General features: G+C 38.0%; 1 protein-coding gene and 1 non-coding gene across 2 annotated transcripts; one reads left to right on the forward strand and one right to left on the reverse strand.

Annotated features, from left to right (window-relative positions):
- The first annotated feature begins 13,280 nt into the window (after positions 1-13,280).
- Positions 13,281-24,657, forward strand: LOC105032977 (uncharacterized). Its single transcript, XM_010907584.3, has 4 exons — positions 13,281-13,552; positions 22,761-23,376; positions 23,468-23,744; positions 24,443-24,657. Exons 1-4 carry the CDS (start codon positions 13,432-13,434, stop codon positions 24,491-24,493), a joined length of 1,065 nt encoding a protein of 354 aa, XP_010905886.1. The 5' UTR covers positions 13,281-13,431; the 3' UTR covers positions 24,494-24,657.
- Positions 24,658-42,026: 17,369 nt separating this feature from the next.
- Positions 42,027-42,132, reverse strand: LOC140854943 (small nucleolar RNA R71). The gene has a single exon (XR_012138037.1). It is a non-coding gene; the product is annotated as a small nucleolar RNA R71 (small nucleolar RNA).
- Between the last annotated feature and the right edge of the window lie 29,957 nt (positions 42,133-72,089).

The raw sequence follows: 72,089 nt of genomic DNA on the forward strand, positions 1-72,089 counted from the left end.
ATGAGGGATGGGGCCTCAGTCACCAATCATGTACTGTACATGATCGAAATGATTAAGCGCCTAAGTAAATTGGGCTTTTTCTTGCATGAGCAGCTCGATAAGGATGCGATCTTTAATTCTTTGCCCAAGTCCTTCCTCCCCTTCCTTACTCATTTTTGGATGACAAAGCCTGCAGTGAACTACCACGGCTTGTTAGGGTTGCTGCAGAACTTTGAGAAGGACCACCAGCTCCATAAGGAGTCAGTGAATATTGTGGGAGGGTCTTCTTCTGGTCGTCGACCCTTTAAGAAAGGAAAGAAGAATAAGAAGAAGAAGAACAAGAAGGTGCAGCCGCATATTGGGACGTCTGCACAAGGTCAGACCAAAAAGTGCAAGCCTGACCAGAGCCAGGTGGAGTGCTTTTTTTGCAAGAAGTAGGGGCACTGGAAGAGGAATTATCCTCTATACATTGCCTCCCTGGACCCAAACAGGCTGAAGAAGAAGCAAGGTAATTATATGATAACACCTTGCAACTTTTTTATTTGTGATACTACTGCCTGGGTATTGGATATCGGAAGCCCTTATCATATCTGTAATTCGATGCAGGGTCTGCAGATCAGTAGGAGATTTGATGAAGGCGAGAGGTTCTTGAACATTGGAGATGGAAGCAAAGTTCCAGTTCTAACTTTAGGAATCATGAACCTTGTAATCAACTCTCGTAAAGTAATTCTGAGTGAATGTCACTATTGTCTAAATTTTTTATTAAATATTATTTCTGTAGGCCTTTTGGCCATGTACAATTATGAATTTTTAATAAAAAAAATATTTACAATATCATTTTGAATGGTGTTACAATATTTGTTGGACAACTAAATAATAAAATTTACTTACTATCACAGCCTGTTAATATGGTTCAAACCTTCGGTAAATGCCCTAGAATGGATAATATGTCAGAAGTCTACCTTTGGCACTGTAGGCTAGGTCATATCAATAAGAACAGGATAAACAGGTTGGCTCAAGAAGAAATTCTTGAAGTTGGTGATTGTGAATCACTTCCAACCTGTGGGTCCTATCTTCTTGGGAAGATGACCAAATCACCTTTTACTGGAAAAGGTGAGCGAGCCAGTAAACTCTTGGGTCTGATACATTCTGATGTATGTGGACCCATGAGCTTAAGTGCAAGAGGTGGATATTTCTACTTCATAACCTTCACAGATGACCTATCAAGGTATGGGTATCTCTACTTAATGAAGCATAAGTCGGAGTCATTTGAAATGTTCAAACTATTCTGAAATGAGATAGAAAAATAAACTGGGAAGTGTATTAAAACTCTTCGATCTGATCGAGGAGGTGAATATCTTTCCAATGAGTTTCTGATATATCTTGGAGAGAATGGGATTCTCTCTCAGTGGACTCCTCCTAGAACACTACAGCATAATGGTGTGTCTGAAAGGAGGAATCGAACCTTGTTGGACATGGTTCGATCCATGATGGGGTTTGCTGGTCTGCCGATCTTCCTCTGGGGATATGCGCTCGAATCAGCTTGTTACCTTCTAAATAGGATTTCGAGCAAGTCTATAACCAAAATGCCTTATGAGATATGGATAGGACGTAAGCCAGTACTCTCGCACCTTAAGATTTGGGGGTGTCCGATTTATGTTAAACATTTAATTACGGACAAGCTTGGACCTAGGTCTGATAAGTGTTATTTCATAGGGTATCCAAAAGAGACCAAAGGGTATTATTTCTACCTAGCTGATGAGCAAAAGGTGTTTGTCAGTCTTAAGATAATTTTTTTGGAAAAGGAGTTCCTTGGTGAAGGGACTGTTGCCTCTAAGGTTGAACTTGAGGAAGTTCGGCAAGTGAAAAAACCAACACAAGTTGCTGAACCTAAACCGAATTTGGTTAGATCAGATCTGGAGCCCATTGTTCCTGCACCCTTAAGGCGGTCTGGTAGAGTACCACGTCAACCGCACAGATACTATGGTTTCTTGGTCTGGGACGGCAATCCTGTTGAACTTAATGAAAATGATGAGGATCCGATCACCTACATGGATGTAATACAGAGACCTGACTTTGAGAAATGACTAAAGGCCATGAAATTCGAAATGGAGTCCATGAAGGTCAACGATGTATGGACATTGGTTGACCCACCCGAAGGAGTAAAACCCATAGGGTGTAAGTGGGTCTTCAAGAGGAAGAGGAGCGCAGACGGAAAGGTGGAGACCTATAAAGCCCGTCTGATTGTCAAGGGATATCATTAACATTATGGTATAGACTATGACGAGACCAACTTCGGAGCTTTTTCTACTGTCAAGATTTGCTCCGATGGGATATGGGTATAACTATCCCTCCGATCTGAGATTGCCACAGTGACTTGCAAGCAACTCACTGCATTTAGGCACTGGACTACCTGAATTTCTAATTCAATGATGGAAGGCTGCTGGGTATAGTCAAGTACTTGACTTGTCGGTGCGTGTGTCAAGATGGGATTGACCACTCCAGTTTAAGGAGCTATGTACAGTCGTGTTTCAATTTAGCAAAACTTTGGCCAGGATAGTCTTAGTGAGGAGTCACAGGACTGATTGAGTTGAGCACGATTCGGATGATCTGATCAGGGTTGATAGTTTAACCCTGAGTCGTCCTATACACAGGGGTCAAAAGGGATGAATTATACAGTAACCATATTCGCATAGGTTCTGAGTGTTGCAATTGTAACTATTCGACCTATCCAGATATCGAGTACCATTGCTAGATGGTCACTTTGATTAGTACAGAAATTGGTTCTTATGCTACCGACTTAGGTTCGAACCTGCGGGGCCACACACATTAGAGGTTTCTATCTGATCTGATGGCTGGTGAAGAGTCCCACTGGACTGAGACTCTTCGATCAAGAGTCCTAATACTTGGGGACTCTGAGTCCTACGTGTCTGAGACTCTGTGATCGAGAATCAAGATTCTCTGATCATGAGTTCTACATATTTTGGGTATCGGGATCAAGAGTCCTACTGATTTGGGACTCTTCGATCAGGATTTCATATCGATGGACTTTGATGCCCGATTGCCCATCGGATTTGGACTCAGTATTTATGAGAGATTTAATTAGTGATTTGATCACTAATTAACTCAATTTGATTGAGTAATTATTTTTAGATCAAGTCCAATTGAATTGGATTCAGTTGGGTTTGACCTGATTAGGTTAAGAGTTGACCTAATCGCCAAGGTGGTTTGGTTCCTGATCTGATCAAGGGTTGGACTTAGTCAATTCTTGATTTGATTAAAATTTTATTAAATCTAATTAAACCTAATTATGTTGGATTTAATTTAGTCTAATTGTGCTTAACCTATTTTAATAAGGTTGGTTCAATTAGGTTGATTTAATATTTGAAACCACCTTGACTTATCTCTCTGCGCCACCTTACCTCACCTGCGCCTATTTGAATTCATGAGAAATGAGTTCTCATGAATTTTCTCCCAAGCAAAAGCCTTCCCACGCCCCTCCCTTATGCGCCATTTGGGTGGATAAAGATTGGTTGGTTGGCCATTCAAATTCAAATGATGTTTGAATTTGAATGGGCAACTAACCCATACGCCACCTTATCTATTTGTGCGCCCCTTGCTCTATATGAGAAAATGTTTCTCATGTAGACTCTCCATGCACAAAGAGCCCACGCCCCTCTCTTCTCACGTCAAGAGTGGATAAAGATTGGTTGGTTAGCATTTGAATTCAAATTCGATTTGAATTCAAGTGAGCAACCACCTAGCTTTATCCTTTCATACAGTAAGATGCAGTAAAGATGCGGTCTTGTACTGTTTTAAAAAGGGAAGAGAAGGTGGGGTGTTCGCATGACTTTCTTAAAGAGAGAGGTTGTGTGAGAAGGCCTTGTGCGTGAGATTGAGAGTTCAAAAATTTCGAGAGAAAAGAAAAGAAAGATTTTGGGTGCAGGGTCTTTTGTGAGTGCCCTAGGATTTTTGCCTAGGGTTCGAAAAGTGAGAAGGTGAGCTACGAGTGTCGTGAGCCCACCAAACTTTAGAGAGAGCTTCATCAATCTCTCAAGCACCTTTGCTGATGATTCGAAGCATCTGAGGAGTCGACAGACATCGATCGAAGGAGTTCGATCAACATCGACCGTCGAAAGGGTTCTGCAACGAACTAGTATTCGTGAGGAGCCGATCAGATCGGAAGCTTCATGTGAATGATTTGTGGAGGCTAGACATACTGTGTGGTTGTATTACGATGATCAGACCTTTTTGACAGTGATCAGACTGCGATGATTGACTACCTGCACAAAGGTAATGTGTTCTGAACACATAACAGTAAAATATTTACTGTGAAAGTTTAAATTTCAAATTTAAATGCATGCTATATATATCATATTTAGATCCTTGTGTAGGATTAATACATGTTAATTAATTAGATTAATTAATAATTTTCATTATAAAATTATAATTTTAAAAATATTTTAAAATTATCATTTTATCCCTGTACTGAAATTCACTTCAGATGTGTCCTTGAATCGTCCATGAAATTAGTTTTGATATATATTCTCAAAGTGTTGAGAATTAAAGATATATTTTTAATTCCTAAATACTTTCGATCATAGGATCATCATGAGGATGGTGATAGATCCAGATAGACTGACGTACAAATCATTTCCTTCAAGATAGATGAGTCTTTGGTTTACTATGTAGAGATACAGAACGACGAGTGCATGTGGTTGTTATAGAACAACTAATACTAAGCGTGACCATATGAAAGATTACTTAGATTTCTATTTAATCATCAGTGATTGTCTCGATACTGTAGTTGTATGATCGATCTTTTGATTTGAGATGGTACTACTACTCACAATGAGGCTGCTGAAGTTTGACTGACATATAAACATGGATCTCAATGAGCCTTTGTAGTGGATGTTGGCGATAGTTGGTCCACTGTAGAAGTGGGTTGCGCATCAAGATAAGATCTATCATCCTTGATAGAGAGGAGTAGTTCTATGAAATTCGAAAGGCTAAGTCTAAGAATCTATGGTCATAGTAGTGTGATTGATAGAAAGAAGTTTTCATAGAAGTCACAACTAGACTTGAGCTAATCGAATCTATCATATGACTGATGTTGAGATTTAACGATTTATCCATGATCTGCCATCTAGTCGGGACTCACAATAGAGAGACTGAATCACACATTAACTATGCTCAGAGATTTATTTTAGTTCTATTGGATTGCTGATTTATGTCACAAATTGACATAAAAAGTATCAATTAATATCTAAATTATCTAACTTTATTAGAAAATTGATACTTGTTATTATATTTTATAGAAGAAGAGGTCATCAATAGAAAGAATAAGGAAAGAGGATTCCAACGGTGCAAATTTTACGCAAAACGGAGTTAAATTGACCCAGGAATTGAAGAATGAAGAAAGAAGACTCAATTGGATCAAACCCGAGTCAAATCAGGTCAAAATTGGTCAAAAATCAATTGATTTGATGATCTGGTTAGCCGCCTGGTCCACAGCAACAGGCGCATGGACCATGGACCCATCGGCGCATCATAAACCAGCCAATCAGCGAGTCTCGGCTCACCGCAATGCATCGCGAGCCCGGTCCACACGCGCGGTCCAGGGCTCATGAGGAGAGAGAAGAAGGTCCGAAGGGCAACCTGGTAACTTCACATCATTCGATGGTCCGATCAAGATCCAACGCTCCACATTTTTGCGCCATCGGACGGCCACCATCGCAGTTGGTCAAGATCCAACCGTAATCAAGGCAATTGCAAGAATGAATAAACACTAGGACAACACGGGATCCTTCTGCAGCGCGATCCAACGGACGAAATCTTCCAACGCCTTGATCGGACGGTCCGCGATGCATCCGACCTGATCCCATCTCTGCAGCGCGATCCAACGGCAGCGCTTCACCCAGATCATGATCCGACGGTCCAGAATCGCTCCCGACTTGATTTATTAGATGAATTGGGTCCTTTAGATGAAGATCGGATGGCTGAAATAATTTCTAGGATTTCTTAATGGATTTAAGTACTTTTTGAGCGAGATTTGAGCCCCTAAACCCCCCTAACAGCCCTCTAAAATTTCTTAGTCCCACATCTAAAGTTTTGAAAACCTTATAACTCCCAAATGCCTATAAAAAGCCCCCAAAGGCCCTTGTTTTAATGATTCTTTTCCTTCCGATCAAGCTTGTAACCCTAGATAGTGGGGTTTTTAGCTTTCTTCTCAAGCCTCGAGCTTTGAGGTTTTTGTAATAAATTTTTTTTATATAAAATCTTATTTTTATGCAATTTTATCTCTTTACATTATGCAATTTATTTTTCTTGCAATTAGGATAGTTTAATTTATACAATTTAATTTCTTGCAATTAGGTTAGTTTAAATTATGCAGTTTAAATTTATGCAATTAGGATAGTTTAATTTATAAAATTAGGATAGTTTATTTTTTTGCATTTAAATTTTGCAAGTAGATTTAGATTATGTCTAGCTAAGCATCCCTTCTAGGGTTTGCGATGAAGCTAGATCATGAGTAGGGGTTTTACATAGGGTTCTTTCTTTTTCTTAGGATTTCTTTTTCTTCTTCTTTTGCCAAGAATTTTTGATGAACTACAGTTGGATCAGAGTCCCTTCATAGTTCATGCTTGATTCAGTGCATAGGAGGAGAAAATCCTAAGGGATCCTAGTTACTACTCCCCTGTAAAGAATCTTGATGGGTTATCGTTGGGCCTTAGTCCCTTCATAATCTATGCTTGGGAAAGACAAGAGGAGTAGTTGTTAGGATTAATAAGAAAAATTCTAGGTAGAATTTTCTAATCTAGATCTAGTGGATTCAAAAATCCTAGATCCTTAGTCTTATTGTCTTTAGCAAACAATTTTCGATTTTCAATTTTCGTTAAAGCTCGCTTGAGCATAGATTTAAAAATTATTTTTAAACCAAGTCTCTGTGGGATCGACCCGTACTCGCTGGTCGTGCTACTCTGCACACTGTGCGCTTGCGATTTTATAAACAAATTTTAAGATTTGCACATCAATTGCCACTACATACTGCTAGGTGTCACTGATGGATTGTGAGAGCTCACTAGGATCGTTCTGGATCGACAATCTTTGCTGAGTTAGAGTGAAATGATTCTGACCTATTAAAAGAGTTTCAATGATACAATGATAGAGGTCATTGTATATCTCACTATCAGATAGAATTGAACCTATGGGATCACACAATAAAGGGATTAGGTTTGCAATATGTAATTGAGCTTATGAAGTATCAATTGGGTTTAGAGAAACCCATTGGATTCATGATAACCTTGCTAGCACATGGTTGGACCGAATCCTCTTTTCGTTATGATTACTTATTAAATAAGATAATTCTAACTTAATTATCTGCTAATAACCTATGTAAATTAGATTCATGAGACTAATTATTGGGTGTCTAAAGTTATAGATCATATTAATTAAGGGTGCAAGTCTTTAATTAATTTTCTTGATAGTTATTTTTGGATGCCACCTTGATTTGATCAAATTGGGCATGTCCATTGATTAGAGGGCTTTTAGTTCTCTTATGGGGTATCTCTTGGGTGTATTTTGGAGTATCTAATTATAGGTGCAAGGGCTTCAATTGTTGGCGCCTAAAGAGTCTCCTAAAGTAAGTTGGATAACTTAAGTTAATAGAAAATCCAATGTAAGTAGGACTTGTATTATGTGATTGAATAGGATTCAATCCTTGTGCCTATTTAAAGGGACCTCTCCTAAGGTCCCTATAGCATCCAAACTAGCAGCCCCTCATACCCAAAGGCTCTTCCCACGCCCTCTCCTCCTCTCCCTTTCTCTTCTCTTGGGCATTCTATACACCCATCCCTTGGGACGCAAGTCCCAAGGAGTTCCACACCCAAGGTGTTGGGCATCCCATAATTTGCTAGTTACTGATATTTCGTAGCAGCACAAAGCAAGAAAAAACTCTAGAGAAGAGGAGAAGAAGAAGATCAAGGAGAAAGATCAAGCATTGATCGCGATCCAGGCTTCGTTCAGATTTAGCAGGCTGAATTTTGGGAGAACAAAAATTCAGATTAAAGAAGATTGTTTCAGGTTGATCCTGAGTGGATACTCGTAGAGGTCGGATATTTATGCGGCTAAGAGAGAATCTCTTTTCTTTCAGATCCAGATTCAAAGAAAAAGATTGCGAAACAGGTATGTGATTTGATCATAATCTGAATTTCAGCATATATCAATTTCAGTATATGAGATAAATTCATATGATTTTATATTTTCATGCATGCATAATTCAAATTAAAAATATTTTAATCTTATTCTTCACTATGATGTTTAAAAAAATAAAATTTTAAAATACGTATGCATGCACCAAACCTCGAATTCCAACACTAATAACCTAATCGGGACAAACCTAATTGAATCTAATTCAATTAGATTTGATCCAAATCACATTGCTCAATCAAATTAAGCTATCCAATAATCTAATTGCTAATTAATCCTCTTATAATTTACTAACCATTAGTGAATTAATTTATTATAATTTTTGTATAAAGTTAATCATCAATCGAATTGATAATTATTTTCTTGAATGATTCTCAATCGTTGATCAACTATTTGATCAAATAGTAACCTCTTTTGAGTGTGACCCCATAGGTTTGAATCTAAGTCAATAGCATAGGAATAATTTTTTATACCAATCGAAGTTACCATCTAGCAATGATATCCAACGTCTGGATAAGTTGAATGATTGTAAAGTAACATTCAAAAATTCTAAACTATAGTTACTGTATAATTCATCCCTTTGACCCTCAGTGCTTAGGATGACTCGATGTTAAACTATCAACTCTTAATCAGTATATCCATAATGTGTCTTTATCTCATAAATCTTATGACTCCTCATAAGGACTATCTTGACCAAAGTTTTATTGAATTGAAATACAATGTAACACTTACTCTTAAAATCAGAAGCGGTCAATTTCGTCTTGACTCATATACTGACTTAACAAGTATTTGACTGTACTCAAAAATCTTTCATCACTAAATTAAAAATTCAGACCGTCTGGCACCAAAATACAGTGAGTTGCTTACAAGTCACCGTGGTGATCTCAGATCGGAAGGGTACTTATACCCATATTCTTCGTGAGCTACTCTTGATAGTAGAATACTTTACAGTTGGATTACATTCAGTGAGATATACTCCTACATCTCATCTGCATGCCATACCAGTATCCCACACTCTTTGATTAAGAGGACAACCAACTCACATAGTATACGACTTATACTTAATAAAATTATCATTCTATTAAAAGCATATCATTTGATCGTGAATACTTTTAAGGACTAAACGATAAATTCTCCTTTATCGATCAAAATAGTCCCAAGGACTTCATTACAACACAGAAGTTTAAAAAGAAGATATACACTTTATGATGAAAAAGTCAAATAATTTTATTAATAAATAATTCATATACAACTTACATATATGAGTACAACCATCAATAGGCTGACGATTGATTTTGAGACATAATTTCCAACACATAATTCTTAAGATGGCACTGTCCGATGTTCGGATCAGTTTTCAAAGGGCTGGAGTCGGCATCTGCTAGATCAATGTTCAATTGGTGACGGGGTTGGCTGTTACTTGTAGTCATTGTCTTGTACTATATCTACCCAGGCTGACCCATGATATGGTTTATGTTGTCTCAGTCTTAAGCCAAAGTATCCTAGTTGGTGAAAAATGGCTCATCCGAATGACTCATATCCCAATAGTTATCAATTGATATTTATAACTAAATAAAAAATAGATTGATGATATTGAACCTTAAAATGTGTGCATGGTTCATAAGAAAAATCTAACAAGAGAGTTGTCCTTTTCTATATGAAAGGATAATATACATATTAAGTGAGAGTTATTATTCCTCAAAGTGTTGGGTATAAAATTTGCTGCTGTATTCTTCATATAATATTCATCAAACCTGTGCATAAAGTTAGGGATAATCAATTTAAGATAACTATTTGCTCATACTATTTTGATTATTAGTTCTAGATATTTTTTTAAAAATGGTTCACTAAATAAATCATGATATAGTCATATTTATCTAAAGCGAGATAGTTAGAAGTAGAGCATGCCATAAAAGATATTAGGATATGAATATATTATTTTGATATATTTTACAAATATCTCTTCCATGCATCATCATAAACACTCAGAGGAATATGTCAAATAAGTATTAGGTAGAATGACCAAATTGATGGCTGTGAATTTCATGAGAAGAATTAGATCATTCTGGACATTGAACATCATTCATAGTTATGGTTAAGGTAGCATTGCACTCGTAAGGTTGTCTTCATATATAATATCTAATAATGGATTGGAGTGAGTATTTTCTTATAGCCATCTAAGTAGTTAACTTTGTACTTGTATGGTAGGTATATTTTATACTGAATGGTCAATGACACCAAATTATCTATTGGAGTCCGTTGTCAAAGTTGGAGATGTTGATTTCATGTGAACGATATGCAAGTGGTCCATTGATCTAATGGCATGAATATCTACCATGGATTTGGTTCAACCATTTGGGGTTAAACCCGTATATCAACATTTGATACCCTGAATTTTATCCTTGATAAGAAGCAATGGTGTACATGCCCTATCATGAGCATGCGTAAGGATTATTTCAATAAGGAATCTACCCATGATATTTTATCCCTATTAGAACAGAGACACATTAAATATAGAAGTCCTATTACAAGGTAATGTTTTAATCAAATAAGTTCTATATTACAATTAGTATTTATCTTAAATACAATAGAATATTATTCAAAACTGATATTTCACTTGCAATGGTGCTTTATCATATGTCATAATTTAGGTTTTTGATTGACTATGACTTGATTGGCTTTGAGTTGATGGTGCAAATATTTTCTTAACAGTCAATGAAGGATAAAAAAGATAGAGAAAGTACATTGCAACAATATTTATTATGCATGAAGGGAGACTTTTCTGTTCATTCTACGTACCAAGGATTAACACGATTATACATCTTATATATAAGGAGGTTGGTCCACTTTATTTTATTGCGATAAATGTCGAGTAAGATAGGATATGGTAGATTGAAAATCCAAGTTGATCTTAGGGTCCCTACTTATTCATCATCCTTAATCTTTTTTTAGATCTCTCTTAAGACATCACTAAACTTAGGCTTAATTAGTCTAATTGAGTAGGCGAATTGGATGGTAGGGATTAGACCATATAGGTTAGCATAAGAATTATTGGGCTAGTAATATGGGATTTAGTCCTACATTAGCATTTCATATAACCGGACATATAGTGAAACCCTAAGGTGATTGGTTACATACCTAGGATTTCCTAGGTTGCTATCATATGCTAGGGTTAAATACTAGTGGACCACCAATGCCTAAGATTTCTTAGTTTGGCACCACAAAGGCCTAGAGTTTCTATCCTAGGGGCTGCTCCTCTCTTTATATATAGGAATGGGAGGTTCATGCTTTGAAAAGGAAGATGAATTTTCTCATATTGCTTAGAGAATCGAAGCAAATGCCTTCTAGTGCCATCTACAAAAGGAGAGAAAAAGAGAGAAGGAAGCAAGGAAGAAAGAGATGCAGAGATTGCCGAGGAGATCTTGGAGGGCCTCTTGAGCTTGAGAACTTTATGCAGTGCTTAGAGAAATCTTAATCTATTTTCTTTAATCTCCTTGTATCCTAAACTCATCTCTGTAGGTAATACTCTATGTTGTTATATAAGTAATTTATATTTTTTTTCAAAAAGATATCGAAAAAAAGCTGTATGATTTCTATTCTTCTATTGCAATATGATGTTGTACTGAATTAGTGTCCATCATGCTCTCTCTCCTCTCCTCCCGACAGCGCCAACCCCCATTCTACGCCACTCCTCTCTCTCTCTCTCTCTTTCCTCTTCCCTCAATCCTCCACCATGATCTCCTCTCTATCTCAACTCGACTAGAACTAAGGTTGTGCAAAAAACTAAATAAACTGCAAATCTGGCCCAAACTGGTCTCTTTAGTTTGGTTTAGATATGTCATTTTTTAAAAAATATTGATTTGGTGTCCATTTGAGAAATTTTGGAACCAAAAAAATTTGATTCAGCTTTGATTTGAATTTCCAAAAATCAATTCAAATCTACCCAACCCAATCCAATCAATATGTGCATGTATGTGTGTACATCCACACACACACACACACACACACACACATATATATATATATATTTCATTTGCAAATTTTTTAATATTTTTTCTTATATAAGAGCTTATTTAGCCAAATTTTTGAATATCATCCTAATAAATCAAATCGAAATGAACCAAATTCATCATATCAGTTTTAAGCAATTTTTGTAGGTGATCAGTCCTATTGTGATGCAACATGCCACTATATCCCATTGAGATTTGCCCTCCCCAATTTTTTTCCTTCACCATTGTTAGGCTCGTTTGGACCCACTCTGGCTCAACTTTGCTCAAGACCATTTAGGCTTCGAGACAAGCTTAAGTCGAGCTTAGGTCTGATCCTATAAAAAATTTAAGATTTGAGATAGACCCAAGCTACATGAAAACTCGACTCAACCAAGTTCCAACCCTACCAACTATAGTCACTTAATTTTTTATTATATTCATTCTAAAATAATATCTTTAGATAAACTATTTTTAAATACCAAATATTTTTATTTTCTATTTTTTATTTTTTTAGAATCAAGAGAGGCCCACTCTACCTTCTTGCTGAAGTATCATTTGAGCAAGCACTCAATAATAAACAAATTAATTTTTATCAAAAAATATTTTACAAAATATCAAATTTGAACTTAATTATTTTTTAAAAAAATTGTTGTCAATCCGTACTTGATAGGAAAATTACTAATTAGAACTGTTCTACTATATATATTTTAAATTATTTAATAAAAAATCAATATATTATTTATTATTAAAAAATATTCACTGTCATATAAGTTTGTTTGAAAATTTTGAATGAAAAAAAAAAAATTTTAACTTAATTAGCTAGCTGTTATTTTTTATTTTAAATAAAAAAATTTATATATTAATTTTTTATTAAATGACCTAGATGCATGATATAAAATGGCTCTAACTAATAATTTCTCCACGTGGTGAATATTATCCAGTAAGTTACATCATCCCCGGAAACTCTGAAAATACACGATATTAACGTTGCTGATCCGACAACAACTTCCATCTAACCGCTAAATTCTCGCCCCGGTAGCATCTCCGTACATGGACGGCCGCGATCTTCCCGCCGGATGGCAAATAAAAATGCAGCCGCCTCTCCATCTTCGACCCTTCCTTTGGCCAAAGGAGGCTAGCGACGTCGGAAAAGAAGAAGGGAGAGGAGGGAGAGACAAAGGCCGGAGAAAGAAAAAATCCACGCCCTCTCTCTCTCTCCTCTCTCTATATCTCTACCTCTCTCTTCTCGGCAGCGATGGAGTCTTCTCCGATCTCGTTATCCTGCGCCCAGAAGGAGACGGGGTTCGAGGCGCGTCTCTCGCAGGTGGATCAATTCCTCTTGGAGGCCCTCGAGAACCCTCGCCATCGTCTCACCGGTGCGCCCTCCCCTCTCTTATTCTCTTTGTCGATCTCCTTCTTGTTCTTTAGAATTCTCGCGCTGGAATTGCTGGATTGGAAGGCATTTCTCCCTTTAGGGTTCGGTCTTTGTGCAGGATTTTGATGGATTAGAGACGGGTTTTGAGCTTCTTCGGTTGATTTATTTGTTTAGATTTGGTATAATGTTTAGATGTGATGCGGTTTTAGTTTTCATATAATTTGGGATTGGTATTCATATTATTAATAGATATATGTATCTGATGGTTAGATCTTGATTTCCTCTCCTAAAAAATTTGGAATTTGTTTGAGGATGCATTCTTTTCTGTTGTTTAATTCACTGTTTAACATTTTCTTGTGTTTGATTTCTTAATGTTCTTGGCAGTATTGCGTAATTTCAAGGAAAATGTTTTGATTAATGACATGTTGATATGGAATTCCCAGTTAGTTAGTTGATCTCTTGTTGTTGCTTGATGGAGCCCGGTAATGGAAGGGAAGATGGTCAAACTAACGGCATAAGTGGCTTTTTAGTGATGAAAAAGAAAAAGAATTGTAGTGTGCGGTTTTGAGTACTTTTTAATAAAAAGAAGCAGTTCTTATGCATTAAGTACCATTATATGATAGTTAGTTTTGCCATTTTAGGGTCCCCCCTCATGGTCAACTGCATAGGAACACAGTTCAATGATTTGAAGTTTTGGCCAAAACTCGAAAACCAAGAGCATGTGGTATGAACATATGCGAAAATCAGGGTGTTTGCAGATTTTTGACTGAATTTGACTTACAATGGAATATTTATTTTAATGTTGATTCAATCATTCTTCAACTTCCAAGAAGCATATTCTGAAGTTAGAGCTTGAATTCTGCATATTTTCAGACATACTCAAACTGTTTGCATATTTACTTCTAAAAAATTGCTGAAGTAACCTTTTTTGACATGGACTTGGTTATCTAGGGCTCAAATCTCCTTAATTCGCTTTACTGGACTGTAAGTTAACAAATAAATGTTATGCTATATGTAAAGGATCTGAAACTTGATTTTTAACTTCTTAATTTTTATTACATATACATACCTATGTACATTCTTAACAATATACATATGTACATGTAGTATTGATAATATAAGTTCGAAAGGATATTAGTCCCATTTCAGTTGGTCCTGCCCTGAAGATAGGGGATCTGGCACCAATGATTCAAGCCATTACAAGTGAGCTACTTTCTCAAAACTACTTGCTGAAAACAATCATGTGATTTGGAGATCTCTATCTTATGCATCAAGTGGTCAAAGCAAGGTTTTATATCCTAGTAGGATGGTAGGGGCTCCAGGCTCCGAAACTCATTCAAGAGGGGATAGAAGAAGAGAGAGGAAGGAAAGATGAAGAAAAGGAAAAGTTAAAGGAATGAAGAAGAAGAAGAAGAAAAGAAAAAAAGAGAGAAGAAAAAGAAAGGGAGAGAAGGAAGAAAGGAAAGAGAGAAAAGAAAAGGAAAAAAGAAATAAAGGAAGGGATACGAGATAAAAAAAGGAAGAAAAGAAATGAAGGTAGAAGAAAAAGAAAGAAAAAAAAGAAAGAAAAAGAAAAAAAAAAGAATGAAAGGAAGGAAAGAAGAAGGGGAGATAGATGGAGGATATCTACCGAGATGCATAATCAGAACTACTACTGGGATGGGGCAAGATAGCGGGCGTTCTTTTCTATGGAGAAACCGGAACAATCTTATCCCACGGGATTTAAAACCTTGGTCAAAAGATATGCATTATTTCATGTTATTTAAACTATCAATTTTCAAGTAGTTTATATATAGTAGATCACATCGAATGACTCGGATTATTAATGCTGGACTCTCTGGTTACATCTATTCTGACGGGCACCAACATCTATACATGTGTAGTATAGATGCATATTTATATATATATAGTTTCAATGCAAACTCATTGAAATAGTGCACATAGAGTTGAACTTTTTTTTTTAAAATTCTTTTTAAATATTTTCCTCCTTTTTTTGGGGGCAGAAACTATTTAAACCAGACCCCTATCTTTCAAAATTGTGAAACTGAAATTTATTTTCTCTGGCCAAAGCAAAAAGCGAAATAAAATAATCAAACTTGTAGATTTCCATCTCTTCACGTGAAACTGGAAGGATTATTTAATTGCGGAAAGCATCTTGAGTTAAATTGCTATCAACCTTAATGCCTCTTCCATATTGCATTGTATTACTTCCATCATTATCAGGTGCTTACATGCATTTGTTAGGTTTTTTCTTGACAAAAATGCAATTCCAATTTTGACTGTCATTCAAAACTCATCTGATGATCAGCTTAGGTATTTCTTAGCAACAGCATTCTTCCATTTTGACTGTTATACTAAACTCGTTTTTGAGTGAAATGGTTGTTTCTTATTCAAATGACCAACGTAGTGCCAGAATACTCATTAATTACAATTACCTTGAATGTTTTGGGACCCTGGTCCTTCAAGAAATATGGAAGGTGATGTTATCTTAGTTAGGATTTAAGGAATCAACAGAGGGGATGGCTTTGCCATAGATGGCTACAGATCTATATATTATTTTGTCTAGGGTGCCAAAGTGGTTATTAATGATGGCCTAGTCTTCCAGCTGAATTTGAAGATACTGGCATGATTCTTGATGTCGCGAATAACCCACTGTACGTGCTTCTGGTTGATTATGAAATTGCTTGAGGTAAGTTTGGACAGAAATTAAGCTTTCCTAATTTGTTATTATCGGGAGTTGCACAACACAAGTGAGCTATCTGATTGAAGTAGATTAAGATTGATATTTGGGACTGGCATTAAATTTTTCCAGTATATGCTAGTTGTTGGAAATATTAATTTTAGCTTCCTTTTTTTTTTTTTTTTTGTGACAATGCCAGTATCAGTAAGTCTGTTTCCTCGTAATGCCTAAACCTTATTTGGAACTATTCTTGACCACTGATTTTATTAAAATGAATTAAGGTTTTTGTGTAAATTATAAAGGGAAGTAAAGGTAAAATATGCCAATGTGAAGTTAAAGTACGTTTCCTAAGAGATTTCAGTTCTATTAGGATATGTTATTTGTTGATGACGTGTCCATAGAGGTGAATATTTTATGGATTGGTGAGAGAGTTACAAATTTAGGGGCTGTTTGGATGCCAGAAGATCTTATCAGGACGCATAAGATTTCCTGCTGGGCCTTCTCTTTCGAAATTATGGTGGAAATAGTGGTTTGAAGAGATTGGGAGAAGTGATTTGAAGAGATGGGAGGCAACCATGACACAAGTAATTCCCGTTTTCTAGGATTACTGGGTCTGTTACCTAAAAATAGATATTATCTGTCTGACAGGATCTTCCAGCCTCCAAACAGGGCCTTAGGTTAGTAGATATTTAATCTGGGATATTTTGATAGTTATTCTGTCCTTCTCTATTATGGCATTAGACATGATTCTTCATGTGGAAAAGTGTCTGAGAATGTCTTATAAGTCTGTAACTGAAACATTATAGAAAGATGTTGTATTTGTGTCTATAAATGACGGTCGATGTAAGAGGAATCCTCAATTTTTGATGGCTGTGCTGTTTGGATATTCAATATCCTTCCCCCTTTTTTTCAATAGGGAGTGTACAGGTAGCAAGATTTGTGCCTCCAGTTCTTTTGTGTATTCCATATCACTAGGTCTACAGATATGAGTCCAGCACCTACTGGGAAGTGTTTCCTCAGCAAGTCAGGAGGATCTGCTCAGTTTGTGGTTGGCTAATGTTGTTTCTAGCTTGGATTGGTGTATATCTTATTATATTACTTTCAAGATAAGAGAGAAATACCATTCTTAATTTAAAAATTATCAGATAGAATTCTATGGATGCTTCAAGTCTAAGATTCTTTGCTTCAAAACCAATAGATCATATCCCAACCCATGCTTCTGTAACAGCCTTTCTTTCTGTTCCCTTTGTTTTCCTCTTCCTTCGGTTTACAAAAGTCCCTTTATTGTTTATCAACTAATTGATGTGACAGAACTAGTTGTGCCTCATATTTCCAGCTGTTCATTATCTTATATGCTGTGCCTTACGAGCTATCTGTGATTTCAGATTTTCTTGGAAGGAGTAAAACTAGAAAGTTTGAGTGATTTTCCTTTTGGGTTAATGTGGACATGCTTATCAGAAGACAAGACCTCATCACCGAAGCATGTGAGACAAAGGACTATCGTTGTCTCTGAACCCAATCTGATTTAAGATTGAAAAGGTTACCTCTGCTTTTTATTGGTGCACTTCTGTTGTTTGTCTTTTAAAGAAAGGATCAGAGCTGGCCCAAGAAGGGGTGCATTAAACAAAAAAAGTGTATATCCTGAAATGTTCTAAGAAAGCTTTGATGTCTTGTTCAGTAGATTGCTTTACAGTACTACTGGAGAGATGAGTTGAAATCAATGAGGGCGGTGTTAAAGTTGTCATGGAAGTCCTTTAGATTTCCTGCAGTAGCATTTTGTGTGGTGTCATTTAGAACAGAATGCATAATTCTGTTTTAGTGTCTTACTGCATCTTGTGCAGTTGGTAGTTGAAGCTTAAGAATTCTCAGAGGAATCATAGGGCTCCTTCTCAGGAAGGGGAATAGTGGATGTCATATATTGTGGTTTCTCATTCTTGTTGTAGTTTCCTTTTCTTTTAAATGCTTAAGCATGTTGGTCCACTTGTACAATGCTGCTGAAGTTTGGGTTATTCATATTCCCATGCAAGATCAGATGGCTTTCATTAAATTATCTTTTTATATTTTTGGGGTCAATTTTGAGTTGTGATACCATGTACACTAGAGCAGCATTGTTTTAATAATTAAGCATATTGTAACACATCTACTAAGTGCTCCCTTTCCCCAAATATTCACTACAGCTACTATACTCCTGCATAACTGTTTGTGCTCCAAACTACCAAGACCTGGAAGTTTATCTTGTGAAGAGCTTATGACCATGGTCGTTCCTTTGCTTTTACTGAATCATGGAGAAATAAGATACTAGCAGACAGATTAGAATATTGGGCAGTGAAGAGGGCCATAAAAGTTCAACATAAAATGCGATAGTGTTCGGTTTAAGAGTAATGCTGTAAAAAGGATAGCACGGAAACTGGAGATATATGAGATACTTGTTGACAACTCAAATCAGTTGGACAGTGAAGAAGGGCCATATAAGTCTACCATCCTAAAGGTGATAGCATTCAGATGCATTTAGGGTAAAACTAAGGATATTAACAAACTGAGTACTTTGGAAGAAGGTAAATAGCATGCCACAGAACATAAAACAAAGATTTAAGGTGGTCTGGAAAAGAAAGGGCTTGAATTTCTTCTAATGAGTCATGTAAAATGCGGAAATACCCGATAAAGATTGAATAGAAATTATTGCTAGAGAGAAAAGCTGTGTTGATGGAGCCTGGAGGTGTTAGGCATTGGTGGGCCATATGGAAATGGAATGGTGATATGAATTCATATTGCTGGTCCTATATAATTGGGATCAGGCCAGTCAATCGTTGTGGCTATAACTTCTCTATGACATATTATATAGTAACACAACATGCCCAAGTAGCTAGCAGATTCGTATTTCTCTTTCTTGTTCATTGAAGGCTAATTGTTAAAGTTGCCAATCACTAGATTGATCCAAGCATTTGCACGTGTATTCAACATTATTCATAATGATTGTTTTGACAACCAGCTACAATACACTGTTTATTTAGGGCTGGAAATGGGCTGGGTTCAGGTTGGGCCATCCCCTTCCATTGCTGCCCCAAATTATTCCACTTGGAATTTGGGCCTGTAAGTATTGGAATGCTAGGCCCAATCTTGGCCTGAACTCAAACCCTTGAAACCTAAGGTCTTATGATGTCTGTCCTCCACTCCATTTCCTCCAGTTCAGCCCTAATCCTTATATACTCAAAAGAAAAAAAAAAAAATCCTAATGATGAAAAGATTTAAGAAATAAAAACTGAGACATTACAGCATTTTTTTCTAATGGAGGAGATTAGTGGGTGAATGTCTCCACCAGTGAAGACAAGATTGGGCTTCCCTTGTTCCTTGCAACCAAAGTTGGAAGTTCTGCCAGAAGCCAGTCCATTTTAATAAAAAAGGATCAGTATCGGCCAAGACCAATCCAAAAATGACCTAAATCCCTGAGATCAGTTTCAGCCAAAACCAATCAAACTACCTTTTGACAAGTAAATATTTTTAATGTTTTCTAAAATCCATCAAATATGATTCAAACTCATTTGTCTAATGCTCTAATAATATAATGTGTGCTATTGTGCTATTTTCACTAAGCTTTATTTTTATGGTAGGTACGATACAATCCTAATGTGCAATAAAAGTTTCTAACAGCATCGCAATATGTAGAACCAAAAATGCATGTGCATATATGGGAGCTGTTATTACTTCGAAGGGTGATAAATGTGATTAATTTTATACTCGTGCACTTATCTTGTTGCCTAATGCTTGACTGAGTGATATTTGCTATTTTACTCAAAACTTAGTGTACTCGTATGATATACACAATGCATTAAGCTTCAATGCAATTTAATTTCAGCTTGAGGTTGCCCAAACTACATGAATTAGACAGCTATTTTTTTTCTTATGTTAAATTTAACTTAAATGACTCATAGTTATTACTTAGCATCTGTTTGAGAAAAACTAGGAACCCATTGTTTTTTGTTGAAAATTTGACCCTAGAAACTTTAAACTACTTGGGATGATCTGAGTTCTTTCATAGTTGTTGGATTGAAGTTGTAAGAATTTCTGTCAACATGCATAAAGAATCAATGGAGTTTTCATGTAACTAGAAGGATATAAAGTTTTGTAGTTTGAATGCATTTGCATTTGACTACTGAAATAACTGAGAGAATTATTGCTTGGTTATTGAAGAGATAGTTTTTGATTCAGATGGAATGCAGTTGAAAAAGGGAAGCAACTGTAACGGTATCAGCTAGGCAGCAGATGTAGTAAAGAGAGCATAAAATAGCATGAGGGGGAGAGAACAGCAGCAGATGGATCAAGGAAAGAACAAGAGATAGAAAGGAAAGAAGTGAGGCGGCATAAGTAGAGAAGAGATGGGTAGACAAGAGGATGTATCGTAATGTCTCAATCTGGGATCCATGCGACTCATTTTTCATTAGTAAACCGGGCAGGTCACTTAATTAGAATAAGTGGACCAAAATGTCCCTAAGTAGTGGCTGATTTACGTGTATACCTAACCGGACATATTATGCAATTTGGGCTTGCTTCTGGCTTAATGACCTGATTATAATTGAAAATGTATTATTTGATGAGGTCTTCTGATAACACTAAACTAGATCAACCCTGATTTTATCAATATTCATCAACAACAACTTCCCTTTTTCTAAGGGTTTGATAGAGCTAAAATTTGATGATTTTAAAAGCATGACCATGTGCAAGGATCAGCAAGATGGCTTTTGAGAGGCATTGTTTATGCCAGGATCAGTGGAGTAACAAGCAAGATGGTATCATTTCTTCTTACCAAACAACATTTTCAATCAAAGGTAAGTAAGTTCACTTTGATGAGACTTTAAGGCATGTTATATTTGTCTTTTGTGCATACAACTTTGTGGCAAGGTGAATTCTTTGGTGCTACTTTGGGGTCTGAAGAGATGGACTTGGAGAGCTGCCAGGTGGACTGACAAAGTTGGTTGTAAATTATTATTGTACCCTTGCATTTAGTTGCTGAGTTGGACACTAATACTGAAATTTCTAATTATTTAGAGAATTCCTCATAATATATCTTGATTTCCTTCTTTACTCTGATAATTTTCTTTTCATGCTGTTGTGCTGGTGCTACCGTAATCGGATAAGTTTATTTAGATTTAGAATAATAACATGGCACAACACATCAAAGTCTAGTTGACATTTCAATTGATCAATTCTTATATCATATATAGTTGCTGTTGTATGGATTGACTGGTATTAAAGATTACCAAGTTGGTCTGTGAAGTGAAAGAGCTATTTATGAACTGCTTGTTCTGCTCAAATTCTAGCTTTATGTTGTCTCACAAGATTGGTAAACAAGCTGAACAAGAGCTTAAGATTTCGAACTCAAAAAACAAACAATCTGAATTCAGGTTTGGCCCAACTCATTCTGGTCCAGATCACTGTTGCTTGCAATATAAATAGGTGGTTACATATTTACGTCATTTACTATTTATTTGCATAATCATCAGTTAGATCTTAACATAGTGAGTGCACTGTTTACTTGCTAGGAGACGCGGTTGCTGTTAAATTATGATCTAATTGTTGAGATTGATATGAGGCTATACCTTTCCCTTCTCTCCTTTGTCAAGCACTCAAGGCAGTAGCACCTTTCCCTTGGTTCCATTCATAGCTTCCAGCATCTAGCTCAACCTCCTCCTTGGCAAAATCCATTTCATGTCTTCCTTATCTTGAAGTCTGGCATCCCACTCAAAACTTTCAAGAAAGGCATTTTGCTCCATATCTGCCTTCTCCTGCACTCCAAGTACTAAGAGCAGTGGCCTCCTTTATGGAGGCTTAGTTTGGTTGAGGTTCCTCTTGCTACTGCCTGTTTCTGTAGCTCATTCAAATATCTCCTTGGCCATTGCATGCTACTTTTTGCTGGAGCATCAGCCTTGGTGGGTCTTCTGTTGGAAGGAGCTGCAGAACATAGATTAAGATGTGAGATTGGGATAAGAGAGGCAAGCAATGTGGACTTGGGATTAAACTGTGAAAGACAATGTTGCAGTGATCCAAAATTCAAGCTCATGTGAGCCTACTTTGAGTTGGTATGCTTGATATTTAATGGGCAAGCTTGAATTAAACTCAATCTGGTCATGTAAAATTGGAACTCAAGCTTGATCTGGCTCACCTAGACCATTTATCCCCATGTTTTCCTGAGTAATAGTAACGTGATAAAAAGAAGTTTTCATCTTTTTTTTTGTTCCCCCCATACTATGCATTCATATGTTTAAGCTTGCATGCAGTAAATTATAGATCTCTTTGCCACTATTGAAGCTATAAATCTGGTATTCTTCAAAATTGTGGCTCACAAAATTGTATTTTTATATTCAATGAGAGCTGATGCCTTTGTGCCTGAGAATTTGTACCTGTGGAAAAACAATTTTTTAAAATTCTCCACAATGATTGAAGAAATTGTTAGAAGATGATATGAGGAGTCAACATGTCTTGCATATACTTTTAAGCTCTGACATAGTTGCATCTCCTGTTGTCTGTGTAATAGTTCTACGAATGGAGTTGGACATTCAGAGGTTCATGCAGAACTCTGATCTGCATCAGTTTGAATTCCCGCACTTCCCAACTTCATACCTTCGATGTGCTGCTCATCGTGTTGCACAACACTATGGTCTCCAGACAATGGTAGCAGATAGCACTTTAGATGGTTCGGGTGGCAGAATAATTGCACGAAAAACATCTGAAAGCAGATTTCCAGCTGTCTCTTTATCATATATTCCAGCTAAACAGACTGAAAATGAGAAAACTGAACATTTTAAAATTGCTATTCGTCAAAGGCCTAACAAAGTTTCCCTAGGTGATGCTAGTGAACTAGAAACCAAGAGAAATCTTGTGAGAACAGTGGAAGAGAGGAAGGAGGAATATGATAAAGCACGGGCCCGCATCTTCAGTGGTTCTAGCAGTTCAGACTCAGAAGGCCCATCTTCTCCAGTTGCAAATGATGGATTAAACCATAATGCAAGTAAAGACGAGCAGGAATGCTACAAGACTATTATTGATGAGCATGAAAAACTCAGCATGAAAATTGGTGCTCCCAGGGTTGCCATTTTCAGGGACAGGGAAAAGGATCGCAGTGATCCAGATTATGATCGAAGATATGACAGGTACTGCATTAGTCATCCAAGGCACTGCACCATGATCTATGTCATCATCTATGAATTAAATAATGCTGTTAATTTTGTGTAACTTTTGCAGGTATGTTAGGGGCCTTGCACCTGGCCAGACCTTCGGCTTGGCAGCTTGCAATGTTCCTCCAGCTCCATTTTTTCCTTACGAGGCAGGCTTTGCTCAGCTGGGTCAATTTCCAAGGAATCAAACTCCTATGAACTATGGGCCACCAGATTCAAATTTGAATGCTTATTGTGCTGTTGGATGCCAACAAACTCCCAGAGATCCGGTCTATATGCAGTGGCCTACCCCTGCTATGATGTATGCACACTCTTATGAACATTTCAGACATGGCATTTTCCAGGTAAGCATGCATATGATTATCTGGTCCATCTACTGTCATTATTGGTATCAACAACAAGTGAGTTGAGCGTTTCACAGACTATAGTTTTGGCCAGTTGGGGCTTTCAGTTCTTGGATCGCCAAGTCATAAACCTCTTTTTTGCATCCACTGAGCTCAGTCTAGTTGTTGTTCAGCCTACTTGAGTCCCAATTTCTTCATAAAGTTAACTGATAGTAGAATTGGGAAAAAATACTGGTTGAAAATAGCCGAGTACATGGTATGTCATTTATGAAGTCTACTATTGTAGCAATATTTACTTTCTGTTATATCATGCATTCTGGTTCAATGTCATAAGAATATATAAAGTGAAGCTGGGGCTGTCAGAAGTTGGCTTAGGCTTATTATGGTATTAAAAATAAAAGCTATGAGATCCAAACCATTTATCAAACTGGTTCCATATATGGTGTGGTGCCCCATGGATGGCCCAACTTCCTGTCCATGACACCTATCGCACGTTAATTGCACCAGCACCTTTTGCCTTGTCAGTCTGGGAATTGTTTGGTAATTGGTTTTGGGCCCCATAGTAATACTCTTATGATAAATGAGCTCTCCAATTATTGTCACAGCATGGGACTGAGCTGAGCTCATGCATGGCTCTGAATTCAAACTTTTCTTAACTTCAATTGTCAGGATTGAACTTAATATTTGTGATTGTGCAGGCTCCATTCTATCAGCAACCTCTGAGCTTTGATCATATGCGAAACCACTAGAGGCAGTAAGGAAACGTCAGATGTGTAACAATCTATGTTGCAGTGTAGACTAGAGACTATGATAGACTCAAACTAATTTCATCCAATTCTAGGTTCTGTGTTTGTATGAAAAGAACGAAGTACACAAATTGCACTTGGTATTTTATAAATCTGGATCTACTGTATGTTGGTTGTTCACAAGTATTAATTTACTGCATCTGTTATCATCCAATTAGTTACCTACCTTGGAATGGTTTGTTCCTATTTTTCTATGTAAACGTGTGCTACCAAGAAACAGTGAGTAGTAGTTCCTTACAGTAGATTTACAAATTACATAGGAAAGACCGTTAACAACAAGAAAACAAGTCCCAAGGACTCGTGTTAGACTTGGTAGAGGTGCCATAGCTTGTTGAGGATTGAAACCTTTTGCTTGTGCTACATGGCCAACATACAAGATAAAAAATTGATTGGTTGTTGCTATATGTTCTTAAAAAACTTTATAGTTCAGAATATGGTTAGAACAAGAAGACGGAGTAGTTGGTTTTAGAACTATTCTGTTACACTTCTCTGAGTCACTTTAATGTGTTATCTACTGCCATATGCATTTGTTAAATGAGAAATGCTTTAAGCAATCTAAGTTGTAATTTTTGTAGCTTGCAATCTTCTTAAAGGCAGCAGTATTTACTAATTCCAAAAGCTAGCTAGGTGTTATGGTCCTTGTGGGTGCAATTTTGTTGCAGGAGGATGAGTGGAGTCTTCCTTTATTAACTGCTTGCATGAATTTGTGTGAAAAAAAAAATTATAAATGGAATGATGAAAATGTTGGCTACAGGAGGAAACGACGGAAAAAGTATGCATGGTGGTTTTTGGTACTTCTTGGTTGATTGCAGTTAAATGTGCGAGGAAAACTTTACTGCAATCAAAGTTAGCTGAGAAATGAGGAAGCTAGGAGAAGAAGGTATGGAGAAGCTCGTCCTGGCATGCTGACGTAGCTTGCTTCCACTCTAGGGATCCTAGAGGACGGCTGGGTCTTCTTCTCTTCCTAAAGCTTGGTGTTGGAGACTAGCCAATGTGGTGGTGGTTACCGATAATTGGGGGGCTTGTGGTCTCTAGTTAGATATTAGAGGACCCAGCCCCAGGTCAGCTCCATCTGACCCTCCATCTCCCCACTCACATTGTCCCATTTCTCCCGATTCTCCTTGGTTTGGATGCCATTCTTCGTTTGACGGACGTTCCTTTTTGTCTTTGGGGTGGAAGAGAAGGTCATTGTTTCGCTTCTTAAATTGCTCCATTTGGTTTATCTTACAACAATTTCCACATCTTCTCTCGCTATCTTGTTCGGAGTTACTCTCCTTCCATGAGCCAAGCTATAAAACCTGCCAAGTTATATAACATGTGGACAGTCTTTCCTGCCATGTTATATAACATGTGGAGATTCCTTTTCGTTTCCCTTGAGTATGGTCGAGGCCTTTCTCTTGTTCTAGGGAAGCTAGTTGGTTATGTCCTTGGTGTCCTTGACTCTTTAGTTTTTTGGATGTCTAGATTTATGATGATCCTTGCATGGAACTGTAAAGGACTCGACAGGACTGGAAAAAAGTAAAGTGGGAAAGGATTGTATCAAGAATTCCAGATACAAGGTTGTTTGCAGGAAGCTAAGCTAGACCCATTAAATGATAGATTGACAAGGGTTTTCTGTGCTAACCAACTGAACAAATGGGAAGCTATGGATGCGTTGGATGTTTCGAAGGGATAACACTGCTTAAAAAGAGAATATATTAGTTGGTAGTACATTTGGTTGTCAACCGTACTTGTGTCTCAGGCAGTTTTGTGATGATAGAGGGAGTTGGATTTTGTTGGATTCATATGGCTGGGCCATGACTACTCAGAGAGATTTCCACAATGTAAGGTTATTAAATAAAAGGAAAATTTGGAGATAATGTTGGTGTTATGGGTAGAACTTTGAATCGAAGACATGGCTACACTTCAATCATGACTGACCCACAATGTTGGCCACTGATCTACACATCAGTCATCGACTAGCGCCCTAAGGACTAGGCGCTGTTGGGGTCAGGGCATTAGCTTTTTCTTCAACCATTGGGAAGCTTCCTCTCTCCAACAAGCAAGACGAGATGAGATCACTTCTAAGTAATGGACTTTCTTGAATTCTTCTTTAACCTTAGATATCCTTCTTATCATAGATTCTCGAACCTCCAATAGAAAGAATTTCAATGCATGCATTCTCTCTCCTCCCCTCAACCACCCATCACCTTTGAGCAGCCTATTGAAATTACTAGGCTATCAGAGGGCCTCATCAAGCCTTTGGCTAAATTAGAGGTTTCTATCGTTGAGGAGCTAAAGACAGTTCTTTCGTATTCACTAATGATCCCGATTTGGTGAGTCCTTTCTTCCCTGATGAACTATTGGCACGTCCTACATTTTATCTCTATGGACCAAAGAGAAAGGGGGCTCAGCAAGTGATGGAAATCTTTCTCGACTCACAGATAAGGGATGTGTATGATTTTCCAACCTTAGCAAAAAGGATTGAGCTCCATACATCCCTTGATCTCTACCTAACCTGGGCTAGGCTAGTTTCAATCTTTGGCTCCTGACTTGATGAGCTGGGAGCCAAAAGGCTTTAAGGAAGGCCGAGGAGTGCAAAGAAGAAGACTTGGGCTTCTTAAGTCTTTTTACGAAACTTGTTATCGATGTCAGAACTGACTCGACTACTTCTCGGTCAGAACTGGCACCTACTTGACTGCTAAGAAGGATAGCTTGGTATTTCACTCTTTAACAAAGAGAAGTCAAATATTTTTGATGAAACAATACCCTGTTTGGCTTTTTCAACCATTTACCAGACAAGGATCTTCTTTATAGCCAATATAATGCAAATATAGAAAGCAATTGAAGGTGTTTGAGTTTCTTCAATGTAGTCGAAGATACATGACCAAGTCTTCTACTTTTATGCTATAGAATCAAATTACTACCACTACTACAACTATAGTAGTATATCTATCTAAGTATCAATAGATGTAATTGCCAAATAGTGTGCTCACCCTCTATTTGCTAGCCGCCAAAGATGAAAGCTTTGCCCTTGGAAGCGCCAGTAGCATAGGGTGATCGGGCCAATTGAGCCCCTCTGAATTAGTTAGAGCTTTGATAACTCAAGGTGAATATTAAGGAAAGGAGAGTGAGGGGAAGAGGGGGTAGCACTCGGCCCGATCATCCAGTTTTGGCTGATTGATATTACTAGTGATTCTTGCTTCATGCAGGTGAGTTGCAGTCTACAATCTGAACCGACGATAAATTTTTGGAGTTAGCTCATCTTTGTGGGGTCGCGATCCAAATCAAATCAGGATTCTATCTAGAGAAAGGTACTGAATGAAATTAATGAATATGTATGCCGAACATAGGTATGCCCCCTTTTCCTTTGATATTAAGCTATGATCTCTCTTCTCTCTTGAAGTTCCCACAAAGTGACTCTGAATCTAAGATTGGGTTGTGGGGATGTTTGTTGATATTAGAAACTATGAGAAAACTACATATTATTGATTGGATACTGATGAATACTTAATTTAAGACGCTAAAGGCACTAAATATTGTAATCATTAATGTTATTTTATTAAGAATTTAATGCTATATAGTCTATTTTACAGGTAATTGGGAGTTTGGGTTCATACGATTCAATTTGGACTCAAATTGGTTCAGATTTGAGTGAACCAAGCAATCAGTACTTATTTCAGTGTGAACGCAACTTAAAAATCAAGGGTCAAGAAGCAACCTCTCCAATCAAAGGTCCAGATTAAAAGATAAATGGAACTAAGTTGTGAACACGACTTATTGATCTACAGAGGAGAATCAATATGAAGATCCAAGGATCCTTATTCACACTCCCATCTCTCTTTTCATGAAATCCTAGCCTCCTCACTCTATAAATAGAACCCCAAGGCCTTCCTCTTTTTAGAATCAAGCCAACGCCTAAGTTCTCTTCAAGCGTCTCTCTTTCTCTCTCCCTCTTCTTCATAAGTCTAGGGGAGGTACTAACCCTAGCACAACATATTCCTCCATAGATCTCTTTTTTCATATCCTATCAAATCTAGGAGAGGTTCTAATCCTAGTGCTGCTACCTTTTCTCTGTTACATATCTGCTTTCATCAACCTTTCTTCCTTGGAGTTTCTGTACTAAGCCTTCCAGCCATCCTGTCGCTGTCTGCACGGAGGAAGATAAAGGATTCAAGGAGACACATCCACCATCGGGTGCAGCAAGAAGATCAATTTGGTTTAGTTGTCTTGTATCGTAATTTTATTTCTTTTCTTTATGTATGTTTCTTTATTAGATTAATGAAAAGTAATTTTATTTTTCATACTTCTTTCTTAGTTTTTTTTTATAATTTATTATTTTTTTCTTTTATATTTTTAAAATAATTAACTAAGATCCCTGTCAATACGATCCCGACTCACCCTATCTACATAGTAGTGAGTAGGGTTAATTTTGGTGTGCTACGATACGCATCAAATTTTGGCACCATTGTTGGAGATTTTGGCGCGATTGTTTTAAAAAAAATTTCAAAATCAAAAAAAATTTATAAAATAAATAAAAAATATTTTACTATTTTTTAGATTTTTAATTCTTACTTTAGATTGCTTGATTACCTTTTATGTATTTTTTTTTAAAATTTCCACCTCATATTACTCTTCATATATGGTAGATTTACTATTTTATATTTAGATTTCTTTATTTGCATGCATAAAAATATTTTTTACTTTCTATAACCTAGCAATTTACTACTTTCTATAGATTAGAATAATTTATTATTTTATATAATTAGTGATTTCTTACTTCATAAGTAGATTAGATTCTTAGCCTTTTAGTTGGATTATGTAGTTACCTTTTATTCTTAACTGTGAGATTACCTTATTTGCTTAGTTAAGTAGTTACCTTATTTATTATTACCTATTATTCCTAGTGATTTACTATTTTCTATAGCTTAAAATAATTTATTATCCTAAAAGTAGATTTGATTTATTACTTTATTTGTAGAATACCTACTTGCCTTTTAATCTTAGTATGATTTACTTTTCATTTAGTTAGATTCACTTGATCTTCTAATATCTAATTAACCTAATTTAAAAACTTATTTTTTATTTCTTCTTGTTAAAAGATAACATAATATAAAAGGAATACAACGATAATACATAACACTTGACTAATATAAATAAATCAATTGTTGCTCCTAGATTGATTTTGATGATTACAAAGCAGATTGAAGGGATACAAACAATTGAAAAAGTCCTTATGCTCTTCAAGGGCAAAATCGTAATTTTGCTAAAATCCTGATTTGATAATATCATTTGGTAGAACAAATGATTTGAAATCTATTGGTGAAAATTTCATTGTGTTTGGACTAATATTTTTGAAGTTATGAAGGTTTGAAGTGCATGAGTCGACTCATGAGTCAACTCATGGCACTATGAGCTGAATGGCACGAAAAAATTCCCATGGCACGCTGGATTTTTGGCTTGGCACGACCTGTGAGTCGACTCATGAGTCGACCCACAAGGCATGAGTCGACTCATGAGTCGACCCCTGCTGATTTGAGCCGAAAAATTCAGAAATCAGATCTTCTGGTCTGTTGCAACAGAAGTCGACTCATGAGTCGACTCCTGAAGCATGAGTCGACTCATGAGTCGACCCCTGCGACGGGAAATGTCAGCAACGGCTATTTTTTTTGCCCGTTTTAATTGCCATTTATGCTTCCTAAAAATCCTCTAACGGCTCTTTATCTGCCTAAATTGTTTTCTCTTGCTTCTAATGCTACAAAATGCTTTAAATGATGAAAGAAATTGCAGATTAAATAGCGGATCAAACGTGAAATCAAATGTGAAGAAAAGAGAGGAAAAAGAGAAGAACAGAAGAGAGGATCCAAAATTTGCAAGAAAAAGCCTGAGATCAACGAAATATCCATAGAGAAAAAGAGAGAGGATCCACAATATACCAGAGAGATTGTGAAAGAGAAAAGAAAGATCTTTCAAGGAGAGAATTCTTCACGCCTATCGTTTCAACCTTGATCTAGAGATCGTTCAAAGCTTTCAAGAGATCTTCAATCAACAATCAACCTCTTCTCAAGCGTTCAACCGTTCATTCATCTTGAGAAAATCTGAAAAAAGGGGTTCTTCATTTGAGTAAAGCTTTTATTGTTATATTTGCTCATTTAAGGAGCTGTTATTGTATTCATCTGTGCTCTAATTATTCTTACTCTTTGTGAGTTTTTGCTCTTGTTTTTGGAGGATTTCCAAAACAAGGAAAGGTTGATCCGAACCTGAAATCGGAGTATTTTGGGTTGGCTTGTACCCGGAAAACAAGTGTTCTAGCTTGGGATAGCTAGGGTCGGAGTTTCCGACGTCTTGTATTCTAGCTTGGGATAGCTAGTGTCGGAGTTTCCGATGTTTTGTATTCGGGTTGAATACAAAGGATAGTGGATTGAAATTCCCAAGTGGGATCTTGGGGAGTGGACGTAGGTGCAAGGTTAGCACCGAACCACTATAAATCCTTGTGTTTGTGGTGTGCTTTATCGCTTTATCTTATTTCTTTATTATATCCTTGCAATACTGCTTTAGTTAATTAATATTGATTTAAAGCCATTGTTTTGTTCTTCATAAGTTATCTGTTGGGCTTAAAATTTTTAGAAACCCAATTCACCCCCCCTCTTGGGTTGCATAGCTGGGCAACAAGTGGTATCAGAGCCAGTGCTCTAGCCCTTCTTTGATCTAACAATCAAAGAGCCAAAGATCTATGGCAACCCATGTTGGAACTTCTCTAGCTGAGGGGCAATCAACAAACCGACCTCCACTTTTCAATGGGTCTAATTACACCTATTGGAAAGCTCGGATGAAGATTTTCATACAAGCACTCGACTATGATATGTGGAGTATCATAGTGAATGGTCCTCACACACCCACCAAGATTATAGATGGTGAGGAGTCAACCAAACCCGAGAAAGAATGGGATGAGGTTGACAAGAAATTGGCACAATTAAATGCCAAAGCTATGAATGTTCTTTATTGTGCACTAGATGCTAGTGAATTCAATCGCATTTCTACTTGTGCATCTGCTAAAGAAATATGGAATAGGTTAGAAGTCACCCATGAGGGAACAAATCAAGTAAAAGAGTCTAAAATAAACATGCTTGTACATAAATATGAATTGTTCAAAATAGAGCATGATGAGTCCATAACTGCTATGTTTACTCGTTTTACTGATATAATCAATGGTTTAAAGAGTCTTGGCAAATCTTATACTAACAGTGAACTTGTAAGAAATATTCTCAGGTCACTGCCAAGAACTTGGGAAGCCAAGGTGACTGCCATCCAAGAAGCAAAGGACTTGAACACTCTACCTCTAGAAGAGCTTCTTGGATCCTTGATGACTCATGAACTTAGCATGATGCAACATCAAGAGGATGAAATCAAAAAGAAAAGAACCATTGCCCTCAAATCCATAACTTCACCTGATTATGAAACAGATGACTCTGAAGATGAAGATCAGGATGAGGAGATGGCTCTCATCACCCGGAAATTCAAGAAGTTTCTAAGAAAAAGGAAACAGGGGATGAGAAAGAAATTTACAAAAGGGGATCAAAGCATAGAAAAGGAGAAAGATCAAACCCCTATATGCTACGAGTGCAAGAAGCCAGGACATTTCAGATCCGAATGTCCTCAATTGAAGAAAGGTCCAAAGAAATTCAAAAAGAAGGCAATGATGGCGACCTGGAGTGCGAGTGATGACTCAAGCTCCGACGAGGAAACCTCAACCGAACAAGCCAATCTGTGCCTGATGGCACATGAAAATGAGGTAACTTCTGAATCCACTAGTGAATTTACTTTTGAAGAATTGCATGAAGCTTTCTATGATTCAATTGATGAATTAAAGAAACTAGGGAAGAAAAACAAAGAGCTGAAATTGGAAAATCAGTCCTTAGTGAAACAAGCTGAAATTCTTTCAATTGAAAAATTCACATTGATTCAAGAAAATCAAAACTTTAAGGATGAAATTAACAAACTGAAATCTATAGTAGATAAGTTCACCTTAAGTTCAAACAAGCTAAATATGATCCTTGATAATCAGAAAGCTATATATGATAAGGCTGGACTTGGTTATAAACCCCTGAAGAAACAAAAATTTTTGAAGGATATTTATGCAAATTTTTCAAGCAAAAAGCCTACAAATATTACTTGTTTTAAATGTGGAAGAATAGGACATAAATCATACACATGTCTTATTAACAAATATGCAAACACAAAGAAAATATGGGTTCCAAAAGGAACCATTCTGACTAACCTGAAAGGACCCAAGAAAGCTTGGGTACCTAAGACAGAAACTTGATCTGTGCTTGCAGGTGTGTCTAGCATCCCAAGAAGGAAACAGGAAATGGTATCTTGACAGCGGATGCTCGAGACACATGACTGGTGATGAATCACAATTCATCACGCTTGATGCTAAGGATGGAGGGATGGTCACCTTTGGAGATAATGGCAAAGGAAAGATCATCGGGATAGGTAACATTGGTATCACTCCCTCCAAATACATTGAGAATGTTTTACTTGTTAAAGGTTTAAAGCATAACTTACTTAGCATTAGTCAATTCTGTGATAAAGGGTATAAAGTAAGTTTTGAATCATCTGTATGCATTGTGACGAGTCCTATTAACGATGGCATTAAATTTATAGGACATAGGCATGGCAATGTTTATATGGTAGACTTGAATGATTTAACTAAATTAGACATGCAATGCCTAGTTTCCTTAAATGCTAAAATAAATGAGACTAGTTGGCTGTGGCATCGTAGACTTGCACATATTAGCATGCATTCTCTTTCAAAATTAATCAAAAAGGATTTAGTTCTCGGTTTGCCAAAATTAAATTTTGAAAAGGATAGAATTTGTGATGCATGCCAATTAGGTAAACAAACTAGAATATCATTTAAATCCAAAAATACTATTTCAACTTCTAGACCTTTAGAGCTCTTACATATGGATTTATTTGGACCAACTAAAACCACTAGTCTAGGAGGAAAACGATATGGATTTGTAATAATTGATGATTACTCTCGTTTTACTTGGGTTTTCTTTTTAGCTCACAAAAATGAAACTTTTCAAATTTTCACGAAATTTCATCGAAAAGTCACTAATGAAAAAGGGTTTTCAATTCAAAATATTAGAAGTGATCATGGAACAGAATTTGAAAATCATGACTTTGAAAATTTTTGTGATGAAAATGGAATTGGCCACAACTTCTCTGCTCCTAGGACACCCCAACAAAATGGGATAGTTGAAAGGAAAAATAGAACCTTAGAAGAAATGGCCCGTACCATGCTCTGTGAAAGCAACCTTCCAAAATATTTTTGGGCGGAAGCTATTAACACAGCATGTTACATTTTAAATCGTGCTTTAATAAGACAATTTTTAAAGAAAACCCCCTATGAACTTTGGAAAGGAAGAAAACCAAATATTGCCTATTTTCATGTTTTTGGTTGCCGATGTTTTGTATTAAATAATGGCAAAGAAAAACTTGGTAAATTTGATGCAAAATCAGATGAAGCAATCCTTCTAGGTTACTCCTCCACTAGTAAAGCATTTAGAGTGTTCAACAAAAGAACCTTTGTAGTTGAGGAGTTCATACATGTTGTCTTTGATGAATCTAACGATCTTCCTTCAAGGAAGAATGAGGGTATTGATGATGCAGATCCACTAATAGAAGGTATGAAGGAGATCACTCTGAAAGATTCAGCAACTCCAGAAGACAAGGATCAAGAAGATGAACAAAATGAGAAAGGTGAAGAAATTCAAGAACAACCTCAAGGTACAAATGACTTACCCAAGGAATGGAGGTATGTTCACAACCACCTTAAGGAATTAATTATCGGTGATCCTATGCATGGGGTAAAAACACGTTCTTCACTTAGAGATGTACTTAATCATTGTGCTTTTGTATCTCAACTTGAACCTAAAACTTTTGAAGAAGCTGAAAATGATCATAACTGGATTAATGCTATGCAAGAAGAACTCAGTCAATTTGAAAGAAATAATGTTTGGACCTTAGTGAAAAGACCTAAAGATTATTCAATAATTGGCACAAAATGGGTCTTTAGAAACAAATTAGATGAGCATGGAAATGTAATTAGAAATAAAGCAAGACTGGTTGCTAAGGGATATAATCAAGAAGAAGGAATTGATTTTGATGAAACCTTTGCACCTGTTGCTAGATTAGAAGCCATTAGACTTCTACTTGCTTATGCTTGCTTTATGAAATTCAAACTATTTCAAATGGATGTTAAAAGTGTATTTTTAAATGGATATATTTCTGAAGAAGTATATGTAGAACAACCCCCTGGATTTGAAAATCATGCTTTTCCCAATCATGTCTTTAGATTAAATAAAGCTTTATATGGTCTAAAACAAGCACCTAGAGCATGGTATGAAAGGCTAAGCAAATTTCTACTAAATAATGGTTTCTCAAGAGGCAATGTGGATACAACTCTATTTATTAAAAGAAACCAAAATGATATGCTAATTATACAAATTTATGTTGATGACATAATTTTTGGGTCTACTAATGAATCCCTTTGTCAAGACTTTGCTAAGCTTATGCAGGGAGAGTTCGAGATGAGCATGATGGGAGAACTCACCTTCTTCCTCGGACTCCAAATCAAACAATCAAAAGAGGAAATCTCCATCACCCAAAGCAAGTACACCAAGGAACTACTCAAAAGATTTGGAATGGAGAACTGCAAACCAATTGGCACACCAATGAGTCCCTCATGTAAGCTTGACAAGGATGATGAAGGTAAAAGCGTAGACTTAAAATACTATAGAGGTATGATTGGCTCATTATTATATTTAACTGCAAGTAGGCCTGATATCATGTTTAGTGTTTGCTTATGTGCAAGATATCAATCTAATCCTAAGGAATCTCATTTGAATGCTGTTAAAAGAATCCTTAGATGGTACACAAACTATAGGGTTATGGTACTCTAAGGACTCACAAATTAATTTGTTAGGATATTCTGATGCTGATTTTGCTGGATGTAAATTAGATAGAAAAAGCACAAGTGGAACTTGCCAATTTCTTGGAGTTAACCTAATCTCATGGCTTAGCAAGAAACAAAATTCGGTAGCACTGTCTACGGCTGAGGCCGAATACATTGCAGCCGGAAGTTGTTGTGCTCAAATCTTGTGGATTAAGCAACAACTCAAAGATTTTGGAATCAAACTTAATGAAACACCAATAAAATGTGATAATACAAGTGCTATAAATCTATCTAAAAATCCAATACAACACTCAAGATCTAAACATATCGAGATAAGACATCATTTTATAAGAGAACATGTTCAAAACAAAAATATAATTCTTGAATATGTTTGCACTGAAAATCAATTAGCTGATATCTTTACAAAGGCCCTTAGTGAGGAAAGATTCTGTGAAATTAGGAGAAATCTAGGAATTCTAGATCCATTTGTCTGAAATTTCTCAATTTCCAAAGAATAGATGTCAAAAACTCTTAGAGCTCAATTTTCAACATCTATCCTGGTCCCAAAAGCTCAGGTTTATCACTCTAAAAACTTATCATTGAGCAAAATTCTTTCTCCCAAAATTTTGAATTTTTCTGGAATTTATTTGCATTTTTCCTGATTTTCTGAACTTCATGAGTCGACCCCCATGAGTCGACTCAATGGCAAACTTGTAAATCCCACCAACTTCCATCGGGTTCATTGTTTTTAAAACGGGAAACCTTGTTTATGAGACGACTCATCTTCTCGTCGTCTTCCTTCCGAAAGCCGTCCTCTCCAACTCTTTTTGCTCCAAATCCAAGGATCAATTCTGAGGCAATTCTCCCTCCTCCTCTCCACCAAAAATCGCCTCCTTGAAAAGGATTTTTCTGTGCTTTCTCGCAGTGTTAGGCGCGGGTGGAACGTGCCCTAGAACTTCACCGTTCATTCAAAATCTACTTCTTTTCTCCACCAAAATTCTTCTTTACTCTTTTGTGATCCCTCCTCCACTGAATTCAAGTCTTCTTGTCTGCTACCTTATTGGATATGGCTCCAAAGATGAAACTTCCCCAAAGAAGGAAATCAATCCGAGAGCCTGAGGAAATTGTCCGAAAGAAAAGGCATGCTCAGTCTTCCACTGTTCCCAATCCAGTTTTAGTACCTGCTCAAGGTCCCTCTCAACCCTCCATAAGCCCCAGTGTAAATCTTCTTTCTGATAGAAAAGTAGAAACCGGGAAAAATATAGATTTTCGGTTCTTTGAGAAAGAAGGCTTTACTTTTGCTACCAAGATCAAAAATCAAGGATGGGAACTTTATTGCTCTCTTAAGGAAGTCACCTATGTTGATCTAGTCAGAGAGTTCTACCAGAACCTAAATTATGGAAACGGGTCTGTGACTTCAACTGTAAAGGAGATTGACATCTGTTTGGATTCTAGGATATTGGGAGAGATACTTCAGTTGCCTAGTGAAGGATACTCATATTTGGAACTCCCAATTAAAGAAGAAGGGATCAGAATTATCTTAGGAGAAGATTTTTCAGGAAGTTTAAACAGATTGGAAGCAAAGCTACTGTCCATTGAGATGAGGGTCCTGCATCAGATTGTGACAAAACTATTCTTTCCTAGGAGTGGTAGACATGACTTACTATCTGGCAGAGATGTATGTGTCATGTTTCATATCATCACTCAGACCCCCCTAAACCTCCCTACACTTATGATAGAGGCCATGAGAGAAACTTTGAACAGATCCAAGGCACACTTGCCTTATGGTATGGCCCTTACTAGAGTTTTTAGGAGGTTTGGAGTTAGCTGTGAGGGGGAGACACCTACCAAGCTCTCACATGTGGACACTTTCAACCAACACAGCCTGCACCGAATGGGAATTACAAAGACTGTTGATGGTTGGATCAAGGGCTCTGAAGAAAGAGCTGAGGAGAGAGCTGAGGAAAGAGCTGAAGACAGAACTGAAGGCAGAGTAGAAGAAGAAGGTCCATCTTCTCCTGTACATGATTTCAGGGCAGCTTCACCAGATACCCAGTTCATTCATGATACTGAGGCTGGCCCTTCTGAGTTTACTAGGATGCCCACACCAGTGTATCAGCCAGAGAGCAGAGCACCTCATTCAGAGTTCAGACTGGCTGACGATCAGATCGAGCATATATCTCAGCGTGTGGTTTCTTTGTTGTCTAGCCAGTGGAGTAGTACTTCTTTTGCACCTGGAGCTACTTCTTCTGATCAGACCATTACTCCCCACATCTCCACTATATTTCAGATGTTTTCAGATCAGTCCGTCAGGATACAGCAGCTTGAGGATACAGTCTGGAGACTTACTGGGAGAGTTCTTGACTTGCAGGGGCAAGTCCTTGCATTGGCCCATCCCCAGCCACAGGAGTCTACCATTGAGGTCACAGACCTCACTGCAGAGGCTGGCAGGCTCAGAGGAGCACTAGAAGGTGGATATGAGCTACTGAGGAAAGAGATCAGAGGATCGAGTGAGCATGCTACCACCCAGTTCACTGCTCTACTTCAATCTATTTCCAGAGCACTGAACGTCCTTGATTCTATTAGACTCACCCTTTCTGTTCAGTCCCTAGCATCTCAGCGTTCTCAGCCACCCAGTTCATCTCGTTCTCCTGCTCGTGGCAGAGGCAGACGGGGTAGAGGACGCACTTCTGATCCATCATCTTCTCATACTATATCTGATGACTCTGATCATTGACTTATCTAGATCTTAGGAGTTAGTATCTTGTTCTAGGATCTATACCTTGGGGCCATGTATTGACATTTAGCTGGTTGAATTCTATGTATTGAAACAATTATGATTTTAATGGAATCATCTTTTACCTATATTTCTACCTCTTTGTAATGATTATATTTTGGTTATATTTCAATCTCTGATACATCTGTTGAAATATTATCTTCTCCTTATTGTTGTTTGCTATTGATAATTGCTATATTAAGGGGGAGCAAACATCTGTGAAAAACTCTAAAGAGGAAGAAATTAAAGAATATTTTCAGAAAAGGAAAAGAAAGAGTTAACTATGTTTGATGATGTCAAAAAGGGGGAGAAATTAAAATTAAACAAAAATTGAAATTAGACAAAAAGCAAAACCCTAAATTATGAAAAAAAAGGGGGAGAAATTAAATTAAAACAAATATTGAAGAAATTAAACAAATATTGGAAAAATTAGATAAAAACAAGGATTGAAAGATTAAACAAAACTTTGAGAAATTTTGGTATCGAAATTTGGTATCAGACAGAGAAATTTGGTATCAGACAGAACTTTAATCCATCAAAAGCAAAATCATGAGTAAAATGCAAATAAGTATTTTTTATATATATGCTCTGATATTCAAACTTGTTTTTGAAATTTTACTCACCTTGAGACATCAATAAGAAATTTGTTTTACTCTGATACATCCTACAATTTCTTTCAACTTGATCTGATACATGATAACATTTGATCCGATACAGTGTGAAGGTTTCTCTAAAATATTATAACATTTGCTCTGATACTGTATGAAATTTTCTCTGATACATTAAAAATTTTCTTGCTCTGATACATTATAAAATCTTTTCTGATATCATTGTAAAAATTATTTTTGCTCTGATACATAGAAAAAGTTATTTATCTTCTCTTGCTCTGAAATATCTTGAACTCAAAATGATCTAATATCCTTTTCAAATCTTTAAGAAAATGGACAAACTATTTTTGCATTTATATTACATGCCAAAAGAATCATACTCTTTTCAAGCATATACACCCATAATGGATTCTTTTGAAATTAATGCATTAACATAAATATTTTTGTTCATATGTTTTGTGATCATCAAAAAGGGGGAGATTGTTGCTCCTAGATTGATTTTGATGATTACAAAGCAGATTGAAGGGATACAAACAATTGAAAAAGTCCTTATGCTCTTCAAGGGCAAAATCGTAATTTTGCTAAAATCCTGATTTGATAATATCATTTGGTAGAACAAATGATTTGAAATCTATTGGTGAAAATTTTATTGTGTTTGGACTAATATTTTTGAAGTTATGAAGGTTTGAAGTGCATGAGTCGACTCATGAGTCAACTCATGGCACTATGAGCTGAATGGCACGAAAAAATTCCCATGGCACGCTGGATTTTTGGCTTGGCACGACCTGTGAGTCGACTCATGAGTCGACCCACAAGGCATGAGTCGACTCATGAGTCGACCCCTGCTGATTTGAGCCGAAAAATTCAGAAATCAGATCTTCTGGTCTGTTGCAACAGAAGTCGACTCATGAGTCGACTCCTGAAGCATGAGTCGACTCATGAGTCGACCCCTGCGACGGGAAATGTCAGCAACGGCTATTTTTTTTGCCCGTTTTAATTGCCATTTATGCTTCCTAAAAATCCTCTAACGGCTCTTTATCTGCCTAAATTGTTTTCTCTTGCTTCTAATGCTACAAAATGCTTTAAATGATGAAAGAAATTGCAGATTAAATAGCGGATCAAACGTGAAATCAAATGTGAAGAAAAGAGAGGAAAAAGAGAAGAACAGAAGAGAGGATCCGAAATTTGCAAGAAAAAGCCTAAGATCAACGAAATATCCATAGAGAAAAAGAGAGAGGATCCACAATATACCAGAGAGATTGTGAAAGAGAAAAGAAAGATCTTTCAAGGAGAGAATTCTTCACGCCTATCGTTTCAACCTTGATCTAGAGATCGTTCAAAGCTTTCAAGAGATCTTCAATCAACAATCAACCTCTTCTCAAGCGTTCAACCGTTCATTCATCTTGAGAAAATCTGAAAAAAGGGGTTCTTCATTTGAGTAAAGCTTTTATTGTTATATTTGCTCATTTAAGGAGCTGTTATTGTATTCATCTGTGCTCTAATTATTCTTACTCTTTGTGAGTTTTTGCTCTTGTTTTTGGAGGATTTCCAAAACAAGGAAAGGTTGATCCGAACCTGAAATCGGAGTGTTTTGGGTTGGCTTGTACCCGGGAAACAAGTGTTCTAGCTTGGGATAGCTAGGGTCGGAGTTTCCGACGTCTTGTATTCTAGCTTGGGATAGCTAGTGTCGGAGTTTCCGACGTTTTGTATTCGGGTTGAATACAAAGGATAGTGGATTGAAATTCCCAAGTGGGATCTTGGGGAGTGGACGTAGGTGCAAGGTTAGCACCGAACCACTATAAATCCTTGTGTTTGTGGTGTGCTTTATCGCTTTATCTTATTTCTTTATTATATCCTTGCAATACTGCTTTAGTTAATTAATATTGATTTAAAGCCATTGTTTTGTTCTTCATAAGTTATCTGTTGGGCTTAAAATTTTTAGAAACCCAATTCACCCCCCCTCTTGGGTTGCATAGCTGGGCAACATCAATTAATTTTAAAATCCACTTAACATGTTTGGACATCTTTTTCTTTTGCATTGCATATTTTCATACAAACAAAAATCTTAAGGGCCAAATCCTAATCAACATAAGGTGGGGATTTCATCACCCTTCCTTGGCCCACAAATCACCACCTTGCAATTATATTGACCTAAACTTCTAATTTAAAATCGATTAGACGTTGACCCTGAAGAATCCTCGAGCTCAATAGGACAGAACCCTAAAAGTTAGACCGGATTCAGGTTAGTCAGTTTAACTAGTGTCTAGAAAAGTGGTTCAGAGATTATGTTTTGAAGGAAGGTGGTTCATTAATTAGTTCCGTTCGCTAACCTGACCAACACAGTTGGTGTCTAAGAAAAGCAACGGGGGGACCCCCACCAACCTTACACTTACCTGGCCAGTTGAGTGGCTAGTCTGCTACTTGGAGTGCTTGAAGGTGACCTTGGCAGTTAGGAGCTGTCTAGATCTAGGATAACCCATAGATAGGATTGATTGAACCACTTGATTATTGACTAAAAATATCAAATCTAATTAATTCTTCTCTATCTTCTTAGCATTAGAACTCCTTAGGTTCTCTTCTTTAGAATTCTTTTTCCTCCTCCTACTCTCCTCTTCTCTTTCAAAAAAAAAAAAACTTATTGAAATTAAAACTCGATGAGATCTTTTGTGTGCATGCTAGGACGTCGATCATTACAACCTGATTTACACCCATTAGACCTAGAGCTATAAAAAATGATTCGAATAAACCAAATCAAAACCATGGATCCAAGACAAGAGACTGACCCACCATGACAATTGAGAGAGTATTTTACTCCCTCATCTTATACTTACTCGTCATGTATCCAGCCTCCTCCTGTGGAGGTGGCACAATACGAAATCAAGTCCAGCATTATTCAAATACTTTCATCATTCTATGGACTGATGAATGAGGATCCGTATAAACACTTGGATGAATTTCTTGAAATATGCTCCATAGTAAAAATCCAAAACTTCTTTAATGATGCCCTCAGGTTGAAATTGTTTCCTTTTTCACTTAAGGACAAAGCTAAGCATTGATTAAACTCCCTAAATTCCATAATCATTTCAACTTGGGACCATCTTCAGAGAGAATTCTTCAAGAAATACTTTCCAATTGAAAAAATAAATCAAATTTAAAAAGCTATCACTAGTTTTTTCCAATTGGATGGTGAACTTTTTCATGAGACATAGGAAAGGTTAAGAGATCTTATTCGTAAATACCCTCACCACGCTATCCCCAAATGGCAACTTGTTCAGTGTTTCTACGATGGTCTATCGGAGAAACACCGACAAATGATCAATGCATCGTGTGGTGGGACATTCATGCTAAAGAGTGAGGACGAGGCTTGGCAGTTCTTTGAAATACTTAGTGAGAACTCCCTACATCACATGTCTGCCATCTCTAGAGAACAACCCATATCTCAGTAGAAAAGAGGTGAAATCTATCAGATTGGAAATGTTATGGATATCCACAGTAAGGTAGATGAGTTGTCCCAAAAATTAGACCATCTTCTGAATACCAGACACTCTTCGATTCTACCTAATCTAGTGCAAGATGTTGTGCATTGTGTACAAGTCCGACTCATTTTGTTAGTAAATGTCCAACCGCATCTCAATTTTCTGAATTTGTGCATGAGCAGGTCCAGCAAACTCAAGCCCAACAAGCTCGTAGATCAGAAAATGATCCATATTCGAACACTTATAACCCCGACTGGAGAAACCACCCAAATTTTTTTTGGAGATTACAACCAGTGGTTGGCCCTGCTGTACCTAGATCAAATTATCAGGACCCGACATATAGGCATGGACCATACCATCAGTTTCAAAATACTCCTCAACCATCTATCACTGGTCATAGCTCAGCTTTTGAGGATAAGGTTCTAAAAGTGCTAGAACGATTAGAAGTCAACACCCAGACCCTTAACTCCCACACGCAATCCATTGCTAAGCTAGAGACCCAAATAGGTCAACTAGCAACCGCAGTCAGTAGGAGAGAAGGAGAAAAATTATCTAGCCAATTTGAGAGCAATCCGAGAGGATAATTCATGGTTGAGAGCTCTAATACTCCAGATATCTTTTCTGAACACGTCAAATCAATCATGACTCTCAAAAGTGGAAAGGTCATTGAACATATGAGTAAAATCAATGAGACCGACCCTAGACCTCTGACTAAGCCCAAATCACCTAAGAGCAAGGAGGACACAAAAGTAGAAAAGAGACCAATTACATCAGAATCACCTTACTTGCCTAAAGCCCCATTTTTGAGTGCCTTAAAAGCCCCCACTCTTGTGGATAAGAAAGGAGGAAGACTTAATGAGATGTTGGAATTATTTAAGCAAGTCCAAATTAATCTCCCCCTTCTAGATGCAATCAAACCGGTCCCAGCTTATGCAAAATTTTTGAAAAAATTATGCACCCAGAAATGTAAATCTCGATCACAACTCTCAAAGAAAGTATGCCTCACCGAACGAGCTAGCTCTGTATTCCAGCACGCTATCCCTCCAAAGCTTAAAGATCCAGATACCCCTACCATTTCTTGCATTATAGGAGACCTTCACATCGAACAAGCTCTCCTAGATCTAGGGCGAGTGTGAACCTTTTACCTAGCTCAGTTTATGAACTTTTTGGATTCAGAGAATTGAAACCCACATCGATCACTCTACAGTTAGCTGATAGATTAATTAAGACACCACATGGGATGATCAAAGATATTTTGGTCAAGGTAGATGAGTTCTATTTTTTAGTTAATTTTTTAGTCCTTGACATGGAACTGAGTGACAATCCAAGGCAAATTCTCATTATCTTAGGCAGACTCTTCCTAGCTACGGCAAATGCATGCATCAATTGTAAAACAGGAGTCATGGATGTATCATTTGGGAATAAGAAATTGAGATTAAATATGTTTAATGCATCCCAGGGACCATCAATAGATAGTTGCTTCGAGATAGATATATTCGAGGATATTATAGAGGAAGCAACATCAATGATTTTTGCACATGATTTTTGAGACACCAGTTGACGTACTTTGGAGTGGACGACTGTGATATGGAGGGAGGTAGTGAAGAAGTAAATATTTTAGTTGATACATCAAGTGATGAAACTACTCCCCATTGGATAATTAAGTATGAGCCATTGTCTGCATTAGCCAATACACCCACAGCCCCATCATTAGAATCACCACCTGCACTAGAATTAAAGCCACTTCCGGCCACACTTAAGTATGCATTCTTAGGACCTAATGACACCCTTTCGGTGATCATTGCATCAGACTTGACCCCGGATCAAGAAGCACAATTGGTTGGTGTTCTGAAGAAAAATAAAGAGGCTATCGACTGGTCCATTGCCGATCTAAAAAGAATTGACCCCTCCATCTGTATGCACCATATTCATTACGAGGCAGATGCCAAACTCCATTGAAACATACTGAGGAGACTGAACCCAAATATGCGGGAAGTAGTGAAGAAAGAGGTGGTAAAATAGTTAGATGCTAGAATCATCTACCCCATATCCGATAGTAAATGGGTCAGCCCTACTAAGTAGTACCTAAAAAAGCAGATATTACTATGGTGGAGAATGAAGAAGGTAAATTGCTTCCCACTCGCACACCATCTGGTTGGCGAGTGTGCATTGACTATAGAAAACTCAATGCCATTACTAGAAAGGATCATTTTTCATTACCCTTTGTCGATCAAATCCTAGAACGGCTAGCAGGTCAACATTTTTTTTGTTTCCTAGATGGTTATTCAGGGTACAATCAGATATCTGTATTTTCGAATGACTAAGAGAAAACCACCTTCACTTGCCCCTACGGCACTTTCACTTTTTGACGTATGCCGTTCGGACTCTACAATGCACCCGCTACATTTCAACGATGCATTTTGGCCATTTTTTCAGATATGGTGGATAAATATCTCGAAGTATTTATGGATAATTTCTCCGTATTTGGAACTACTTTTGAGGATTATCTTCATAACCTCTCCAAAGTCCTTAAGCGCTGTACGGAGATAAATTTGATTTTAAATTGGAAAAAGAGCCATTTCATGATTCGGAAAGGAATCGTATTGGGACATATTATTTTCGAAAGGAGGATTAAGGTAGATAAAGTAAAAATTGAGGTCATCTCAAAACTATACCCCCCACTTCAGTTTGACAAATACGATCTTTCTTAGGTCATGCTGGATTTTACAAACGCTTCATTAAAAATTTTTGCAAAATATCGAGACCCCTGTGCAATCTGCTGGCCAAGGATACACCATTTATTTTTAATGAAGAATGTCTATAAGCCTTCTACACGTTACGAACAGCCCTGACAATAGCACCCATAATAAAACCTCCTGATTGGTCTTTCCCATTTGAAATCATGTGTGACACTTTCGATTTTGCAATAGGGGCCATCTTAGGTCAAAGAATCAATAAGGAGCCACATGTGATCTATTATGCTAGCAAAACTCTATCCGATGCTCAATTGAACTACACTACGATAGAAAAAGAGCTACTTGCAGTGGTATTTGCCCTTGATAAATTTTGTTCATATTTGTTAGGGTCTAAGGTTCTAGTATATTCTGATCACGCGGCTTTGAAATATTTGCTCTTAAAGAAAGATACTAAACTATGATTGATCTGATGGATCCTTTTGCTTCAAGAATTTGATCTAGAAATCTGAGACAAGAAGGGTTCCAAAAATGTGGTCACTTATCACATTTTTAGAATCTTAGTTGATCATACGATGGGTACAGATGAAGTAAAGAAAAAATTTTCTGACGAACAACTTTTTGCAACATCCTCTGACCAAATCTCATGGTTTGCCCACATCATTAACTACTTGGCAACAGGGCCAGTTCCTCTCCATTGGACAAAACAGGAGAAGAATCGATTCTTCTCACAAGTCAAACATTATTATTGGGAGGAACCCGAATTGTTCAAACATTGTCCTGACTCGATGATTCGATGCTGTGTCCCTGAGGGTGAGTATCAAAGTATACTTACCTTTTGTCATTCTCATGCATGCGGGGGACATTTTAGTGGAAAGAAAACGGCCACAAAAGTGTTACAAAGTGGGTTTTACTGGCCGACATTATTTAAGGATGCACATAAATTTTTCCTTGAATGCTTGCGCTGTCAGCAAACAAAAAATATTTCTAGAAAAAACATGATGCTCCTATTTTCCATCTTAGTCGTGGAAGTTTTTGATGCTTGGAGAATCGATTTTATGGGCCCCTTTCCTCCATCCTATGGATATGAATATATTTTGGTTGCGGTAGATTACGTATCTAAATGGGTTGAGGCTATGGCAACAAGAATGAATGATCACAAGGTGGTAATCAAATTCATCCAATAGAATATCTTAAGTCGATTTGGTTGCCCAAGAGCCATTATTAGTGATGGAGGTACACACTTCATGAATAGGCACTTTAAAAATTTAATGAAGAAATATGAAATCACTCACAAAGTTACCACACCATATCACCCCCAAACTAGTGGCCAAGTGGAAGTCTCCAACAGGGAGATCAAATGAATTCTTGAGAAGATGGTTAGGCTTGATCGAAAAGATTGGTCTGGACGATTAGACAATGCATTATGGGCCTACCGTACTGCATATAGGACCCTAATAAGAATGTTTCCTTACCGACTTATTTTTGGAAAATCCTGCCATCTGCCGGTAGAGCTAGAACAACGTGCATTTTGGGCCATAAAGCAATTCAATTTCGACATAAAAAATGCAAGTAGTAATAGGAGACTACAATTGAATGAATTAGAAGAGCTACACAATGAAGCATATGAGAGTTCATGAATTTATAAGGCTTGAACTAAGGCTTATCATGATAAATACATTTCACGAAAAACGTTCGAACCTAATCAAAAAGTGTGGCTTTATAATTCGAGGTTGCGACTATTCTCTGAAAAACTCCATTCACATTGGGATGGACCATATGTCGTAACTCAGGTGTTCCCTCATAGAGCAATTGAAATCAAAGATCCTAAACAGGGAAACACTTTTAAAGTAAATGACCAACGATTGAAATATTATGTGGATGAAATTAAAGATGGCGAGCAAGTTGACTCAATTGAATTACGGGATCCAATTTATAATGAAACTTTGGCTTGGTCTGGCTGAAGACCTTAAACTTAGCGCTTGTTGGGAGGCAACCCAATATTTTATTTTTTAGCTATCCAGTTTCTTTTTATTTTATAAAATTTTTTGAAAAGAATAATTAGCCAAGTTGGGGGGAGCACCATGATCAATGGAGTCAAGAACACACTAGTCCAGCAATGAACGACATCTTAATCAACATTACATACATCGAACTCAGGTGGTGTCTTTCTTTGTTACATTCTATTTTTGCTTTGTTATGATTTTCTTCTTCCATTGGGGACAATGAAAATTAAGTTGGAAGGAAGAATAACTAATTAAGTCCTCGAGTATGGTCAGAAATAATTAGTTTTGTGCATCTAAATTTTATCTTAATTTGAAGTTAACTAGGCACTCTAATCAATAATGATTAACGATCTAGATAATTTTAGAGATATCAAGAAAAAAATTATTAAAGACACCCAATTAATGGAAGAATTTAGACCAGACTAAATTTTGAAGTGATTCTAGAACCCAATTTCCACCATCTCAATGAAGAATCTGCTTTATGTGGATAAAGGTGGAAAGGTCGAGATATGCAAAAAAAATTATTATTTTAAAAAAAAGAGAGATAAAATAAAAAAAAAGGTTTTTAACATTTCTCACTAAGTAACCGGGCCCCTTCGCCTAAGTAAGTATTGTTGTTCGCGTCAAAAGATGAGAATGTGAAGAAACCTCTTGTATAGTCAGTTTTAACTCGTAGCCTTTTTAACTTGAGTTAGTAAGCCTAAGGGGTGCCTTATACCTAATGCCCTAAAGCTAATTGGTTGGGGAGTCATTGGCTTAAAGCTCGCTATAAGAGTCAATTAGAAAGCTTAAGGGGTTAGGACATTGCACTGACTATACATGTAATTTTATTTTTAAAAAAAAAATAAGGAGACTAAATTGTAAGAAGACAATAAACCCTGCTCACAACAAGTTTGAGGACTTAAAGAGTAGAGTGGGAAGTCGGTGAAAGAAGATCTCTAAAAATTTTTTGGCTAATACTCAACCATTAATTAGGTCGAATTGATAATCCAATGAAGTACCTCTGTAATGATCTAGCCGGATATCAACTATAGTTAGGAATGTCTAGGATAACTTTTAATTCAAGGACAATTTGATGTACAATACTAAGGTATCTATTTTACTCGAAGATGAGTAAAGTTCAAATTGGGGGATGTGATGAATACTTAATTTAGGATGCTAGAGACACTAAATATTGTAATCATTAATATTATTTTATTAAGAATTTAATGCTATCTGTCTATTTTACAGGTAATTGGAAGTTTGAGTTTATACGATTCAATTTGGACTCAAATTGGTTCAGATTTGAGTGAACCAAGCAATCAGCTCTTATTTCAGTGTGAACACAACTTAAAGATCAAGGGTCAAAAAGCAACTGAAGGAACCAGATCTAGAGTTTCAGGGTTAGATCTTGAAACTTTTTCAAGATTAGGCAGCAGAAGAATAAATCAAAATTTATCTTATAAAATCAAAAAATCTCTAGATCTAAGATCCTATTACATGATTATTACATGGCATTAAATCAGAAATTAAAATATAAAGAGCAAGAACTACATGTTGAACATATCAATATGTTTCTATACTACATCTAATGTATGTAAAATATAATAGATCAGATCTATTACCTTGTAAGTTAGATGTTCTAACTTTACTGATCCGGACTTGAGGATGATGTTACGAGCCGCACATGCATCTGACCTCTAGGAGCCATCTACACGAGCCCACAAATCACGATCAGAAGTTCTGATCCACAAAATCAGCACAGTATGCTAGTATTGCGCTGATCCTTCTTCGATGGTCGATCAGATACCTCCTTCTTCTTGATTAGGATTCTTCCAAAGATGAGAAGTAGGAGAAGGAGTTTTAGATCTGAGACACTCTCAGAAAACTCAAGATAGAGGTGAAGAAAAAATAGTCTTTTTCCTTATAGGATCTTCCAGATTTCATCAAATCTGGGATGAAATAATTTAAAAAAAAATTATCTTATATTTATTTCAGATCTAAATCTATAGATCTAATTTTATTATCTGATATTAATTCTAAAATAAATCTAAAATCATGAGGAAACATGAAATAACTCAAGGATAATCTGATTACCCTGTAGATGATCGTAGTAAGCCTGAGGTTCTGATTTAGCCACGCAATCGTCTGGCCTCTACAATATCCACTCAGATAGGACTTGGATCATCTTCTCCTTGTAAATCTTTGCTCCAAAAATCAGAATTAAATCTGATTAGGAAGATCTTCAAAAGTCTTCCTGAAGTTGGAACAGCAGCCTGTCGAAGAAGTCCTGCAGCCTTCCTATTCAAGGCATCACCATGCCTTAGACCTTTGCCAGATGGACGTCCAACTCCTAAGACATGAAGAGGGAAGGGAGAGCTACAGATGGGATGTAGAGAAGAGGAAAGGGGGTGGCAACTTTGATGGGTTCGGCACAATCTCATGAAACCCTAGGCACAGACAAGGTTTATATAGACCCTGCTGCGCTGTACAGTGCCACATCATTCGACCAATTAGAAAATTCTATTTAATCCAAAAAAATTTTGATTGGTGGAGTGATGTCATCTGATCACATTAGATAAGAATCCCACCCTCTCTCCAAGAGTTGGCACCAACTTTGGATAAGCACAAAGAAAGGTTGGCGCCAAAGAGTCCATGTTGATCAAGACTCTCCATCCTTATCCACTTGGGGCGCCCACTTAATCCAATTGGGCTCACGCCATAATCTGATTATGGCACCCAATTTAATATGGATTTGGCATGTGGACACTCCACAAAAATCCTCCAATGAGCTTTTGCCAAGTGGCCTTCAGTTTAAGATCCATATGTCAACATTTGACAGATGTCCTAAAATGAAAATGGCAAGTGTCAGGAATTAGCAGGTGCTTGTCTTAAATTCATCTCATGAATTAAGACAAACCTTTTCTGAGCTGGACAAGCTTCATTTAGACTGAGAAAAATCTTCTCAAGGTTCTCTGAGTGAGTCAAATCATATTTGGCTCAATCGAGATAGAAAAGATTACATGAGGAGAAAGTTAGGCTCAATCGTGTGCTAGCACAATTTCCTTGAACCTAATTAAATCTAATCCAAATCAATTGGGCTAGCCCAATTGATGACATCCAGATCCTAACTCTTATTAGTGTGTTCTAGTTAGGTTCAATTCTGTATGGTAATGAGACATGTCATGATCTCATCATCGACATCATCGAAACTCCTTTCGATAGATCAGAACTCTTCAGATTCAGACAATTAGAATGATCGATCATCAAGATCATTCTAATTGCTCCCAAAATCTACCAGTGACACCTAGCAGTATATGGTGGCAATCCATCAGAACTGAAGATGAACCTCTCGGTGCAGCTACCTGTGTGATTGAGTTCCTCTACATGAGTCCCGACTGAATTAGGGTTAAGGTGAACTCGTCAAACCCAACATCAGTCATATGAATCAATCGATCGATCCGAGTCCGATGTGAAACCCCAATGAAAAACTCTTTTCCATTATTTCACTCTGCCATGGCCATGGGCTTAAGGACTGGATCTTTTGATCATCATAGGACTACTCCTCTCATCTATCGAGGTTGATAGATCCCATCTTGGTACGATCTGGTTCCTATAATGAATATGCTACAGCCAACATATACCTCAGGATTCTGAATGGCTAGGAGACCGAGTTATGGTGTAGTCAAACTATAACACTCTCAAGGTGAACTATCGATGCACCTCAGGTCAAAGAACTAGACACACAACTGCAGCATCGAGCTAGTCATCGACGAGAAGGTAGACTTCCTTATGACTGCTTGATATGGTCATGCTCAGTACTCTCATTCTCAACGAATACCTGTAGTCTTGCTTTGGTGTCTCCACACCGTAGACTCAAGACACATCTACCCTAAGGAAGCGATCATACACCAACCTTTCAGATCGATCACCATCCTCGTGATGATCCTATGGTCAGGAGCTGTTTATAAGTTAGTTATGTAAATTCATGCCTTAAATTTTCAACTCTTGAAAATATGAATTGACATTCCTACTAACTCAAAGGATGTATCATAGACACAATGTACACAATGTGATAGAAGAATAACCCATTTATTGATTTATGATCAAAATTACAAATTTATCTTTAAAATTGTACAGGAATATGTCAGCCAATCTGGCATCAAGGGTACACATCTAACAAACTCTCACTTGACCTAATACCAATTGGCTACATATCTAAATCCCATCTTCTCAAGGTGGGCTTCGATCTTCTGCTGGCTTAATGGCTTTATCAGTGGGTCTGCCATATTGTCTGTGGAGTTGACTCTCTTAACCTCGACATAACTTTTTTCGAGGTAATCACGTATCAGATGAAATCGTCGTTCGATATGCTTGGACTTCTGGTGAGACCTTGGCTCTTTAGCTAGGGCTATGGCACCATTATTGTCGCAGTAAAGAGGGATGGCATCTGATGACATTACTTCAAGCTCCGCGGTAAACTTCTTGTACCAGAATGCCTCCTTCGCAGCTTCCGATGCAGCAATATACTCTGTCTCTATGGTGGAATTAGCAATCACCGTCTGCTTGGAACTCTTCCAGCTAACTGCACCACCATTGCAAATGAACAGACTCCCAGATATTGACTTTCGATCATCTATATCACTCATAAAGTTTGAGTCTGTATATCCCTGAATCTGGAGTTCTCCATTCCCAAAGACTAGAAACATATCCTTAGTCCTTCTCAAGTACTTAAGGATATATTTCACAGAAGTCCAGTGCTCTTCGTCTGGATTCGACTGATATCTGCTTGTGACACTCACAGCATGAGCTATATCAGGTCGTGTATATAGCATGGCATACATGAGACTTCCTATTGCCGAAGCATAAGGGATCTTGCTCATGCGTTCAATCTCCTCAGGTGTGCTAGGGCACATCTTCTTGGAGAGATGAATGTCATGTCTAAAAGGTACTAAACCTCTTTTGGAGTTTTTCATGTTAAACCTTTTTAGCACCTCCTCTATGTACATCTTCTGTGAAAGTTCCAGCATCCTATTTGGTCTATCTCTATAGACCTTAATACCCAGTATAAAAGATACCTCTCCTAGATCTTTCATAGAGAACTCCTTAGACAACCATACTTTGACTGAGATCAATATGGAAATGTCATTCTCAATTAGGAGAATGTCATCTACATACAATACGAGAAAGACAACTGCGCTCCCACTGACTTTTTTGAACACACATGGTTCTTTCTCATTCTTGATGAAACCAAACATTTTGATCACATTATTGAAATGAGTATTCCAGCTTCGAGATGCTTGCTTAAGTCCATAAATGGATCTTTGTAGCTTGCAGACCTTGTGATCATCATCACTGGATGTGAAACCAATTGGCTGTTCCATATAGATATCTTCTTCAAGATGTCCATTTAAGAACGCCGTTTTCATGTCCATCTACCATGTTTCATAATCAAAAAGGCTGCAATAGCAAGCAATGTGCGGATGAATTTTAGCATGGCTACGGGCGAGAAGGTATCCTGATAGTCAATGCCTTTGCACTGACTATAATCTTTCGCTATGAGCCTAGCCTTGAATGTCTCTACATTCCCATCTGCACCTATCTTTCTCTTGAAGATCCATTTACATCTAATAGATACAATACCTTCAGGTGGATCTACTAAGGTCCAGACTTAGTTTGATTGCATCGAGTCAATTTCTGATCTCATTGCCTCTAACTATTTCTTGGAGTCGATATCTGATATCGCCTCGTCATAGGTCTTGGGGCCATCACCATGAGCCCCATTTCCCGTGAGGAACATTTCCTCTATATCCTCTTGTATGGTACCTAAGTACCTTTCAAGAGGATGGAAAACCCTAGTCGATCTACGAGATGGAAGAGGTTGTGTTAGGACTGGTTCTGATTGATTTGGTTCCTCAGGTTCTTTAGCTCGTTGCTCTTGGGAGACATTCTCTTTGAGTTTAATTATTCTTCCAATGCCACCATCTTGAATAAATGATTTTTCAAAAAAAATAGCATTTTGACTCACAATCACATTGTGGTCTTCCAAAATATAAAAATAGTATCCTAATGACTCTTTAGGATATCCTATGAATCGAGCTCTAAAAGACCTGAACTCTAACTTGTCCGTCTGCTGTCTCTTGACATGAGCCGGACAATCCCAAATTCTGAGATGACTTAGACTTGGCTTCTTACCATGCCATATCTCATACGGTGTGGTAGGAATGATTTTAGAGGAAACCCTATTCAATACATATATTGCTGTCATGAGACAATATCCCCAAAGAAACTCAGAGAGGTCCGTGAAGCTCATCATGGAACGGACCATATCTAATAGGGTCCGATTTCTCCATTCTGAAATCCCGTTGAGTTGTGACATTCCAGGTGGAGTCCATTGGGAGACTATGCCATTGTCCTTAAGATAGTCTAGGAACTCCCGACTAAGGTATTCACCTCCTCGATCTGATCGAAGAACCTTAATAGGCTTTTCTGTTTGTTTTTCTACTTTATGTCTGAATTCTTTGAACCTTTCAAAGGCTTCAGACTTGTGTTTTATTATAAACATATACCCGTACCTAGACATATCATCAGTAAAGATGATGAAGTAGATATAGTTGCCTCTAGCCGGCACATCAAATGGGCGGCACACATCCGTATGTACTAGGGCAAGTAGGTCTGTGGCCCTTTCCCCATGTCCCACAAAAGGAAGCTTGGTCATTTTGCCTTGAAGGCATGATTCACAAACTGGATATAACTCGAAAGTCAACGGACTTAATAGCCCGAATTTCTTCAATTTGTTAACCCTGTCTTCCGCTATATGACCTAGCTTAAGGTGCCACAGATACCTATCATTTAGACTATCTCTAGGCCTTTTAATTCCTATGGCATTCTCATTTTATTCGATATTAAATACAGATATATCAATATGTAGCTGATAGAGACCGTTAATAAGAAAACCATCTGCAACTTTATTATTTTCATAAAATATATTACAATGATCTTTATGAACTTAGGTTGACCCAATTTAATCAGATTAAACCAATTTCATAAAATAAGAAAACCTAATTTAATCAGATTAAATTATATTTAATTCTGATTTAATTTTTTAATCAAATTAGAAATTAGGTTGATCCAAGTCTTAATTGAACTAGGACTAGTTTTTTCTTGCACTTGGCTTATCCAATAAACCAATTGAACTTGATCCAATCAAGTCCAAATCAAATCTAATTAAATCATATTCAATTAGACTTAATCTCAGCCCATTGGCTTAATCAAATTAAGTCAATTAGTAATCAAATTGCTAATCGATCCTCCTGCAACACTTGCACTAGGTTAAATATTAATCGTATTGATCGTTTAACTCTGGAACGATTCTTAATCATTGATCAACCATCTGATCGGATCGTGAACTCTAATGTGTGTAACCTCATAGGTCCGAACCTAAGTCGGTAGCATAGGAATAAATTTTTATACCAATCGAAGTGACCATCTAGCAATAGTACCCGACAGTCGGATAGATTGAATGTATAGAACAACATCCTTAGAACCCATGCGGATATAGTTTCCATATAATTCATCCCCTTGACCAAAATGCTTATAGGATACCTCAGAGTTCCACTGTCAACTCTGATCAGGTTGTCCATATTGTATTTCAAAATATCAAATCCATCTGATGGATTATCCTGGCCAAGGTTTTGCTAAATTGAAATACAACGACTCATTCTCTCCGACTCTTTAAGTGGTCAATCCCATCTTGATCACACTCTGACATCACAAGTACTTGATTGTACCTAGAAGTCTTCCATCATTGAATTAGAAATTCAGTTAGTCTAATACCAAAGCACAGTGAGTTGCTTGCAAGTCACTGAGGCGATCTCAGGTCTAAGGGACACTTATACCTATATCCCATCAGAGATATTTTTGACAGTAGAATACTCTGGAGTTGGTCATGTTCAATGACGATGTATCCTTACATCTCATCTGTATGCCATACCAGTGTCTCCATACTCCTTGGTTAAGAGGACAACCAACCCATATGGCCTACAGCGACCTATGCTCGATAGAAGTTGTCATCCTTATTAACAGCCTATCATTTGGTCGTGAACAGTTTTAAGGACTAATTGATAAATCCTCTCTTTATCAAATCTAAATAGTCTAAAGGACTTCATCACAACAACGGAGTTCATTAGAAGATGAAAACTTATGATGAAAATATCAAAAATATATTTTATTTATTAATAAATCAATTACATTACAAGGTTGCTCAACCGTCAACAGCTTGATGATTGATTTTTGAGACATATTTTTCAACAACTCCCACTTGTCTTAAAGCCACTCGGCACAGTATCTAATACCCATCTTCGACTTGTGGTTGTTGAACTCCTTTATTGCCAGGATTTTAGTGAAGGGGTCGGTCAAGTTCTCCTTTTCGTTGATCTTCTGAAGGTCAACATCATCTCGATCCACGATCTCCCAGACCAGGTGGAAGCGATGCAAAATGTGCTTCGTCTGCTGGTGTGCTTTGGGTTCCTTTGCCTGAGCTATGGCACCAGTGCTGTCGCAGTAGAGCAGAACCGCACCATCGAGGGAGAGTGCTACTCTGAGCTCGGTGATAAATTTTCTTAGCCACACAGCTTCCTTCGCAGCATCCGATGCTGCGATGTACTCCATCTCACAAACAGAGTCTGCCATAGTATGCTGCTTGAAACTCTTTCAGTAGATGGCTCCATCATTCAGAGTAAAGATATAATCTGACACGCTTCTGCTGTCATCATGGTCAGATTGAAAGCTGGAGTCTGTGAACCTCATAAGTTTCAGATCTGACTCGCCATAAACCAACCATTGGTCCTTAGTATTTCTCAAATACTTAAGGATAGCTTTAACCACTTTTCAGTGATTTTTTCCTGGATCAGATTGATATCTACTCATTACTCCCAGTGAGTATGCTACATCTGGCCTTGTACATGTCATGGCGTATGTTGGTGCAAAAATCTGCTTGCGCCGGAGAAGCTGGAGTCGGGGAAGCCGCAGTCGCCGCCGGGACCTGCAAAGGAAGTCTAAACCAGAGGTGGGGTTGCTCTGGCAAGACCCTCCGACGCTCAAGTCAGTTCTCTGCCTCAACAAGAATGGAGTGCTCGAACGGAGAATTTAGCAGAGTTTTGAGATAAGAAATGAGCTTATAGAATAACGTATCTGGGTCCCCCTTTTATAGGCAGAGGAGGCAACGGATTGATGGCGACATTTGTAACCGTCTGGTAGTGGGCCGCCCATGGTCAGGGGAATTTATTGTGAAGGGTAGTGGAGTAGACCCATGGCTATTGCTATGGCCTGCCACGTAGAGCCTGTTGCAGGTGGTGGAGCGGCGTCCGTTGCCGCTAGTTGTCAGGGAGTAGTGGAGTCGCGCAGCCCCTGCCGCAGGGAGCGGAGCAGGATCGTGGCCGTTGACACAGTCTGTCAGAGAGTAATGGGTCCGCCGTAGGGAGTGATGGAGCCACGCGGAATCCGCTACAGGAAGTGGAACAGGATCACGGTTGTTATTGTGACCTGCCAGGGGACGCGGATCTATCGGTTGAAGCTCAACAGCGGTCGGAGTTCGGCCTCTGTAGAGGTCCGGGCGGAGTCCTCCTTGCAGTTGGGGTCGTGGGTGGAGCCCAACTTCCGTGGGAGTTCGGGCGGAACCCTCTCGGAGCTGAAGTTAAGGGCGGAACCCGACTCCCGTAGGAGTCCGGGCGAAGTCTTCCTGCAATCAAGGTTAAAGGCGAAGTTCGGCTCCCGTAGGAGTCCGGGCGGGGCTTACCAGCAGTTGATGCTGAGGACAGAGCCCGGCTCCCGTAGGAGTCTGGGCGAAGCTTTCCTGCAGTCAAGGTTAAAGGCGAAGTCCGACTCCCGTAGGAGTCCGGACGGGGCTTACCAGCAGTTGACGCTGAGGATGGAGCCCGGCTCCCGTAGGAGTCTGGGCGAAGCTGTCCTGTAGTCGATGTCGGCGGTGGAGCCCGGCTCCCGTAGGAGTCCGGGCGGAGCTTTCCTACAGTCGATGTCGGCGGTGGAGCCCGGGTCCCGTAGGAGTCCGGGTGGAGCTTTCCTGCAGTCAAGGTTAAAGGCGAAGTCCGGCTCCCGTAGGAGTCCGGACGGGGCTTACCAGTAGTTGACGCTGAGGACGGAGCCCGGACGGGGCTTACCAGTAGTTGACGCTGAGGACGGAGCCCGGCTCCCGTAGGAGTCCGGGCGAAGCTGTCCTGTAGTCGATGTCGGCGGCGGAGCCCGGCTCCCGTAGGAGTCCGGGCGGAGCTTTCCTACAGTCGATGTCGGCGGCGGAGCCCGGCTCCCGTAGGAGTCCGGGCGGAGCTTTCCTACAGTCGATGTCGGCGGCAGAGCCCGGCTCCCGTAGGAGTCCGGGCGGAGCTTTCCTGCAGTCAAGGTTAAAGGCGAAGTCCGGCTCCCGTAGGAGTCCGGACGGGGCTTACCAGCAGTTGACGCTGGGGACGGAGCCCGGCTCCCGTAGGAGTCCGGGCGAAGCTGTCCTGTAGTCGATGTCGGTGGTGGAGCCCGGCTCCCGTAGGAGTCCGGGCGGAGCTTTCCTACAGTCGATGTCGGCGGTGGAGCCCGGCTCCCGTAGGAGTCCGGGCGGAGCTTTCCTGCAGTCAAGGTTAAAGGTGAAGTCCGGCTCCCGTAGGAGTCCGGACGGGGCTTACCAGCAGTTGATGCTGAGGACGGAGCCCGGCTCCCGTAGGAGTCCGGGCGAAGCTGTCCTGTAGTCGATGTCGACGGTGGAGCCCGGCTCCCGTAGGAGTCCGGGCGGAGCTTTCCTATAGTCGATGTCGGCGGCGGAGCTCGGCTCCCGTAGGAGTCCGGGCGGAGCTTTCCTGCAGTCAAGGTTAAAGGCGAAGTCCGGCTCCCGTAGGAGTCCGGACGGAGCTTACCAGCAGTTGACGCTGAGGACGGAGCCCGGCTCCCGTAGGAGTCCGGGCGAAGCTGTCCTGTAGTCGATGTCAACGACGGAGCCCGGCTTCCGTAGGAGTCCGGGCGGAGCTTTCCTACAGTCGATGTCGATGGCGGAGCCCGACTCCCGTAGGAGTCCGGGCGGAGCTTTCCTGCAGTCAAGGTTAAAGGCGAAGTCCGGCTCCCGTAGGAGTCCGGACGGGGCTTACCAGCAGTTGATGCTGAGGAAGGAGCCCGGCTCCCGTAGGAGTCCGGGCGAAGCTGTCCTGTAGTCGATGTCGGCGGCGGAACCCGGCTCCCGTAGGAGTCCGGGCTGAGTCTGCTTGCGGCTGCAGTTGTTGGAGTTCTTGGTGACGGAGCCCGGCTCCCGTAGGAGCCCGGGCGAAGTTGTCGTGTAGTCGATTCCACTGAGGACTTCGGCTGTGGGTATTTTATACCCAACAGCGTACATGATAAATCCCATGACCAAAGGATATGGGACTCTACTCATACGCTCTCTCTTCAGGAGTTATCGGATAATCCTTCTTAAAGAGAGAAATTTTATGACTTATCAGTAGATAGCCCTTCTTGGAATTCTCCATGCTGAACCTCTTCCACACAATGTCTATGTACATGGACTGGGGTAACCCAAGCATCCTTTTAGATCTATCCCTATAGAACTTCATCCCTAGGATGTAGGATGCTTCACCCAAGTCCTTCATGGAGAACTGTGATGACAACCAAACTTTTATTCTCTGTAGTACGAGAATGCTATTTTTGATTAAGAGAATGACATCTACGTACAAAACAAGAAATACCACAACTGGACCATTTGCCCATTTATAGATGCAGGGCTCTTCTCCGTTCTTAACGAAGCCATATGTTTTGATCACCTTATCAAAACGTATGTTCCAACTCCGAGAAGCTTACTTCAATTCATAAATGGATCTCTAAAGCTTGCACACCTTGAACTCATCTATGGATGTAAACCCCTTAGGTTGTATCATATACACCTCTTCGGTCAGCTCTCCATTCAAAAAAGCTGTCTTTACATCCATCTACCAGATCTCATAATCCAAATGGGCAGCTATTACAAGCATTATCCGAATGGATTGAGCATTGCCACAGGAGAGAATATCTCATCATAGTTAATACCATAGCGTTGACGATACCCCTTGACAATCAGACAGACTTTATAGGTCTCCACCTTTTCGTCTGCACCCCTCTTCCTTTTGAAGACCCATTTACACTCAATGGGTTTAACCCCTTCAGGTGGGTCAACCAATGTCCACACATCGTTGACCTTCATGGACTCCATTTCAGATTTCATGGCTTCAAGCTATTTTTCAAAATTAGATCTCTGCATTGCATCCATATAAGTGATCGAATCCTCATCGTTCTCATCGAGTTCGATGGGATCACCGTCTCGGATCAAAAAATCATAGTATCCGTCCGACTGATGTGGTACTCTATCGGATTGCCTTAATAGTGCAGGTACATTGAGCTTCGAATCTGATCTAATCAAATTCGACTCAGGTTCAGCTATTGATGTCGGTCCATCTACCTGTTGAACTTCATCAAGTTCAACCTTAGAGGCAACAGTTCGTTTACCAAGAAACTCCTTTTCTAAAAAGATTGCCTTAAGGCTGACGAACACCTTTTGTTCATCAGCATGGTAGAAAAAATATCCTTTGGTCTCTTTAGGTTACCCTATGAATGTGTATTTGTCAGACCTAGGTCCAAGTTTATCTGTAACTAACCGTTTAACATAGGTCGAGCACCCCCATATCTGAAGGTGTGAAAGTGCTGGCTTACGCCCTGTCCATATCTCATATGGAGTCTTAATTACAGACTTACTTGAAACCCTATATAACAGATAACAGGCCGATTCGAGTGCATATCATCAGAAGGATATCGACAAGCTGGCAAAATCCATCATGGATCGGACCATGTCTAACAGATTCTGATTTCTCCTTTCAGACACACCATTATGCTGTGGTGTTCTTGGAGGAGTCCATTGAGAGAGAATCCCATTCTCTCCTAGATATGTGAGAAACTCACTAGAAAAGTATTCTCCTCCTCGGTCAGATCGAAGAGTTTTAATACTCTTCCCAATTTATTTTTCTACTTCACTTCAGAATCGTTTGAACATTTCAAATGAATTCGACTTATATTTTATCAGATAGACATATCCATATCTGGATAGATCATCCATGAAAGTGATGAAATAGAAATATCCACCTCTAGCACTTGTGCTCATGGGTCCGCATACATCAGTATGTACTAGGCCTAAGAGCTCAGTAGCTCTCTCACCTTTTTCAGTAAAAGGTGACTTGGTCATTTTACTAAGAAGACAGGACTCACAAGTTGGAAGTGATTCACAATCACTGACTTTGAATATTTCCTCTTGAGTCAACCTGTTTATCCTATTCTTGTTTATATAACCTAGCCTACAATGCCATAAGTAGATATCTGATACATTATCTAATCTAGAGTGCTTGCCAATAGAATAGACTACGTTAACAGGTTGTGATAACATATACACACCATTGTTCAAATATCCATAAAATATAGTAACACCATTCATAATGATATTACAAACTTATTTCTTTATTGAAATTTCATAATCATTTTTGGCCAAAAGGCCTACAGAAATAATATTTAAAAAGAAATCGAGATAGAAATGACAATCATTAAGAATAATGGTATGGGACTCAAATACAAATTTCATGATTCCTAATGCTAAAACTGGAACTGATCTTCCATCTCCAACGTTCAGGAACCTCTCACCTTGCTCGAATCTCCTACTGACCTGCAACCCCTACAACGAGTTGCAAATATGGTAAGGGCTACCGGTATCTAATACCCAGTCAGTTATATCACAAACAAAAAAATTGCAAGGAGTTATTATATAAATATCTTGTCCAGCAATAGCTTGCTTCTTTCTCTGTTTGTTCGGGTCTAGGGAGGCAATGTACTGAGGACAGTTTTCTGCTTCTTGCAAAAGAAGCATTTAGCTTGACTCTTATCGGGCTTGATCTTTCTGGTCTGACCTTGTACAGATGTCCCAACCTAAACTTGCACCTTCTTCACTTTCTTCTTCTTGTTCTTCTTCCCTTTCTTAAAGGGTCGAGAACCAGAAGACGAACCTCCCATTAAGTTCACCGACTCCTTGTGGAGTTGGTAATCCTTCTCAAAATTCTGAAGCAACCCCTGTAACCCGTGGTAGTTTACTTCAGGTTTTGATATTCTACAATGAGTGAGGAATGGGAGATAAGACTTGGGCAGCGAGTTCAGTATTGCATCTTTCCCAAGTTGCTCATGCAAGGGAAAGCCGAGGTTGCTCAAACGCTCCATCAGCTCGATCATGTACAATACATGATCAGTGACAGAGGCACCATCCCGTATTTTGGCGTTGAAGATGGCACAACTAGTCTTGTGCCTCTCCACATCATCGGGTGTGCCAAAGGCATCCTCCAACACTTGAAGCATGTCCTTTGGCTGAGCCATCTCAAATCTACGACTGAACTCGTTGCTCATTACAGCCAGCATGATGCAGCGCACCGTAGTTCCGTCACTGAGCCACTTCTAGTAAGTGTCTCTGACTGTTCCACGTGCATTGGCAGCTGACTCCTCAGGTGCAGGATCCGTTATCACATATAGGATCCGTTCATGCTCCAGGACTATCTTCAATTTTTGGTACCAACTACTGAAGTTGGATCCCACCAACTGATCATTATCCAACAATGATCGGAGCGATAGGGAAGTGGCCATATCTACAAAAGAAAAACCATAACCTAATTAGTAATTGATTCATTAAACATAAAGATTTGAACTTTAATCAAAAGGTTTCTTCCACTATTTTATTCGAATTGGTAGCCTCTACCTTCAATTCGAGGAATTATCCTAATTCCTTAGTAGATACTAGAATCCACTTAGACTGCACACAAGCCCAACTTTGGTTGGCCAACCCATATACATCTAAGGGTAGGTTCATAACCAATTATTTCTCTAAATAATTTTTAGTAATTTAAATTTTTCTCCAGTCCCTAATCAGTAGGCTTTGGCTTCCACTGAAAAGATCTGATTAGGTCCAACCATTAACATGACCATACTTGGTCCATCTAGCCAATGAATGATTAGGCCTAACTTTGGTTGGCTAACCTAACCACCATTTAGAAAGAAGCAGTCAAGAAATCATATTATGAATGACAATTTTATTAGTCGATAAACATCAGGCCTTTGGGCCTCCAATGATTATCCAACTGATAGATCCATTATCATCCACTTAATGGGAGGCTATGATCTAGTTATCATCATAACTATTTCATTTTAAAGACCTAATAATTTTAGAAGATTTAATTGATTTAGAGGAGGAGGTCAAATGAACCAGCTTATCATGATCCTCCCACTGACTTCACCAAGTCAGCTTAAGGGAGACCATTAAAAGGGCTGGTCTAGGAGCACCTAAATCAGTCACACTGATTTACCTAGCTGACATGGGTCAGCTTGAATAGTCAAGTGATCCGATCAAAATATAATTTCACCAAGAGGTCAGATAAGTTCGATCGGTGGGAGGGTCTGCCAAAGCTTGCCTTAGACACCATCAAAAATGGCCAGATAAGCATGCTGCCAATTAAAAACCACCAATCTGGTTTACCTTAGACACCAACTGGTTTAATTAGTTTCGATTAGATCAACCTAACAGTTCGTGCTAGATCACTTAGCCAAAAATTAAGTCTATTTGGTTCTTGTTAAAGACATGGACTTGACCAACTACAACTATTGTAATTGATCTAGAGAATCCTTGACCTAATCTAAGACAACAATTGATTAGATTTAGTCAATTCTCTAATTAAGTCCATCTTTAGTCTAACCTTAGGTCTAACCCAATTAATGGACCTAATTTTCACTAACCCAATGTATTATGGTTTGTGTCTTAGGTTCTTCAATTCACAATCCTAGAACCTAATCAAACAACTTCTTAATTCTCAATTAAGTTTTGGACTGAGGGTTGGGGTTCAACTTTTCAAAAATAATTTTTATGTTTATAAAATATTTTTATAATATGGTTCTACCAACCAAGTTACATATTTGATTCATAATCAAAATGCAAATGAAATAAGCATAAAACTACTTTAAATTTAATCTAAACAGGTTCATGTAATTGAAATAATTTTAACTTTAAACTGCACAAATTTTTTAGACAAATATACGATGGTTCTTTACATGAAGATTATTAACAAAAAAATTTTATTTTAGATTTAAATATATTTTAAAACTAATAAATTATAAATTTAATCTAGATCACATCTAACAAATTTATGATTAAAGATAGATCTACACGAACTAGGACAACCTTTACACTGTAAAGGGTAAACCTTACAGCAGGATAACCTACAGTTCGTGATTGATCCAAAATTTTAATTTTAAATTTAACAATCAAATTATAAATTAGATCTAATCTAAGAAATAATCTAAGCATGTATAAATAATCATGTAATAAACAACCTAGGCTCTGATACCAATTGAAGGAACCAGATTTAGGGTTTCAGGATTAGATCTTGAAACTTTTTCAAGATCAGGCAGTGAAAGAATAAATCAAAATTTATCTTATAAAACTAGAGAATTCTTAGATCTAAGATCTTATTATATGATTATTACATGATATTAAATTAAAAATTAAAATATAAAGAGTAAGAACTACATGTTGATCATATCAACATGTTTCTATACTACATCTAATATATGTAAAATATAATAGATCAGATCTATTACCTTGCAAGTTAGATGTTCTAACTTTGCTGATCCGAGCTTGAGAATGATGTTGCAAGCTGCACATGCATCCGACCTCTAGGAGTCATCCACACGAGCCCACGAATCACGATCAGAAGTCCTGATCTAGAAAATCAGTACAGTATGCTAGTACTGCGCTGATCCTTCTTCGATGGTCGATCAGATGCCTCCTTCTTCTTGATTAGGACTCTTCCAAAAATGAGAAGTAGGAGAAAGAGTTTTAGATCTGAAACACCCTCAGAAAACTCAAGATGGAGGAAGGGAAGAGGTGAACACAGCAACCCTAGAAGAAGACCCTCTTCTTCTTCTCTTTGCTCTCACCTAGACACCTAGTCTTGTATCTATTGTATCTCCATGCCCCAACCTTCTTTCTCTCTAATTTTTGCATGCCCCAAAGGTCTCTCTTTCCTCTATTTTTTACAAAAATTTTATAAAAAAATTCATTTTAAATAGAGAGATATGATAGAGTCTTTGTCCAGATCAAATACTTAGTCAAGGATTATCCAAACAAGGCAAGACAAGTTAGACGCCCCCTCTTTCTTTTTGTGCATGGACCACCAGAAAAGGGTGCATATTATATGCCATAAAAGTCATAAAAATTTTAAAAGAAATTTGGATAAAATCAGTATCATAAGGAAAGAGTTTTGGTTTCCTAAAACTCTATCTCATAGAATTTGAAATCCAAACTAATTCCTACTTTGACTTGATCCACAATCACTTTCCATGTAAGAGAGAAAGAGAGAAAAGTTTTGGGCATGTGTGAAGACCTGGGAGAGAAGTTTTGTTGCACAAAAAAAGAGAGAGTGGGCGTGGGATAAGAGAGAGTGGGCGTGGGGGCTAAATTGGCGCAAGGTGGAATCCTAGTCTTACTAGGATTCAATCTATGTCTTGTTCTAATCTGGTTTTTCAAACCAAATCAAACTAAAATCAAATCAATCCAATTAAAATAAGACTTAACCCAATAAGACTTAACCCAATTAAGAATCTAATTTAATCAGATTAAATTAGATTTAAATCTAATTTAATTTTTTAATCAAATTAGAAATTAGGTTGACCCAAGTCCTAATTGAACTAGGACTAATTTTTTCTTACACTTGGCTTATCCAATAAACTAATTGAACTTGATCCAATCAAGCCCAAACCAAATCAAATTAAATAATATTCAATTAGACTTAATCTCAGCCCATTGGCTTAATCAAATTAAGTCAATTAGCAATCAAATTGCTAATCGATCCTCCGGCAACACTTGCACTAGGTTAAATGTCAATCGTATTGATCGTTTAACTCTAGAATGATTCTTAATCATTGATCAACCATCCGATTGGATCATGAACTCTAATGTATGTGACTTCATAGGTCCAAACCTAAGCCAGTAGCACAGAAATAAATTTTTGTACCAATCGAAGTGACCGTCTAGCAATGGTACCCGACGGTCGGATAGGTCGAATGTATAAAACAACATCCTTAGAACCCATGCGGATATAGTTTCCATATAATTCATCCCCTTGACCAAAATGCTCATAGGACACCTCAGAGTTCAACTATCAACTCTGATCAGGTTATCCACATTGTATTTCAAAATATCAAATCCATTTGATGGATTACCCTGGCCAAGATTTTGCTAAATTGAAATACAGCGACTCATTCTTCTCCAACTCTTGGAGTGGTCAATCCCATCTTGATCACACTCTGACTTTGCAAGTACTTGACTGTATTTAGAAGCCTTCCGTCACTGAATTAGAAATTTAATTAGTCCAGTACCAAAGTATAATGAGTTGCTTGCAAGTCACTGAGGTGATCTCAGATCTAAGGGACACTTATACCTATATCCCATCAGAGACATTCTCGATAGCAGAATGCTCTGGAGTTGGTCATGTTCAATGATGAGGTATCCTTACATCTCATCTGTATGCCATACCAGTGTCTCCACACTCCTTGGTTAAGAGGACAACCAACCCATATGGCCTACAATGACCTATGCTCGATAGAAGCTATCGTCCTTATTAACAGCCCATCATTTGATCGTGAATAGTTTTAAGGACTAATCGATAAATTCTCTCTTTATCAAACCTAAATAGTCCTAAGGACTTCATCACAACAACAGAGTTCATTAGAAGATGAAAACTTATAATGAAAATATCAAAAATATATTTTATTTATTAACAAATCAATTAATACAAGGTTGCTCAACCGTCAACAGCTTGACGATTGACTTTTGAGACATATTTTGCAACAGCAACCTCTCCAATCAAAGGCCCAGATTAAAAGATAAATGAAACTAAGTATGAATATGACTTATTGATCAATGGAGGAGAATCAATATGAAGATCCAAGGATCCTTATTCACACTCCCATCTCTCTTTTTATAAAACCCTAGCCTCCTCACTCTATAAATAGAACCCCAAGGCCTCCCTCTTTTTGGAATCAAACCAACGTCTAAATTCTTTTCAAGCTTCTCTCTTTCTCTCTCCCTCTTCCTCTTCTTCATAAGTCTAGGGGAGGTACTAACTCTAGCATAACATATTCCTCCATAGATCTCTTTTTTCACATTCCATCAAATCTAGAAGAGGTTCTAATCCTAGTGCCGCTACCCTTTCTCTATTATATATCTGCTTCCATCAACTTTTTTTCTTGGAGTTTCTGTACTAAGTCTTCCAGCCATCCTGTCGCTATCTGCACGGAGGAAGACAAAGGATTCAAGGAGACACATCAACCATCGGGCACAGCCAAAAGATCAACTTGGTTTAGTTGTCTTGATCATAATTTTATTTTTTTTCTTTATGTATGCTTCTTTATTAGAGTAATGAAAAGTAATTTTATTTTTCATACTTCTTTCTTAATTTTTTTTATAATTTATTATTTTTTTTTATATTTTCAAAATAATCAACTAAGATTCCTGCGGATACGATCCTGACTCATCCTATCTACATAGTAGTGAGTAGGGTTAATTTTGGTGTGCTACGACACGCATCAGATACCCCTATGATAGGAAATGAAAGAAAAGGTCGAGCTTAAGCCTTTCTTTGATTTTTCTAGGAACCAAAAACACATGCTATAGTGGGTGGACCAAGAGGTCTTTTTGGCATAGCATCACACTTCTACATGATGAAGTGGAGTATGCATCAAAGTCAGCGGAAGCATACTAGTTCAAGTCAAGAACTTGAGATTGTAGCCATAGCTTCCATTTCCTATATTTGAAAGAGGACCTCGGTGGATGGGTAATATCAGGAATAGTCATTTATAATACTTTGCAATTTGTGCCATCCGATGTGCATACAATATGCATGGGATTTGCCACTTCAATGGGATCTTTCATTTTAATTGGAAGAGAAATTACCAAATGTCTAGAATTTTTTCGTGCTTCGCACCAATGAGTTTTTTATTTGAAAAAAAAAGGAAGACTATGCCTTTGCCATATTGAATATGAAAATACATAATAATAGCATGACACTTCGAGTTCGATATGATCATCGACAATCGAAGCCTTAGTGAATGATAGCTGTAACTATAACGATCTTAAGATAGCCAAATTCCTTATTTGATAAGTTCCAACCTGTATGAAAGGTGTAACAATCTGAATACTATCTCGAAGAGAGGCTCGATGAAATAGACATATCTGTGAAGATGCGGACTACTAGCAAGCTCTTCCAATTTAATTATTATTCTTAACTTGACTTATTATTAGAAAAACTACTAGTGATCAAAATGAAAGATGATCTGGAATCTACCCAAGAAGATAGAGAGTCCCATGTATGAGAAAAGGTCACAAATGGAATTGAACCAAGTAACATTGCAAAGGCATAATGATAGTAGGGTCGGGATATCCCCACCAGATCACTTTGTTTGTAATGAAAAGGAAAGAGAAGGTAACTATAGAGATAGTCTTTACGGGCAATGAAAGCAATAGGATAAGTGAAATATTCTATCTTTGTCAGGCTTAAGGTAAAGGACATGCTGGCATCTTTGTTGTGTTAATCAAACTCTGGTGGGAACATCTAGCATGGCAGAATGAGAAGCAGCCCCTGCTATTGTGAAAGCCAGTTCCTTGTGAGAGTACATTTGAGATTTGGTTATTAAGGTCCAAGAAAAATGATTGTGGGAACGAGTCAACAGTTTGCTACTGGGAAAAAAAAGATTCGATCCTATTCTTATGCAAATGTTATTCGGATTATGATAAACCTGTTACTCACGTTTAGCCCTAGTCTCATACTTAAGATTTATAAACTCATTCCTGGGTGTGGGATTGAAAACCCTTTATTTATTGGAAAGGGGCTTCCTTTTCTTTTCAGCACCGATCTCTACTATAGATTCCTTCCCCCGGCCTTTTCACTCTACTTAGCCCTATCCCCTTCTAGAGGTATTTGGTGATAGGTTCTATAGAAAATGAACGATCCTATTTGGTCAAATACCTAACAACAAACTTCTATGTTCATTATGGTATTTTCAAACAAGTTTCTAGATGACAAGCCTAAAGGTTATCTTATTAATGAGATCAATATTAATAATAGTAACGATATCAATATTGATGATAGCAATAATATCGATATTGATGATAATGATGATATTGATGATGACCTTGATACAGAGCTGCTAACTATGACAAATGTGCTAACTATGATGAATGTGCTAACTATGTATATGATGTCAAAAATAGATCAATTTGATATCACCTTTCAATTCGAATTAGTATAAAATACTAGGGATCTTTATTTATTTATAAACTCTCCCAGTGGATGGGTAATACCAGGAATAGCCATTTTTGATACTGTGTAATTTGTGCCACAACTATTATGGATAGTAAAATAATGGGAAAGATTGGATTCAATTATCAACTGCTCCTATCTGTGAATGAATCCCTTTATTTTATTTCTCTCCTCCCTCAATCAGGTCCCCTTCTTTGTATCAGTGCTTGTTGCAGAGCTAAGGTTGAAAGGAGCTTTAGGAAAGTCCTTAATTGGTCTTGACCGATCAACTACCCAAATGCCCTTGCTTGGGTTAGCTCTTCGGGGGTCAAGTCTTTTTGAAAGCTTTTCTGAGGCCACCTTTCTTAGTAAAGGATTTTGTTTGGAGTCTGTGATGGTGCTAGGAGATTGCTGAATATTCCCTCAACTGTTTAAATGAGCTGCCCACATGCAAAGGAGTATAAAAGATGGGTCTATCACTCTCCTCAGGAACAATTCTAATTGAGCAGAAGACAAGCTAAAGAAGACCCTAAGGATCCAGCAGCCAACTCAAGAGATTACCATCACTCTGGATCAAATTAATGTGATTCAAGCATAGTAGAATGCATAGAGAAAATAGAGCTCTCAGAATCAACAAGCCATCTTGGGGGCAGGGGCTGTCCCCTAACCCACTCAAAACTCTCTTACCCAATCACTTGTGCCAGACATAGAAGAAAAAATGAATGATCTTACTACCATTTCTTCTCCTTTTGTTCCACTTCTTGTATCCCAGCTCTATGCCTTCTATCAAACAAATATTCAATCCTAACATAGAATAGAAATTGGATGAATAGGAATTAGATGTGCCTGGTGAATTTGATTCGTCCAGGCTGAAATGACTTACATTAAACCTCCAAATTAAAACAAAATGTTTAAAATTCTTTATAGTTCAATTGATCTTAGGTAAAGTAGGAACTCAATGGGGGGGGATGGAAATCCCGTATGATTGTTGGGATGCACAGGGATTCCATACATGTATTTCAAAAGTTTTTTAGTGGAAGAACATTAGATTAAACTATTTAATCTATAAATATATGCATAAGATTTGATCTTAAAACTCCTACAAATAAATCAATGACACGAATTTATATGCATAAAAATCTGAATCTAAAATGATAAGCATGTGAACCAAAAACAACATTTAGTAATAGATCAAATCTACCACTTCTAGAATTTCAAACCCAATACCTGAGCGTGGATAGTCGAACTCCACGATTGAAAATGTAGATCTAAAATTTTTTTTGATCGTTCGCAGCCGCATAAGCGTCCAGCCTCTACGGATGGTCCACACGAAGCCCTCGGATCGATCAACCCTCCGTGGGAGTATTAGCACGCACAATCAACTTCTGATGGCAAATCTGACTTGATCTCTTTCTTCGATCATCTCAGACCTTTTCGATGTCGAAGATGGATCAGAAAAGGATGTTGGATGGTGGAGAAAAATAGATGAACACTCTCTTCTCTTTTATTTTTTTCTCACTCAAAAATTCTAGAACAGTTCTAGATCGCTCATTCGAGAGGAGATCGGTCTCCACTTTTGTTCACGCCAAGGAAGAAGAAAACTCACCCAAAGCTCACATCCCAAAGAAGGATTTTCACCCCTCTTTCTCTCTAGTATCTCATGGTGAAAAGCTCTCTATTTTTTGTGCACAAAATTATGGCCTTTTTATGGTTTTCATACAAACTAGGTAAGACAGGATAAGGGCAGGAGTTTGTTGCAATTCAAACTATTTTGAATTTCAATTTGACTCTAACTTTTTTTCACCCTTATCTAACTTAAAGAGGGACTTAAAAAAAAATTAAGTATAAGAAAAGATCAGGAAGACTTCCTTTTCTCGCACACAATAGGCACCTTCAAAAATTACCAACGTGTGGAAGGATATGGATAAGATTTTAGGTTGAAATTCAAACCAATTTGAATTCAAATCAAAATCAACCAATTTCTATCCTTAATGGGTGATAAAAGAAGGATTATTTTTTAATTTTCTTACACATAAACTGACTTTGTGTAGTAAAAAAAGGTGTGAGACAATTTGGATGGTGCAAGGGAGAGAGTCTCACTCATTTGGGACTTCAGGGTTTAACCAATTGAATTTCTTTCAAATCCAATCCAATTAGACCCAAATAAAATATGATGAACCTAATCTAATAAGGCTCCTACAATATCAATTAAATTTGATTAAATTAATAAATTAATTGAGCTATAGATTCAATCAAATCAGGATCATTTTTTCCTTACCGATTAGGTCATCTTATAACCTAATCAAACTCGATCTGATTGAATCCAATTCAATCAAACTTGATCCAAACTTTAATGCTCAATCAAATTGAGCTAATTAGTGATCTAATCACTAACTAATCCTCCATTAATGATAGAGTCTAAGTCTAGTAGGACTCTTCTCTAGAGTCTCCATCTAGTGGGACTCTTCACCAGAGTCCCCATCTATTGGGACTCTTCAAATTAGCCATATGATCGGAGAAAAACTTCTAATGTGTGTGACTCCATAGATTCGAACCTAAGTCGGTAGCACAGAAACTGATTCTTATACCAATCGAAGTAACTATCTAGTAATAATACCCGACGTCTGGATAGGTCGAATGTATGCAAAGCAACACTCAAGAACCTATTTGGATATAGTTACCATATAATTCATCCCTTTGACCTTTGATGCTCGGATGACTTAGAATTTAAACTATCAACTCTTAACAGTACATCCATTATGTGTCTCAACTTGATAAATCCTGTGATTCCTCACAAGGATTGCCCTGGCCAAGATCGTACTAAATTGAAATACAGCATTCTCTCCAATCTCTTGGAGTGGTCAATTCTATCTTGACTCACGTATCGACTTCACAAGTACTTGACTGTGCCCAGAAACCTTTTGATCCTGAATTAAAAATTCAAATAGTCCGACATCAAAGCACGGTGAGTTGCTTGCAAGTCACCGTGGTGATCTCAGGTTGGAGGGACACTTATACCCATATCCTTTCGGAAGGACTCTTGACAGCAGAGTACTCTAAAATTGATCACGTTCAGTAAAATATACTTCTACATTTTACTTGTATACCACACCAGCATCTCCATGCTTCTTGGTTAAGAGGACAACCAACCTATATGGCACACACCGACCTACACTTGATATGTCTATCATCCTAGTAATAGCATATCATTTAGTTGTAAACTCATTTAAGGACTAAACAATAAATCCTTCTTTATCGATTTAAAATAGTCCTAAGAACTTTCATCATAATATAGAAGTTCGATGTAGAAGATGTACAAGCTTATGATGAAAATTATCAAATAAATATTTTATTAATTAATTTATATATAATTACATCAAATAGCACAACCGTCAATAGACTGACGATTGACTTTGGGATATATTTTCCAACAACTTCCACTTGTACTAAAGTCAATCGATACAGTATCATATACCCATCTTCTTTTTGTGATCTTCAAACTTCTTTATCGCAAGGGCTTTAGTTTATGGGTCGGTCAGATTATCCTTTTCATCGATCTTCTGAAGGTCAATGTCACCTCGATCTACGATCTCTCGGACAAGATGGTAGTGACGCAGAATATGCTTTGTCCGCTGATATGCCTTCAACTCCTTTGCTTGAA

Source organism: Elaeis guineensis, chromosome 1, assembly GCF_000442705.2.
Source record: "Elaeis guineensis isolate ETL-2024a chromosome 1, EG11, whole genome shotgun sequence".
In the NCBI taxonomy this organism is placed as follows: Eukaryota; Viridiplantae; Streptophyta; class Magnoliopsida; order Arecales; family Arecaceae; genus Elaeis; species Elaeis guineensis.

Coding starts and splice junctions, on each gene's coding strand:
- LOC105032977 (XM_010907584.3), top strand. CDS start 13,432: ATGGAGTCTTCTCCGATCTCGTTATCCTGCGCCCAGAAGGAGACGGGG. Junction 23,377..23,467: donor TATGATCGAAGATATGACAG/GTACTGCATTAG, acceptor TAACTTTTGCAG/GTATGTTAGGGGCCTTGCAC. Junction 23,745..24,442: donor TCAGACATGGCATTTTCCAG/GTAAGCATGCAT, acceptor GTGATTGTGCAG/GCTCCATTCTATCAGCAACC.